Genomic DNA, 61,611 nt, shown 5'->3' with positions numbered 1-61,611 from the left:
TTCCTTGGTTAGAATCATTTGTTCTTACAATTGGGTTTTCCTGAAAAATTGGTTGCACTCTTATCCTACTGCTGTTTGATAATTGGACTCACCATTTGCTTCTGATTTTGAATCTGGGGTTTGGAATGCAAAAGTTGTCTGGACAGGAACTGTGAAAATGATTTCTCAATAACCAATTTCAGTTTTAGTTTTGAATGGCTGTTGATTTTGACTTTGCTTGAGGACAAGCAAGATGCTAGGTTGGGGGGAGTTGATAAGTGCCAAAATTCAGTAAAGATTCATAACAAACTCTGGCACTTATGCTTTAAATTTGTGTTCATTTCATATTGATTCTCCCTAAACCTAAGTTTCAATCACATGCTTCCAAGTTTTGACTTAAAGAAATCATTTGATCCTATTTTGTGTGTTTTTCAGGAAAGATTAAAGAGAACTCAAGAAGAGTGAAGGAGAAAGTAAGAAATAGAGAAAATAAGGAAAGAATGCTGTCAAGGTCGCTCAAATTTAAGTAGGCTCGCTTAAGCTAAAGGCCACAACCGCCATTCTCGCTTAAGCGAGCAAACTCTCGCTTAAGCGAGAGTTCGTGCAGTGGAGAACCACCTTTGCCGCCATTCTCGCCCAAGCGAGTTCAGAGACCGCCATTCTCGCCTAAGCGAGATCCTTTCTTCAGCTTGAAGTACCCTTCTCGCTTAAGCGAGATGTTGGCTTCAGCACATCTCGCCCAAGCGAGAGGCTTTCTTTGGAATGAAGAATGCTGTCTCGCTCAAGCGAGACTGAGGTAGCTTGAGCGAGACTTCGTGGGTATATATGTTTTGGAGGTTCAGAACATCGGGGAGCTTGGAGATTTTGGAGAGAAAACTGCAGAATTGCTGGAGCTGTGACCACGAGCTACACAGAGTTCACATTTTCTTCTTCTTCTTCTTAGTTCATAGGATTATGTTGGCTACCATGAGTAGCTAATCTGCTCCGTGGGATTGAATGTAATCTACTCGAACTTGGATATAATCTGGTGATATTTATATATAGCATTTCTGTTTTATTCAGTATTGGTATTATTGTTCTACTCTTAATGCTTACTTCTATCTGATCAATAGATGTTTTGATTTTGATTTTTAGATCTGACTGGAAAGTATTTCTGAAAATCTGATTTGAACAATGATACTTGATATACTGTGATGCTAGGAATAGATCTTAATATATCAATTGCTTTTAACACTCGATCGTAATGCTGGATAGTTTGTTGAATATGTGAGGAATCAATATTTCAGGAAACTAATCTTATGAATTTTATACGCGAGGAATCGATATAAATGATTTTTGAGTGTGCATCAATATTGGTATTTTCAGATGTTATATATATTATATTCATCCAGATTACAGACAAGGGAGATAGATGAAATTCAATCCCAGTTTCTTTTACTGTATTTTTCTAAACTTTTCCGCTTTTACTGTATTAATTTCATGCAATCGTTAATGTCAACTCAAATTAAAATCTTTGTATATACATGCTGATCGAGATAATTAGTTATTTTAACTGAATCCGTTCCTCGTGGGTTCGACACTCTTACTTCAAATCATTATACTACAGTTGACTTTTGGTACGCTTGCCAAGAGACCAACATAGGACTAGAGATGTCAAAATGAATTTCAACCTGTGAGCGAACCCGGCTCACTTAACCCACGGGTTAAACGGGTTCGAGCCGGGTTGATGGTGGGTTGGCCCACTTAACCCACCAACATTTTTTTACATTTTTTTTTAATTTTTTTAATAATTATTTACTACTTCTTTTATATTTGTTCACAATTTAATATTTTTAAATGCTAGAATGTCGCTTAATTATATTTGAATAGTTTGAATGTTTAATTAATTTGATTGTCAGGTTATATATATATATATATATATATATATATATATATATATATATATATATATATATATATATATATATATATATGTTGTTACTTTAATCTTTAACTATAATCTTTATAGTAAATTACTCAAGTAACCGTCTTATAAACAATTTTTTCTAAATTAGCATGAAAAAAATGTAAAGTTTTTTATTTATATTTTGTTGAATAGCATGACAGAAAATTTGTAATATTAGTCATGCTTTCTTAGACTAATGGATACTTTCTTGGAAATAATTCTTTATATATTGGTGGTGAGCAAAAACATTGATTTTTGATTTTACTATGATTGTTATCTCAGGGGTTACTTAAAATTTTATTTAAATATTTGAATACTAAAATAAATAAATAAATAAATTTTTTAGGTGGTTGGTGAGCCAACCCACTTAACCCACCAACCCGTGGTGGGTTGAGCCGGGTTACAAAATTTCTAGCTCACCAGAAAGTGAGCGGGGTTAGGTTCACTCATTTTCAACCCGGCTCGTGGTGAGCCAACCCGTGTGAGCCGGGTTGGCTCACTTTGACATGTCTAAATAGGACTCTATAACTCAATTATCCGGATACATATAATAAGATCGAATTCACTAGATGTTTCCACTTGTTGTGGCATCCACTGCTCTATAAAGCCATTGCCAATGGATTTCACCCTACCACGCACAAGGTTAGCCCATGATCATCTAAGGTCATTATCCTACCAAAGACTAGGACCTCCTGCTTTTCTCACCACACCACTTGAATCAGTCCGCTCTATGTGAGACTAACTGATTCTTTAGAGTTTCACGATGCAACCTTGCTTGAATCCTTATCTAATTATATACACTACAACACCACCATGAATTTTCGCCAAGAGACTCATGGAATTACGTCTAGCTCATACCATATTCATGTTCCCACAAGATCAACATGAAATCTCAAAACATCCCATTTTCATGCTAATGCACCACCAACCAACCAATCCATAGTTCATTTCATGTTAAGCACAAAATATAACAGTCTCATTCCATCGCACTTAAACATACACAACATCATACCCCAGGCTATAAAAAGGATAAACCACACAATCATGGAAGTAGACATACATTTAAACAACTCGGTTGTCAATCTCGCTCAAGCTAAAGAGCTCTGGTTCAAGCGACAAGAATCCATCGTTCAAGCTAAAAGCTTTCGCCTAGGCGAGATTGCAATCAGGGAGCACTGGAAGGTTCTGCGAGTTCTCGCTTAAGCGAGACTTCCTCGCGTGGGTGAGATTACTTTCACTCAAAACTGGAGCTCGTCGCTTGAGCGAGACAACTTGAGCAGAACCCTGGGTGAGCTTTCTGCTATTTTCGCTTAGGCGAGAGTTGCTCACTTGGGCGAAAACAAGAGAGTTATTCCCTACTCACGCATGCAAACCAGAAAATTCAACTCAAGCAAACATGCAATTAGTTCAATACCACACTATCATCAATCTAGAATATTCCAACACACAATCTCAAGCAAAACCAGAAAAATCACTTTAAAAGACTTTAAGTTCTAGCTTCCCTTACCTAGATAGATGCTAGCAGAACAAAAATAAGCCCCCAAAGAAGACCACTACAACACTACTACAGCTTACTGAACTGGGAAACAGAACCAAGAGAAGCGAAAAATGAGACCACCACTAAGACTCACATCGAACCAAAGCTACCAAATAGTAAAGAAACGTAAGGTGAGTGGGTGGTGCTAAGTGAGAGGACGAAAAATGTAGTGGGAAATGAAATGGGAAAGCTGAAGAGTTTTTCTAATACAACCAAAGAAACTAAGGGGCTGACTTGAGCCCCTTACCTACTACAGTTGGGCCCATCAGTTTAAGACGGAAAAAATGGGGCTTACATCTAAAAACGATTTCATATGCCATGAACAATATTGTACAAAAGAAAAAATGTGTAGTTAAGATTATGATAAGATATAAAGTACTTTAGAGATCTGAAAAAACATTTTACATATTGAACTAGTTGAAACATTGAAAAATAATGAAAATTGTTTAAGTGAATCAAAAAGTTCTTTAAATAAAAACATAGAGGATAATGAAAAATTTTAAAAAAATGTTTTTTTTATACTACATAGTAAATGAAAAGTTTAGGCAAATAAATAAAAATTGAGAGAGTTAAACATTTTCATGTAAAAAAATAAAAAATAAATAAAAATATAAAAAAAAGGTAGAAATAACTAAGTGTGATATATAAAAATCATTTAATTCAATGAAATTGATTTTGTTGATATTAAACAAGTCAAACAATTAAAAAAGAGATATGAAAAAAAATTATATAAGAAAAGAAAAAAAAGGTTACAAAATTAATTGTCAAGAGAATAAGATATACATATACATACATAATTATATATATATATATATATATATATATATATATATATATAAATTAGATGTTTTTCACAAATTACATTAAAAAAAATAATCTATATTATGTTTAAATTTTATATTCATATGAAATTGAATGGGATTTTAAATATAATTGTCAGTTTAGTATAATGGTAATAACAAATTACATGAGAGTAACATACGTTGATTTTAATGAAAATGTTTGAAATTTTTTAGGATGAAATTTTAAAACTTTATTTCTACAATTGAAATCTTTAAATATTATTACTATATTATTATAAAAGAAGAAAATTTGAATTGAAAAGATACTAATAGTTTGAATTAAGCTATGAGATAAAGAGCCCTCCAAATAAGTTTTCATACGATCATTAAATGAAGTATCATTAATTCTTATTTTAATAACGGATTTAATCAAGAAGCATTTTAAATCACCAGTAGAAATAAATATTTTTTTCTTGCACGTATATTTTAAATCATTCCATAAACTTTTTAATACCATGAAAAACTAATAGAAATTTTGTTAGACATATTATTGTCAGATGAATGAACACTTCATTGTTAAAGAACTATTATATACATAACTATCATTTTACTTGAGTGTATTTCAAGTATTTATTAACAATGGATAACAATTACAACTAACCCTATATACTATTTAAAAACAAGGTTAAAATACTCCTTTGATCCATGTTTTTGTTGAAAAATCTCAAACAGGTCCTAAGATTTTTTTTAGTCTCAATTAGGTCCATATTTTTGAAAATGTGTAACAATTAGGCCCATCCCGTTAGTATAGAGTTAACAGTGTTAAAGATGTGCCACGTGTCAGCTCCACATTTTTTTGAATTTTTTTAAAAAAAATTTATTTTTTAAAATTTTTTTTTTGAATTTTTTTTTTGAAAATTATTCATGCCACGTGTCACGTCAGTATTGTATCACGTGTCAAATCATTGTCTGAATCTCAATTTGATATATATGTTATTTTTATTACATTTCAGTCCATTTTTTTAGAATTTTTTAAATATATATTTATTTTAACTTTGTACAAAATTGTTTTAAAATTTTATATTTAAATTTATAAATTGTTAATTTTAAACCAACTTTAACATTTGGATATAAATTATTTAAAACAATTTTGTAACAAGTTAAAATAAATATTTTAAAATTTTAAAACAAAATATAAAATAAACTTAATATTATTAAAATGTTGAATAAAAATATTATTATAAAATTTATATAAAAGTTAAATTTGATCTCAATTTGGAAATGATGAAATTGAAAATTAAAAAAAAATTGACTGAAATATAATTAAAATAACAAATATATGGACCAAATTGAGATTCAAACAATAACTTGACACGTGTCACCTTACTGACTTGACACGTGGCACAATATTAATATTGATGTGACACGTGGCATGAATAATTTTCAAAAATAAAAATTAAAAAATTTTAAAAAATTTTAAAAAAATTTTAAATTTTTTTTTTAAAAAAATAAAAAATTTTAAAAAATGAAAAGCTGACACGTGGCATATCCTTAACACCGTTAACTCTATACTAACGGAATGGACCTAATTGTTACACATTTTCAAAAATATGGATCTAATTGAGACTAAAAAAAATCTTAGGACCTATTTGAGATTTTTCAACAAAAACATGGACGAAGGGAGTATTTTAACCTAAAAACAATACACTTATAGATTTTTTAAATAAATTTTTATTACTCTTTTTTATTACTTGGAGCTGTACAGGTAGGAGCCTTTCCTGTTATTTTTGGTTTGACATTACTGCACACAGCTATTGCCGGAGCTCCTTTGAACTTGAGATCAACATTAGATATCTCCACACCTTCACATGGTACACCACTGCTACAAGCAATAATTACTCCTTCTTTAGTTGCTGAAGTTCCCTTAATATTCTTGATGGTAACTTTGCTTATCTTTATTTTTGATGGATACTAGATCATCACAACAATAAGAAATGATATAGTTAGTCTTTTAAGGCCCTTTATTGTAGTCTATGAAATATTTTGCAACTAAAATAATAAAATCAACGTGTACATGAATATATAAGAGACTAAATACCTTTTTGGTACATTGGTTCCACGGACAATACTCTTGGTCTATGATGATAGGGTTCTTAACATTGTCCATGGTAATATCCTCAAATTTCATGTTAGTAACTGTTATTGTTCCTGGTTCACTAGGCCAAGTCTTAATCCTCACTCCATTGTCAGTTCCTTTCAAAGTGCAACCCTTAATTGTAATACCATCAACAGGCTCTTCTTCCTTATACTTTCCAAGGCTTCCAACACTAATACCATGACCGGGTCCACATTTCACATTTTGGACAAGAACTTGTTTACTACCGTCACCTAGTGAAACACAATCATCTCCAGTGGCAATGTTTGTATTAAGAACATTCACACCTCTTGATCTTCCAATATGGATGCCATCAGTGTTGGCACTATCATGTGGAGCACTTACTTTAAATCCATCAAATGTGAAATTGTTGCATCCCAAAACATTAACATGAAAGTGTTTGCTATCCTTACTGGTAATGCCACGAACTATTGAATTATTGATGTAGTTAAAAGCAAAATTCTGTTGACATATGATAAAATAACACAAATGAATAAAAACTAATTTTGATAGATGCTCATGTTGCATTTTATTTGAATGTCAAAAATAATATTTATTTACCATGCCAAGCAATTTGCAATTAAAGCTTTTTGAACAATCATTTTGTTTCCAAGCATAGGCACCTTGACCATCAAAGACTCCATTACCAGATATGGTTAAGGCATTAACATAGTCAATCCTGAGAATTTCGTCACCGCCAACATCTTGTGGCTTTACCGGTGCTTTGATTGTGCCATCAACGTAAAGTTCAATGGGAGCCTTGCAAGGACCTTTTAGCTTTACATGTGTCATTTGATATGTTCCTTTTGGAATCACAATTTTGACAGCAGATGTGGATGCACATGCTTGAGTCCAAGCACTTATTAAAGCCTTAAGAATATGAAAATAACAAATCATTGAAAAGTTATAATAATAACAAAGAGATCTTATAGTTTAGGATGAAATGTGATTTGGTTTCCATCAAACAATGTCAAATCTTTTTTTTTGGCACAATATGAAATGTCCATACCTTAGCTATATTGGTATTTTGTTTTCCTCCAAATTGTGATATTTGAAGATTTTCTGACTGAACTAAATCAAAGCTAAAGGTAATAAAACAAAAAAATAATATGATCATAGAAAACTTCATACTATCTACTGATTTTCAATTATTCTACACTTTGAAGTATGTTGAGTGAATTATTTTTCGAGAAGGTTTGGAATTGATTTATAATAGAACAATACTATCTAAATGTGTCTTTTCTTTTTTTAGATTTTTAATACATTTATAGAATTCAGTTATAAATTATTAACTTGGGATCATCCATGAACAATCTATTCTTATATTCTCCCTACAAAATCTCAATGTCGAAGAAATAATTCAATTTAAGTAATATGTTTTGTTTTTTCAAACATGATGTTTTTAATTCATGCTCTAAATAACAAAATTTGATTTCTAACATTTTTTTTTTCTTTCACGAATAAACATTTTAAAATTATTGTAAGTTAACAAAATTTAAAATGTTAATTTTAATAATTAATTTGATAAAAAATATTAATTATTATAATTAATTTAAATTATATTAAAATATTATCTTTTTCAAAAATAACATATAAATTTAAAAAAATAAAATATATGTGTAAATCTATCAAATATATACATATATATATATATATATATATATATATATATATATATATATATATATATATATATATATATATATATATATATATATATATTATTTTGAAATAATATTATAACTACTAGTGAAAACACTATTTGTTATTCTTTTTATGATGATAATATTATTATAATTATTAAACAAATATAATTAATTTTTATTGTATTATTCGTGAATTTTATTTATTCAGTTAACAATTTTTAACTGTAAATAATTATTTTAGTTTAAAAATAATTATATTTAAAAACTGTGAAAGATGAGATAGTGAGGACATGGGCTAATCATTAAGGATTTAGAAACTTGAAGTTATAGAATGGAAAAATAAAATTTTTGTAGTGTAGAGTCTTTTAACAAAAAAAAAAACACCAAGTATAGATGTTAAAATCTTCTATCTTAATTGTATTTGGTTAGACTCCTCTCAATTATTATATAGTATTGTGTAAGTTTTTTTATAAATTGACTTAACCTAAGTTTTAGATTTTTAGATTCTTCATTATTCCATGTCCACACTAAATAACATGACTCACCTATGCATTAAAATCCCAGGTCTATAGATCAAACATGTAAACATTCACTTAAAATTACATAAAATAATATTTTAACATGATTTTGCATAATTTAACTTGGAATTGTTCCTCTACAAATACGTTTTTACAAGTTTATGTTCACGTCATAATAAAAAAATACCAGGTAATAAATTAGGAGATTTGTTTTTTTTTTCTAGATTAATATAATATGATCACGACTAAAAATACTACTAAAAATTTTTATATTACATGAGAATATTTTTACAAATTTGTTAAAAAAATTTACAATAAAAAACTTTTTTCTTATATGTGTTTTAAGAATTTTAATTGATAAATAATTTTTTTGTGGATAATTATTTCCTACAAAATTGTAAAATTTTTAAGTATATTTTATAAAATTTGTTTCAAAAGTTGTTTTATATAAAGTATTTTACAAAAGTTGACAGTAATTTTTTGTAAAATTTTTTATAACAAAATTTATAAGTATGTTTTAGAAAAAAATTCAAAATAAAATTAACAGAAAATATAAATTTTTTAGTAGAAGAAGAAAAATCAAAGGAATAACAAAGTTTTGAGTCATTTTATGATAATTAATTAATTGTGGGATTCATGAATTGACATTGATAATGTAATGGAGATTAGTTGGCAAATGTAAGCCTAATCAAATCAATAAAATTGCGTAGTAAGTGATCTTATTTTACCCTAATTTTTTAAAATGGAATATCTTCAAATTGGGCATTTAAAAGTGTTAGATGCAGACTTTTAATTTTTTGAAGTCCACGTAATTATAAGTAAAGACTTTGGTAGTGTTGAACATATAAAAAAGTCCTTCGACTTTAATTAAATTACTTCCCTTATCTCACATCTTTTTTGTAAAAATGTGCTTAACCAATTAATTTAACTTTCTCCAAAACAATATTTTATATTTAATATCCACGAGAAAGTTTATTTTTTATTTATAAATCATAGTCTGCAGATATTTTCATTACATACGAACAAACATTATTCTGAACTGATGAAATATTAAAATATTTTCCCATAGTGTATCATAAAATTAACAAAAAGGAATTAGTAGGCACGTGTATGGATAACTTAATAAATATATTAGATGGTGGAAGTTTCTAAATGAAATCATATGAAAAAAAAAGAAATATTATGTATTCCATTGAATAGGAAATAATCTCCAATAGGCATTTAGGTTGGTGAAAGGAACTTCAGAGTCTCATCAGAGACAAACACATAGGCCAACTCACCAGTCAACTTTATATGGAATTTTGAGCAAATGTTCGTTTTGTTTTTCTAAACTTAAAAGTTAAATTAGTCCTTCAAAATAAAAAATAAAAATTATTTTAGCCTCTAAATATTAAATTTGAGTGATTAAAAATAACCGTAAATCCAAAACTTTAGATCATAAATCCCAAATCTTAAATTTAACACAAAAAATCTGTCAAATTATAAATTTAAAACTTTAGAATTAAAGTCGTGAGTTTTTCTTCGATAAGACCTTCGATTTACATTAAATTCCTCACATAATTTATATATTTTTTTATCAGCAATGTTATTTTTTATTATTTGTCAGAAAATTTAACTCATAATCTTTCCCACTTTTTTTAGTATATATCTTCAAATTATATTCAAATTGTTAATGAGAAGAACTCAACCTACTACATTTTTTTTTCTTTTCGCACCCCTTTCCACATTCCATCCTTATTTCTACCACCTATCATAATCTATATAATAATCCATATATAGGTGTATCATTTCAAAAATAATAAATTAATAATTTCAGAGTAACTAATTACATAATTAAATTTTTACGCGTATATTTTCTATGAAAAGACGAGAGAGATAAAATTTTAACGATAATTCATGCAATCGCGACTTTCGACTAAAAAAGATAATGTTCCTATTGTTATTATTATATTTAAAAAGATGTTATTACTTAGAAATAAAAAATTGTTTAACATTTTTAAGCAACGTCAACATAAAAAAAAAAATACATGTTATGCTGGAAATATAAGTATAAGTAATAAGTAATTATAATACATTTGACAGTAGCATAGTCTAACTTTGTCTTAATTCGTAAGTTTTTAAATAAAGAAACTATTCGATGAGCAGTTTTAAAAAAGTATAAAAAAAAAACATAATTCTATATATAAGTTAATTTTTTAAAGTTGTTTTTAAAAATTAAAATTACATAAATTTATGATTATCACAACCTTTTTTAAAAACAACTTTTTTTATAATAATAAATAACAACATTAATTCTATTATTTTACATCTTCTATTTTTTTTTTCTCTTTTTTACTCTCTCTGCCAATCAAAGATCACGTACCTTAATAATTAAAAATTGCAATGATTAATTTTAGAAAAATTATGTTTGAATAAGAATTTATTTGAAGTACTAAGGAATTATACGGAGCGACCGACACTTTGATGGTATAAATGAAACTACACAAACAAATAAAAAAAGAAAGTATAAAAGTATTATTTTAATTTTTGAAGAAAAAAAGTATTGGTATAACTGTCATGACAATGGCAATGATGATGAAATAGTATTGGAGTTGGTACTTGGTATGATGAAAATAAATAATAAATTAATGGTAAGCAATTATGATGGTGGGAGAAGTTCTATTCTACCGTTACAACGTCACTGTGCTGACAGTGAAATGCTGTCGGTGACAGTAAGGGAAATAGAGTTGAAAACATAGAAAACTACGAAAAACAAATACACTTCAAATTATCAATTTTAATTCTTACCTCATTACCGTTGTTGATAAAAGAATGTCAAAAGATAAAAACAAAAGTACATTTAAAACTATAAGCTAAAATGTAATAATTTGTTGTATGTATTATCTAGGATTTATTTAAAATTTAAGTACTTTGTAAATTTAAATATTTATTAAATTTAAAGTATTTTTTATTTTTTTGTTTGATTTTATCATTAATAAGATAACTTAATGCTTAGCTTATTTATCATTTTTTTTTTCAGTTTGTCCATTAACTTTTTTTTTTAGAGATAACAAATAATTTAATTAAAACAAGAATAAATAAGTTGTTTTATGAGTCAGAAACAAAACATATAATTAAAAATTGTGTTTTTTGTTTTTAAAATTGAATTTTAATTTTTAAGATGATATTAGAGTTATTTAAAATTTAAAATTTGTTCTAATAAATTTTTTGTTTACTAAATTTATTTTGCTATCTACCATTAAGTAACTATCAAGTTATTTATCATAGAAATATTATATATTTTTTATCAAAATTATTATATATCTAATTTTTTCATATTATTATTATTATTATACTATTATTAAATATTCATATATTATATTTTATTGTGTAATTTTTTTATTAATATAATAGGATATTGTATTTTATATATTCGACAAATTTCTAATAAATTAATATATGAAAGTTATATTTTAGTTGTTTTTTATCGAACACTTCTTATAAATATTTTTTCTTTTCATGACTTATATATATCTAATCATCTATTAAAATACTCTTACGAATTTGTCTTTAATTAAATATATAGATGAAATAAAAAGTTAAATATATTAAATCACATTTTATGTAATATTACCATAAATTAGATGGCTGAAAAGATCAAAGTCAAAGGTGATTTATGGGTTAATCTTAGAATAAAATATATACGGATTATTTTACAAAACAATGATCAAATAACCTTTCTTTAAGCTTGCCTCATGGCATTTTATTAAAGGATGGTAATATACACAAACATCTCATATTTCCTCAACTCCATCCAACACCAATAAAATAACAATTTTACGTTAAAATATCTCCTTTATTAAACATGTACTAATAGTACAACTTTCCCTTAATCTAAAGAAAAAATGTCTTCTGTTACAAAAAATTAGAACTTCATAGTTATTCGTCATATAACAGCGTACGGATGTTTTTCAGAGTATATATCTTAATCACAATTTGATGTCAAGTGATAATTTCTTAATAATTTAAGAGCTAAATATGTTTTTTGTCCTTAACTTTCAGTAAATTTTAGAATTAGTTCATTTCAAAATTTTGGACCAGTTTAGTCTTTTATTTTTCAAAATACATAGATTTAGTAATTTTAATCAAGTTTTTGTTAGGTTTATTTGATATTACTTATGCATTTCCGGATTGTATTTGAGTTGTTTATACTCTTTGACACCATTTTACTTTAATGTTAAGTCAAATATTATTATGAAACGCGCTTGAAATGTCAAATAAACTTAATCAAATCTGTTAAAATGACTAAATTCACGTATTTCAAAAGATGAAGGACTAAATTGGTTCAAAATTTTGAAATAGACTAATTCTAAAATTCACTGAAAGTTAAGGAACCAAAAATATATTTAACCCATAATTTAATCTAAATAACCCATATGCTTAGTTACAAGCCCTTTTAGCATAACATTAAGAATATGCTTTAGAGACACATTTATATCAAAATTGAACTAACTCAAACCGTGTCCTACCCTACAACGAAAATTCCTTTAATCACAAATCGAATCATAGAACAAATATTTAAGAATACATATACATAGGATTCAACAACAGACCAACAGAATCAAACTCTTACAATGATTAACACTTTCGTATATGTGAATGCTTAATTTGTCAGATTATTGAAGAAGACATTCATTTTCAAATTAAAAGAAAGACAATCTTTAGCTTTCAAATGGCTGAAAGAGATATCCAAATCAAAACCAACCATTGAAGAACCCTAATAAAATCCTTGCATATGGGATTCTTTTTTTCGTAAATTATTTTATTAGTTAGTTTCTCTTTCAGATGAATGAGATGTTCCATGGAACAACTAGCATTTCAACACAAAAGCTTTTTGGCTTACGCATGGCTGTTAAGTCATCTTCTATTTTAACTATTTGTCTTTCCTTCAACACCCACACAAGTCTCCATTTTCGAAACTTCGAATTAATGTCAACAGTTAGCACCTTCCATATTAACAACGATTATGAACTTTTATAAACATTCATCATCAAGAATTTGGCCAACACTTTGTTTTTGTTTCACTTTGAATTTTATATGCCAAACTCGTACACTCAACTTACACGAATAATGAAATTTAATTCCTTTTAAAGGGGTATATTCTTTGGTTTAATGTATATAATAACTTCATTACTACTGGCCATTAATGATAAACTTGTTTGTTTAAATTTGTTGCATATGTTTGTGTAAGTATTTTTTTTTAATTGAGAGTACTTTTTTATGTATATCTGAGAAGTATAACTCCAACATGTTCTTAAAAAAATAAATAAAAATATTTTTTTCTTCTAATTTTATAAACAAACTTTTACAAACATGTTAAGAATTATAATAAGCAATTATTTTGTCAAAACAAGATTTTTTTGTCAAAAGAAAATACCATAAATTTTCTCAACTCATTGGTCACTTTTTTAATTAGTATTTCCCACTTTCTAGGGATTAGCATCTTTTTAGCATTATCACCTAATAATTGTCTTAATCATTATTTTAATAGACTTAATTTACACATGTTGTATAAATAAATTTAAAAGCTAATCAATCCAACAATCTTCACAATTCTCATTATTACTATCTCCAATCTATTATATATAAAGAAGAAGAAAAAATTGCATTTCTTTTATTTTAAATTTATGTAAATTATGTAACAATTTTTATTTCATTTATTGATATTTTCTCTAACATACATCCTAATTTTAATTAATATTTAACTTTAGGTATTAGTATCATTCTATTTACGTGTTAGTAAGAATATTAAAATATTAGTAATACAACTAAAATTGACTTTTCTAATAATTATGTAATTAGTTTTGTTTTCTACTAGATGGGGATACAAGTTGTATTACATTAATAACTTGAATTCAAATAAACTTATTCTATTTCTTTTTAAGTATCGGGTATTCTTTGAAGAATGTTTACATTTATTTATCGTTTAAAAAGTTTAAGATTATAATAATTACCTACAGATGTACTTTATTGGGTGGAAAAATAATTATTATAAGCAACATTAGAGAAGTCAACTCTCTCTTAACATATAACAATTTCATATATATATATTGGTCAAGTTACAGTGTTGAGCTAATGCAATTTGGGCCTCATCTTGTATGAGGTGTTTGTTTTGACGGGCTTAAAATTCGAAAACCAAACCCACTCAAAGATATTCACCCAACCGTTTGGCAGCTTCTTCTTGCACCTCCACAAATTTCCCTCTGCACCAACTTATAAGAAAATCTTTTTTTTTTTTTTTTTGCCTTTGCTTAATTGTGTAATCTAGAAGTCATTTTTGACTTTCAAAAACTTCCGGGAAACCCGTCTACTTAGCCATCCAAACTGAAAATCTGCGAACCCACTTCAGACCCAATTTTCTGTTCCAATTCTCGGAGGGACTCTTCAAGGCTTTTCACCATAAAACTGGATTACTTTTCTCAGTAATTCATCTTTTGTATTAATCATAAAATATTTATTACTTTAAGTTTACATAAAATATTAAAATAATTTTGTTGACCTTGAGTTGGTCGGGTTAATATCTTTTATATTAATGATCACATCTAGAGTTATTCACTTTGAAATCTGGAAAGTTTTATTTTTTAAATATTGAAAAAAAAATTACATATTTAAACTACATTTTGACTCGATTTTTTAATAATAGGAGGCTCATAAATATATTATATACTGATCAAAACAAATTGGGAGTAAAATTTTACTTCAAAAATTTACCGTTAATGAATAGAATAGAAGGGAATTCGAAGAACTCAAGTCCACGTTAACTCCTATTTGATGGTGGTTTGTAGAGATAAAGACTTTGCATGAAACGTTGATCGTGCATTACTTAGTACTAGTTCGTGATTGAATGTTGGAGGCGTCTGGGTTTGCTGCTCTGTGAAACATTGGTATGATTTCTTCTTTGAAGTTTGTATTTGTTGGAGTTGCTTATGGGATCAAGATCACAAAAAATCATTTTTATTTAAATCTTTATCAAATGTGTGGGCACAAAAAAAAAAACACATTTGTCCAAGTTCTTAATAATGTGTTTGATATTCCTTTGTTTCCAATTACATTTTCTTTGTATAAAAAGGAAGACATTGTCTTTGTGTAGATTTTTGAAGAAGTTTATCTTACTGGTTTAGAGGAGTAAACAAATAATTTGCATAGGTGTATTTTTGTTAACAAAAGGAGATGAATTGTGTACACATTTAGACCTTTGTAAAAAACTTATATGGCTCGGAAGCATTTGGGTCAATTGAAGGCAATTTTACTTGGCAAAGGATTTAATGAAGTTTTTTTTTTTTCTACTTTAGAAGACATGCAAAGAGTGTTGGATGTTGGAACTTAGAATTTATCTCTTCCATGATTTGTATTTTTTGTTGGATAAAAATTTTTATTCCAGTTTTTGTGAAAAGAAAATCCAATGTTGGGTTCGTCTTCATCATGGCCATCTTTTAGAGTTTGAGTAGTCCAAAGCAATTTTGTCGATAGCACATGTAAATAGAAATGTCTCAAATGGTATTAATAATTTAAATACTGTTATGCGATGCGTTTGAAATATCAAATAAATTTAATAAAATTTTGTTAAAATAACTAAATTTACATATTTATAAAATTGGGAACTAAATTGAATCGAAATTAAAAAAAAAATTAACTTTAAGAGTTAAAAGATAAAAAACATATTTAACATTTTGTTAAACTATATGTGTGCTGTAATTTGACATAGTTTGATGTGGTCCCAAAATAAAATCTTTATATGAATTTACTGAAAATTCTAAAAGCAGCAAAAACTTATCTTTAAAATTAAATTACTTTTCCATTCTCATGACGAGGATTTCAAAATGTTTGTATCATATACCAGAGTGAAACTTTTATCCTTCAATATAGAAATGGCCGGAAAAGAAAATCAACAATAATCTATTTTTTTCCTTCTAATGAAATACTCTTATTTATTAATTTTTCACTTTAATTCCATCCTATTTCACCAAAAAACTTTTATTTCACTTAATTTTTATTTCTTTCTCTTTATATTCCTTCCCCCTCTCTCAGCATAAAAATCAATCTAAAGCATGATTAAATTTTGAAGGATAATTAAAGCAAAAACTATTGGTGTGGCCTGAAGGGCATGGTTGTGAAAAGTTCGTGATCAATCAAAATCATCCATGAGTTGGAATCTGTCTCTAATTTATTGCAGGCTGAAGTGTGTGTGAAGATTCATTGGTCCTGATGCAACAAATATTCACCATCTTAAAGAGATTTGACTCATTCATTCATATCTTTTTGATCATTGCAAGTACAATATCACCAGTTATCCTCATTTCACATTCACAACACAAATGGCCCCTCTTCTCTTTCACTTCATCACCTTTTCACTCATTATTAGGTCCCACTTCTTCACCTAAAATTAATTAAACATTTTCTAGAAGAAAAAATAAATAAATTGTTTAATTGAAAAATAAAAAATGAAATCATTTTTAGCAAAATAAATGTTAATGATTATAGCTGTCAAAATCCATCAGAACCTGCGAATCAATTTTATTCATCACGGGTTCGGATTTAGTTGAGTTGAAATTTTTTACAAATTTTAATACGAGTTAATTTTTTACTCGACTCACCTAAAATTTTACTCACTTAAATTGAACCCGTGATGAGCCAGGGTTGACTCATCAACCCGTAAATAAAAGATTATAAGTATTTTTTATTATTTAGACTTTGCATTTTGGTCGGATTAGGTTATTTTTTTTAATCAACACATTGGTATTTTTGTGATTTTGGTTTGTAGTTCGAGTTTAACATTCTTTTAGATTGCATTTGGATTCTACCGAGATTTATTTAGATTTTAATCAAAATTATATTTAGCATTTTTGAGATTAAAAAAAGTTGTATTTTCTTTTAGATAAGTGAGTTAGTGAGTCAATCCGTTTAACTCACCAACTTATAATGGATCAGATCAAATTTAAATTTTTTTGACTCATTAATAAATAAGTCAAATTAAATTGAGCCGCTCAATAATCAACTTATAAATGATTGAATCAGACCGGATCAAAAATTACCGATTTTTCCAGTTATATGATATCCACAATTAATGCTTTGAGTTATCTTTGAATTTCGAATGAACTTGTTTGTAATTTTCTTTTTGTAACAGTGGAAAGTGGCACTAGAAATTTTAAATTCTTCATCATTGCATGCATAATGGCTTATATCATGATTAGGCATTCTTACAATCTGATATAACTGTGACCCAAAATATGTAGGGTTGTACAGTACCTTAACTAATGCTTATGGCCCCACTAGAGGACTGTCATTCATGTCCTTAAATAAATAAAAAACTATTAAGCTTTCGTCATTTTTTCAAAATTCCAGTTAGTATTCCACTTTTATTCTTTTACAAATATTAGATTTTATCAATTCAATTGATGAATTATAAAATGTTACACTAAACTATAATTATGTTTTCTTTTAACTTCGTATCCATGATTTTGCTTCTGTGTCTTTTTTCTCTTTAACTTTAGATTTTAATTTTGATCAAATCTCAGTTTAATATATTTGATTTTTATTTTTAAATTTAATCAATTGTAATTCTTTTATAAGTGAACATGATAGGTTTGTGATTTAATTTTTTAAAAATAAATTAAATAAACATATGTGAATTTGAGGATTGTACTAAATTTACAAATTTTACAAAAATATACGATAATTAAAATTAAGAGAAAAAATAGAGAAATTATTATCATAAATCAAGAATTAAAGAGGGCTAAAATTGTAACTTAGTCAGAATATTATTTACTATGTCAAATTTTATGTACTTTGTTAAAATTTATTAATAGAAGCTACATTTTTAATATTTAAAAAATAATATTATAAATGTTTGCGACTGGAAAATTCATCTGATTATTATTAGTTATAAGTAATTTAATTATTTGGAAGAAGAAGAAAAAAGGGGTGGTTAAAGAAAACAACAGAAAATAATATTATTTATTAGATATTTCAACTACTTTTATAATTTTATTGATTTTAAAATATTATACGGCCCTCCCTCTTCAACTCTTTTGTTTTTATTATGATAATACAAGTTTCTTTTTCATCTTTCGGTGGTATTGGTTTTGTTTATTTTTTTTTTCTGTTAATCAGGGTCCTAAAAATAAGAATAATTAATATATATTAGTTTTATAAAAATTCATAATTAATTAAGTGTGCTATTAAATAATTTCTGATTTAATAATTAGTAAGATTATTTTATTTTATTTAAATGATAAAAAAATTCATAAATATTATGTAATTATTTAATATTTTATTTAATGTTCTTTAATAAAAAGTTAAAGATAGTATTAAATATAATTAAACATAAAATATTTTAAACTAAAAGAAAAATAAAAAAATAGTGTAAACAATATAAAAAGTTTACAATAAAAATTAAAATATGAATTTTAGACTTCATTAAGTTTTTTTTTTCTTTGACTTCTCAATAATATTTTGTAACATTTCTATTAATTTAATAAAGTTCTTTGTATTAAAAAAATAAATAATTTTTTAATATTTGAAATTATTAATTATAAATACATAAAGTTAACAATATGAAAAATTTAATTTCCTAAACTTGTAAGTGAAACACAAGATATAAATTTGCATTTCCAAGTATTAGAGAATTTTTTTTTTTTTTGTTTTTTAGAAGAGACATTACAAATTTCAAAGTATTTATTTTATGTGAAACATATGTTTAGAAATTTCAAAGGATATGTTTGACTTTATAAAATATGTTATATGAGTTTATATTATGGGTTTTGTTAACTAGTGCAACAAGAACATTCATTAAAGATAGTTAAGATACATTGAATCCTACAAAGTTACATAATTAAGTGTGATATTAAGTAAAATTTGATTTAATAATCATCAATGTAATTTTATTTTATTTGAAGGAAAAAAATGCCTATATGTGTTGTAGATGTGTATTTAATATTTTATTTAATACTCACCAACGTTAAAAAACAATAAAATAATAAAATAACTATATTTTAATGTTGTTAAAAATGAAATATAATTAAATATAAAAATTTAAATTAATAGAAAAACCAACAAATAAATAGTGTTAAATATTTAAAAAGTTTACAAAAAAAATAGTAAATTATTTTTTTGCTTTTTAGTAAAAACCTTAGAAATTTCAAAATTCTTATTTTGTATCAGAAAGTTATTGTCTAAAACTTTAAAATGATATTTTTTGTCTTTGTAAAAATTGTTATATGCATTTATATTATTTTAATTAATGTACTTAATTATTTTAACTTTCAAGGCAAAAATGATGGAACCAATGCACATTAGTTATTTCTTAACCGGTGTTTTAAGGAAACTGGTTAACATTTTCTTATGTTATATGAATTTATATTATTTCAATTAGTAGAGTTAATTATTCCAATTTTCAATATAGAAATGATAAAATCAATGATGATTAATTATACCTTAATCAATATTTTAAGTACACTGGCTAACATTTTACTATTTTTTATTACTTAAATATGAGACTTTACAAATCAAATATTTTAAGTAGTCGCAAAAAACGTGATAAATTTAAAACCTAATTGAAAGTCTCGAAGATGATAGTTTAAATATTCCAAGAGTAATAACTACCAATAACACATAAAAGTCATAAGAGATGGAAAAAAATTATATATCCTAGTTTTGTTCATAGCTACTCAATGTTGCTAAGAGATATGTTTTCAATAATATAGATCAAATGTCTATACTTTTCATCTTAAACAAAAGAGTACATTTCTTTCCGTAGAAAACAAAGTATATTTTTTGGAATAAAAATGTCATAATACAATTTTACTATGACTCAGCAAACATTAATTCCGAGTTTCAAATCGTAAAGAAAAAAAAAATAACATCGTAATTTGATGGAGAAGGGTTCTTTAAACTTCATAAGTTCTATCTACTACATCTGTCGCTCTTTAAAAACTATTTTACTTTCTGTAAAATTTATTTCAAATCATCTTTTGTACTAGATTATTTTTATTAAAATATTCTTAACTATTTTACAATTTTTTAGTCAATAAAAAATTAAAATTATAAATTACTAAGATAAATTCACTTTACAGTTATCAGAATAAAACAAAACCATCATCACACATATTGAAGAATTCCAATGATTTTTAAAAATACTATAATGTCATTGTTTGTTCATTAATCCTATGCAGGATTGATCTTCCGAATTACGAAAAAAAAAATTGAAAACCAGTTTTGTGTGCTCACAAGAACACTTTTGTTGAAAAGATGAATCAGAAGCCATTTTGGACTTTGGTGCCATTGAGCTAAGATCAAATGACCCACAACCAATAGAGGAATTTCTTGGTTTCTGTTCATCAGCAGGAACAAAACACAGCATCGATATTACCATAGTCACAAGTCACAAGAGCCACTTGCATAAGCATAACAACAAACCAAAAATAATAATAATGGACTCAATTAAAAAAATACTTAAATGATTTTCTCCAACAATTTACTATTTTAAATCATAACAATTTTGAACCCAATTATCAATTTCCCATACCTTCTTTCCCCAGTCCTCTGTATCAGAAAATAGAAGTAAAAAGACCATTTTGCTTCACCATTGGCAAATTTTCTGGGCACCCTTTTATTAAAAGTTCAAAACTTTTCCATCTAAGCAATTGAAGATTCATCCATGTTTGAGAAGGATTATAAACAGCAGATAATTGAGAAGAAACCCACTTGATCAAAAATGAAAAGACTCTATGGACAATTTTTGCAGCATACAATTGCTTCAGAATATGGGAAAATATGCAAAACAAAGTGAAAAATAAGTAGAATTAGAAAAAGAAAAGGAAAAAACCCGATGATGATTGAGTATTAATTCCTCTATTTTTTCTCCTCCTTCTTCTCTTCTTTCTTCTCTTCCTTCTTTTCCTCTTTCTTCTCTTCCTTTTTCTCTTCCTTCTTCTCTTCCTTTTTCTCCTCTTTCTTCTCTTCTTTCTTCTCTTCTTTTGCAGGTCCAACTGATATAATATCCACTTTCCCCACTTTCTTCAGTTTCTTCACTATTTTCACTGTGTCCATTTGGCCAACCACTGTTAACTTCTGCTCCTTCACATCAGCAACAATTGAATCAACCCCTATGGATCAAACCACAAAAACCAAACAGATCAATCATTTTTTTTCATTTAATGATTAGATGGAAGGGGAGAGAAAGATCCTGAATTCGATGAGAAGAGAAAAATGAGAAAGTTTATGAATTTAACTCACCGACTAAAAAAAATACTAACAAGTAACATTTTTCCATAAAAAGATAAAACAAATTCAGGGTAGAAAGTTTGGGTTTTACAAGCCACCCACCATAGATATCAGCAGCAGCTTCAATAGCCTTCTGCTTGGTTTTGTCATCAGTCATGGTCAAAACCTTTAGCACGACCTTCTGTTGAGGATCCAAAGAGGGGTAACAACATGCAGAAGAAAGAGAAAACAAAATTAGTAATCACACGATCTTCTTTTTCTCAGTGACTTCAATGATGAAAATGTAACAAAAGAAGCATAAGGAATGAAAAAAAGGGCTATGCAGAGATGATGAAATGAAGATCGGTACCTGAGCCATTTGAAGAGGTGTGAAAGGAAGAGTGAGAGAAGAAGGGGTTTGGGAAAAATGAGAAGCATGTAGTATATAAGGGTAAAGGTGTGAGGTTTTGGACTTGTTTCTTTTTATTTGTGCGTGTGACTGTGGAAGTCACATTCGAGAGATGGACCCTCCAAATGCACATTTCTTGCCGCATATATGGTGCAATTCGACAGCACACAGGACAAATTTTTGAGTGTTTTAGGCATGGTGATCCCATTCTCTGCCATTTGGGTTTTTCTAAGTATTTTTATCTTTCTTGCTTTCTTTCTCGCCTTGGTATCTTTTCTTATCCACTTTGGAAAACCGAAACTTGCATCATTGCACATTAGAATGAGTAAATGCAGAGAGTGGATTGGAATTTGGAGAGAGGAAAAAGAGTTGCTGAAAATCAAGTTAAATTTGCTATCTTGGCCTTTTGACTGGTCCCTTGTTCTAGAGAGATTAGAGTTGCATCATGTCACTCTCATTTCCCTTAATGCTAATGCTAAGTGAAAGATTTATTTAATTGTAACCAGGGATTAATTTATTCCATTTTGGGTAAATAATAAATTTCAAGTGTATCTCACTCTTGAATCGATAAATATTTATATCCGGTATAAATTTAAGAAAATAATTTTTTGACTACTAAATTTTGACAATTTTATATTATAATCTTATGTGTTATCTTTTTAATGATTTTTTATTTTTTTTTATTTTCTTATTTTCAACATTTCAAAACTACTTAGAAGATGACACTTCATGTTATAAAAGAAAGTTGTCAAAATTTAGTAGTCAAAATATCATTATCCATAAATTTATCTTATTTTAAATTGACGTGGGATCTCTAATCGATTTTTTCATGTTGAGATATCTATTTCGATTATGAAATTAAACATTAACGATGATTTCATCTCTAATAAAAAATGACATAATAGATTTAATAAATAATAAATTTTTTATTTTTCAATAATAGAGATTAAATGATTTTGTTATTTTTTTTAAAAGATAAATTTTAAGTCTAACTAATCCTAAAAAATTAATTTTTAAAATAAAATTTACACTTACTTTTATACTCTAAATTTGTTTTTTTATCTAAATGTATAAAATTTCAAAAAACAAAAATCAAAATTTCAAAAAAAAAATCAGAATTTCAAAATTTTTAAGATTTAAAATTAAAATTACATTCAAAAAAAAAGAGAAAACTAAAACTGAGATTGGGAAATAATAAAAAAAAATGAAGTATGTTATTAATATTACTGTTGGTCGTTAGAATTTCTTACACAGGATACACTATCTTTTAGTTTTTATTGTTTCTTTTTGAAGAATAATATTCCATGAAGAATAGTAAAATAATGGTCAAATGCTATGCACAATGTCAAAAAGTATTTGTAGACCTTGTCGTTTCTTTCTTCTTTTATCGTAGTACAAAAGTTTGAATGTTAGTTTTAGATCTTTGGTAATGGAATATACAAGATCTAGCTCAGAATTTCATTACGTTTTAAATCAAAACAAAATGCAAGATTAGGAAGTAGGTGATGTTTGAAACACGACAAATATTTGAAACACATGCCTCATGTAAGAAAATATAATAATTTTTTTAGTAATGGCAATGGAATACCGACAGAGAATTTCCCATGAAGACAAAAGATCCATTGTTGTGAAAAAATTATGATGAGGAAAAGTACTGTGACTTGGTATAAGACATAGGAATGGGTTACATACAAAATATTCTTCCTAGATTGTCTGTTCCTGTGACATATGCTTTTCACTACACTGTTTCTTCCTTCATCTTACCTCAAACTTGTGAAAACGAAAGATGGTGTTGTTGCTGTGACAGCACTAGGACTTAATCAAACATATCCAAAACAAATTAACTAGGATATGATGGATGTCTTTCAAGTTAAAAAATGAACTTTAACCTAATTTTTAAACCAAAGGTTGAGACTTTTTTTTTTTTTTTCTTTTCTTTTCCTCTTACTTGCCACTACCTCTTCTTGTTCCTCTTAGTTATTATTGTTGTTGTTGGAGGGAATTTATTGTGGTACCATTTTTTGCCTCCTTCCTTTATATTAATATTCAATGAAGATGAAATGGATTTCTTAAGTGTAAAGTTTAAGAGAGTAATTGATAGGAGTTCTTTATGCCTGGCATATCTATTTTCTACATATTGAACTGTTTTTTAAAATATATTTATTTTTTAATAGAAAAATTCTACCTAAACTTATCTGCACATTAATGAACAAACAAAATTAGGAGTCAAATTCTTAATATGACAATAAGGACATGCAATATAAAAATTAAAGTGAAAAAAATTTAGTTCAATAAATATTTTTTTTAGGTTTTGTTATAAAATATTATTGAAATTTGTTAACTTTTTTCATTGGTAACATATATTAGTATTTCAATTTGTACATAATATTTATATAATTATTATAAAAAGTTAGTATTATATTCATTGGTGATTTAATAATAAATATTTACACTTTTGGAATGGCAAAAACAGTTGTCAAAAATAAGTAGGACCGCATTGGTTTGCAAATAGGTAGGACCGCACTGGTTCGCTATTCGCCAGTCAAAAATGAGTTGACAAACATGGCTAGGTTGGTCTGTCAATTTTTATTTTTTAATTTTTTTAATTTTTAAAATTTGTTAAAAGTATATTTAATTATATAAAAATATTTTTAAACTTTTAATTGATTAGTTATGTCTTTAATAGATAAATTTAAAATAATTATTATATTTACATATTAAATTACTCTATTATCACTAGTAATTGAAACTTAATTTGTAAGTATTAATGGTTTAAATTAAAATACCATTATATATTTACACCTTTAAAAACAAAATATAAAAAAAAAATTTGTTTAATAATTTTTATTTTTATTTTTAATTTAAAAAATAATGGATCAATAGATTGAGTAAGTTGACTCTATTTTGATCCATCAAATTGACTCTATTTTATCCTGATCGATTTCACCTATCTACCCAATCCATTTTATCATTTCCTAACCTACAAAAATAATTGATGTCATTTCCTCTTATAAAATTTACTTGGAATTGTCAAGGAGTAAATTCCGCCTCTCACTAAAAGAATCCCTTCTCCTGTTGAACCTTCATAACCATCTATTTACTTCTCATACTTCCAATTTACTCACCATTTTCTTACTTTTGTAATGAAATCGAGAACAATCAGGTTACACTATTCTCTTTATTCCCATGAATCTATCTAGAATTTAGTACTATTTACATTTCCTGGCCTTCTACGAACCAATTTATCAAATTAATTTTTCTAAACTCATACTTTGAGGTAGCTTAATAATTTTAAATTGATTGCAACTATAACATTCTCAAGCACCGCATAAAAAAAATATGAAAACAAAAGCGATTACATACTCACTAAAGAAATTCTTATCTTTTCTGCAAACTCACTCCATTGATCTTATGAAACACCCACAAGTTAGCCAGTGGTGATGCAAGGACAATGGAGGGTGAAGTGGTTGAATAATTATGGCAGATTCAAATTCAATGGTGGAAAGTGAAAATTACAGTTAGTGGGTCAATTGGTGGGCCAAATATTGGAAAACACAGTTCCTTCAACATGTTTCTTTTCTAAATCAAGAATCTCAACTTCAAAGGTGCTAAGTGATTTTATACACTTCCACTTACTTTGTCAGATTCCAGAGTATTTTCCATGAGATCTTTTTCCAACATGATTACACAAATTCAAAACATGCAATTACTTTAATTAACATAATGTTTTTTTACACATTATTGTTGTGTTGTGGTAATATTCTTAGTCTTATGCATTTGTCTTTATAATTTGGTTAAAATTTTACCTTATTGCATTTTGAATTTAATTAAATTGCATTGACTGTATAAATGAGATTAACTGGTGATTTTACCTTACACATTTATGCATTTTACCCCTTTTTTATACAGCAAAAAAAATCATACATGTGAAGATTGGATGTGAATCTCACTTCTTTGTCTTATAAATAAAATATCAAAATTTTGAACTAAATTAATTTTTGAAATATCGAATGGAAAATCTTTATAGGTTAAATTATATATATAATCGTCTTCATACATCTATCTTGGTGACTATTTTTATTCTTAATTGTTATGTTTGTATATATACTCACGCAGAATTTATAGTTTGACTACATTTTATCTTAATAAAGAAATATTTAGTTACTTATGGATAATAACTAACCAAGATTATTGTTAGAAAAAGAGGAGAGAAGAGAAAGATTTGTAATGGTTTCTCTTCGTCATCCAAAAATTGTTGCATCTTCAAGCTTTCCACTGTTTATAGGTATTTTTCCTTCTCTGTTTTTTGTTGATTTCCCTTTAATTAAAAAAAAAAAAAAACTATATACTCTACTCTTGATAGAAGATAACAATTTCGTGAATTGAAATTTGCTGAGAAAAAATTTTAGGTTAAGCTGGATCCAATTGAAGTTGGTCCATAACAATTTCCCTCAAGTAGTATTGAGGTTCATAACAAATAATTATATATTGCAAATTACAGACACTTAATTACTCTGTTTTTCCATTATTACACGAGGCTTGGAAAATGCAATGTTTTAAAAAAAATCGCATCATATAAGCTAAAGATTTTCAATGAGACATGAGACGGTAGGGTGATACTTCAAATGTTCTAGGCCTCGAAAGTTTCATGTGTCCTTAAAATGATTTTCATTTATGACAAAAAAAAAAAGTAAAAAGTTGAGTGTGGATTTTTTACTGTTTTTTTGTACTGTTTTTCTATTATGTCTTCAAAATATATTAATTTTCATTAATTTTAAAATTTTAAAATATATTAAAATTATTTTTAAAGTATCAAAGATTTTAAAGCTTAACAAAAGACATCACAAAAAATCTAAGAAAAAAATTATTGGAAGCTAAAAACATAACTAGAAAAGATCTTGATACATTATCTCGACCAAGATGAAAAATATTTTGCTTTTTTAATATACTATATTGATGCCATTTTTAGTTCATAAGTTTGAAAAGTTTATCAAAATAGTATGACAACGTGCTTAAAATTCTAGAAGTATGCCCTTAGATTTTTAAATATGTAAACGAAAAAGTACTCACCTAATATTTCAAAAAGGTATAGAAAAAAAAAAGTAAAAGAAAAGGTTTAAAGTGTGTGTATATGTGTAGTAAGAAGGTGTTTTACTGTATTTTTGGATAACCAAATTATTCAAAAACCAAATTAATCACTTTTATTTATTTATTTTTTTCATTTACAAATTTCAAACTTGATGTGTTCATTAGAGAAATTAAGCATTTCTTATATGGATTATTTATTGTATTCAGGAGAAATTTTGGAGATGTTTTCTATCTTTATTTTTTCACACAAATTTTGTATCTTTTAATATCAAATTAAGTAATACAATTTTCTATGTTTCTTTATACAAATTAATTAATTAACATATTTTTACTCTCTCTGTTGTAGCATACTTCTTCACATTAATTTTTTCCATGGTTTCGTCACTGTTATATATAAATTATACACAACATCAAAAAAAAGAAATTAACCAAGAAACTCATTGGATATTAAAAGGAGGCACAAGACAATACACTCGAGAAAATTGGCAAAAAAATCAACCAATAGTAAACATACTCTAATTTCCTAGGAGAAAATGTCTCACTCAATTTCTTCTTCTTTCTCTCTTCAAAAGAGAAACTAACCTGAGAAGTGAGGGAAAAAGTATGCATGAACCTGATCTAATCCAATTACATTATAGTGCAAGCATGAGGGTTATCATCACTGAAGAGAGAAGCAAAAGCTTCATCAGATGCCACAGCAACTGAATACACTGCAGGGGTGTGGAAGAAAGTGTGAACTCCATTGGTAGCTTCACTTTTGTATGCATCATAGTAATGGTTAACAATGTAACTAGGGTACTTGTAAAATGAAGAAAAATGAGCATGTCCTGGAAATGGCCATGGTTCTGCCACTTTCCCTGCACGTTTTATTGCCTTCAGAACCTTCTTTTCCTCCAATCCATAACCCCTCACTGTTACTTTCTGTGATTCCATTTCAACTTCTACCTCATCTACTCCTGCAAATCACACATTCAAAGCTCAAAAACTTATACATAATACATTCTGATATGCTTCTAACTCAATCTTTTGACAGATAGACTTCAGTTGGTTTGACAAAAAGCAGAAAGTTGTGAGTTTGGGGAATTGATTTTACTTTATGTGAGAAAATCGACTTTAGTTGATGAAGAATTTAGAAAGAGTTGTTTCTGTCTCGATGTGAACTTGTTTTTTTGAATTGATTTTGAGTGTCTCAAAACAATTTATCAACATGAATGGATTTTAGAAATTGATTTTGGGTGTCTCCAACGTGAAACCAAGCATAGACTAAGTTAAAAAAGCTAAATTTCATAGCATGGTAGTTAAAAAAAGTGAGTAACTCAATTATACATATGGTGCTTGATGACCCAACTTAAGTAAAAGTCACTTTGTAGTACTTTTTTTCTTGCTTTTGGGTATGCTTATTACCATGCTGAATGAGAGCTCATAATGTCATGTTTCTCATGAGTTCACTTTTCATGAAGAAAGAAATGAGAATCATTTTTGTTGACTACCAAAACCTAAAAGTTGTAACTTTAAGACATCATCTATCCATGTAACAGAATACACATTATAGGAAGTAATGAAACAACAACTAAAGATGTATAGTTGCATATAACTTGCAGACTTTCACCTCAAAATAATTAACATTGATCAACCAGTAATTACAATAATGTGAAGGGTCCATTTCTAATTTGTTGTAAGCTTACAGAACTGGTTTTGTTTTCATTAGTAATGACAATTAATGTTGTTTGGTTAAGGTGTGACAGAGAGGCAACCTAATTTGTTAGATTGGAAAACATGTCTGAAGAAACTTGGAACCCAACTGGCAACAGGAAGGTCTACATGGACCCCAGAATGGTATGGTGTACCAAATTCTTGACTTATGGTTTAACACTTAGCAAAGAAAGTGAGGAATGCACATGGAGATTTTTGAAATCAAAGCCCAAACAAAATGCAAAGATAAGCAACACAACTGTTACCCTTCAATGGCCCATGTATACCAGAAAATGAAAGGGGACCCAAAAAGAAAAAACCAGAAAAGAAAAAAAAAAACACAGAATTGCTTATTCAAAAATGCACCTTTGAGTTTGAAGAGAGCTTTCTTTAGTTTTGAAGCACATCCTTCACAATCAAGATTTGGGACTCTCACCTCTATCATATTCTGCAAAGAAAAATGCTTGTTAGTACTTTTGTACTACAACAAATATCAGATGAAAACGTGCTTCCATGAAATTCCAATGCAATAATGAAGAAAAACCAACTTTTATTTTGAGAGTAGAAGTATGAAAAAAAAAAAAAAGACTTTCACACATTTTTACATTCATTTGACATTCACTTTACATTTTTTTTTTTCACACTCAAATTCCAATGCAATAATCTTTGAACTATATCTACAACTGAAAACCAATCATGCAGTAGATACATGTACAAAAAATGGTTATAGCAGAATGATTCTGCAGTGTGAAACATTGTAGCAATCTCAGTCATAAACTTCACTTCAAAGGCACAAACAAGTGCAATGAACCAAACCATTCTGTGCTTGTGTAAGAGATATAATCAGAAGAAGGGACTTACAGACATATTTGCTTGTGTAGATTAAGCTGAAACAAGAGTGACCCTTGTTGCAGAAAAAGGGAGAGAGTAGTGTGTTGTGTTGAGTTGAGGATGAAAGAGATGATGGTAACAGAAACTATGTGAAGGGTGTGTTTTAAAGAGCTATGGTGAAAAAGGATGATTGGGATTTTGAAACCCGAAAAGGGTGCAGAGAATAGTATATTCACGCGTGGGGTGAGGCAAAAGAAAAGCGTGAATTCCTCTCTCTTACGCTCCCCAATTTTGAGGCACACAGTCACACCCTGTCTCCATTGACTTGCCACCACCCATGCACCCATGGACCACTCTCGGCAACAAAATTTGAACATCTCTGAGTGGAATCATGAAAATGGAAGACACCACTCACTGATTCCTCACCTTTTCTGTTTTCTTTGTTGGACATGTACTCACCATCATGCCTACCTGTTTATGTTGCAGTGCTTGTAAACGAAACAAGGTGCATGGTGGGTACCATGTAATCAACATCTATCTACGAAGATTATAATGTTCTTTGTTTTCAAATAATCATACTTGTTCTCTCTTTACCCTTTTTGCAATTCTTTTTTGTATATGATAGAGGTGTCAAACGTAAGAATGAGGAAAATAAAGATTCATCTTATGCTAAATTATAGTCTATCATGCCATTTTTAACAGTCTGGTACCGAATTCAATCTTTAAGTCGAAATAACACAGAGGTTATGTTTTTTTTCTTTATTATTATCGGCGACAAATGTTAGATATTAGTTTTTATTAGTTGAAAATTTAAACCAACGGTCTCTTTAATCTTCCTTTTTAGATTTATCAAATCAGCTAAGGAAAATGATTTTTTGACAACTAAATTTTGATAACTTTCTCTTATAATTTTATGTATTATTTTTGAAGTGATTTTTCGTTTTTGTATTTTCTCGTTTTCAATATTTTAAAATCACTCAGAAAATGTCACCTCATGTTGTAAGATAAAGTTGTCAAAATTTAATAATTAAAATATAATTGTCCTTTTATTAATTCGTGAATAAGATGATGAAATTCACAATATTTTTTTTGTTTTCTTTCCATTTGATCATTAAGTCACAAAATCATGTTTTTTCACCAATAGCACAAATCCCTAAATCCTTAATTAAGTTTTCCCCAAATTCCTAATTTAAACCTAGTTTCTTTATCTCAGTGTATACAAACTGTCCATGTAATAAACAAAATGGAAGACGTAATACAAATAGTGCCACATGTATAGTGCTTTGTTATTCATTGAGATAACGTGGCACAAAAAGACCAAATTAAACACAAAACACTTGCAAAAATTAGGATCATCAACAACAAATACTGTGAAAATGAAGACCAAATAAGTGTTTAAGCTTTTCTTTTAAATGATATAACAAAACTCACTTATAAATTATTATACAAATTTAATGTGCTAACGATTCCATTTCACTATAATTAGTTAGTTAACTCGTTTCTAACTAAATAGAATTTTAGTGGTGTTAGTAGTTTTCAAAGTCGGAATCCTTTGATATTAATTATGCACATCAAAACAAGTGTAATAAAAACTTTTGCATAAGCAAAAAGGATCTTTTGATAGTTTTTTCTTTTATTCAAATTTTATTATGTGAAATGGATAATCTAGACAATCTAGGTGATATACAACTCAGCATTATCTTGAATAATGAAAGTATAATATTTTATATACAATAATAATCCCTTCTTTAAATTTTGTTGGTCTCTATTTAACATCTTTCAACATTATATTTATATGCTTAGAGGGATGTCAAAGATGTTAGATCAACCTTTTCTTTTTTGAATCTTGAAGGAGTCAATCACGTACCTAAAAGATGTTGGAGTTGGAGGTTGGTCCATGTAACATCACAAACTAAATTATTTGGCATAACGGTTTGAAATGCTTTTAAGTTTTTTTAAAATGTTTAAATTATTTTATTAGGAAAATAAAATAAAATTTTCTAAGATAATTTTGAAATATTATTGAAAGTGTATTTTAACATCAAATTTAAAAAACTAAAATGATTATATTTGCTTGCTTGACCACATGCAAAGGCACTTTCGCAATCGAAGCAGAAAAGGCAGATAACGATCTTCTGTAATAAAGCTGGTTTCATAATATTCCTCACAAGACCTTCTTTGCAGAAAAGGTATAACTCTTTCAAACAAAACTAGACAAAAATATTTACCAAAATCAAATAATTAAAGTCTTGTGTCTACTTTTTACAGAAGCCTTTTGAAAATTTAAATGAGTATAAGTTGAACATTAATTAAATATAAAAAGTTAAAAATTAAAATTTAAGAATCAAAAATAATTCGATAACGATTGGACTAATAAATTCAACAAAAATCAACTTTTATACGACAAGTTTTAACATTATAGTTTTGATAGCATGTTAAGAAGTGAACTTAAACATAATTAAACCTCATAACTAATTTGTAAGATGAGATTTACATAATTTATATACTCTAAATTAATCTTATCTTTTGTTGATGTAAGATTTCTAACGGATAAGAAATCATAATAATATTTTTTATCCAAAATCTTAAAATAATAATTGTGTGGATCTTTTCTTTTTATATTGTTTAAATTTTCTATTTTACAATATTTGATATTTTTTTATGGGTTTATATTTTATCGAATGGTTTGGTTATAGTTATCGAAAGATTATGATTCTATATATATGACATTGGTTTTATACATACACATATAATACATTTGACACCACTTTTAACACAAAACCTTAAAGCAATGATGTTATAAGTTTTTATTCTTATGTAATATTTAGGTTAAAATACCTTTTTGGTCCCAATTTTCGTCAAGTTTTTTCAAATAAGTCCTAATTTTGGTTTTGTGTTCAAATAGGTCCCAACTTTCGTCAATTTTGTTCAATTGGATCCTTTTTTGCTAACACCGTTTAAATCATTAACGACCATGAATAGTGATTGCCACGTGTCACTTTGTGGTTTTTTTATTTATTTTTTATTTTTTAAATATTTTTTAAATATTTTTTTAATATTTTTTAAATGTACACGTGTCAACCCAGGAGCGTGCCACATGTCACTTTGTGGTTTTTTTGAATTTTTTTATTTTATTTTTTTGAATTTTTTTTGAATTTTTTTAAATGTCCACGTGTCAACCCAGTAGCGTGCCACGTGTCAAAGTCAATACTCTATATTCAATTTGGTCCTTGTATTTGTTATTTTTGTTCAATTAGGTTCCAATTTTTGTTAACATTAACCAATTTGGTCCCTATCGAAAATGTGACCAAATTTATTTTTTATATCAAAGTTATAATAACGTGAATTTTAATATATTATATAAAAATATTTAATAAAAAATGTGAATTTTAATATAAAAATTAAATTTGGTTTTAATTTGGAGAGGGACCAAATTGGTTAATGTTAACAAAAATTGAGACCTAATTGAACAAAAATAACAAATATAGAGACTAAAATGAATTTAGAACATTGACTTTGACACGTGACACCCTACTGGGTTGACACGTGGACATTTAAAAAAAATTAAAAGTAATTCAAAAAAATAATTTAAAAAAATTCAAAAAAACCACGAAGTGACACGTGGCACACTTTTGAGTTGACATGTGTACATTTAAAAAAAAATTTAAAAAATTTAAAAAATTAAAAAAAAAATAAAAGTAAAATTTAAAAAAACCACGAAGTGAGGACCCAATTGAACAAAATTGACCACGAAGTGAGGACCCAATTGAACAAAATTGACGAAAATTGGGACCTATTTGAACACAAAACCAAAATTAGGACTTATGTGAAAAAACTTGACGAAAATTGGGATCAAAAAGGTATTTTAACCTAATATTTAACTTTGTTTATTCTATCAATATGAGACTTTTTGACTCACTTTATTTCCAATCGTTTTTAATAAGTTATTATAAAAACAAAGATAAAATTTGCCTTAAAATCAATAAAATAGGTTGTCTTTTAACAAAATAATGCATTTACATTACAAACAATCTTAACTTCTTTTGTTAAACCTTAATGACAAAGGAAGAATGTTCTGTAATTATGTTTTTATGTTCACAGAAAAAATTCTCTGTAAAACCATGGTGTTCCATGTGGAGAAAGGAAAAGCAAGTACATAAATGAGAGATGGTGAAACCAAATTTATGTGCATAAAGAAGTGTTGAAAGCAGAGAAGAGTATGTGTATTGAATGAAGGAGTACTTGACCTATTTTAAAGCAAACACACTTTACAGCATAAAGTAGTGAAGTATGTTGCAGAAGCTGAGCTAGTTACTCTTAGATCAAGAACAGTACCTGAGCCAACTTGGCAAAATCTACTTTACCACTCAACATTCAAGAACCAACAACTCAAAAGTCTTTTCTTAACAAAAGCATAATGTTACCAGAAAAAGCCATAATGGATTAACATGATTTTGCATCTCATTCTTTATATATATTTTACATAATTTTTCTTTTATACACATCTCATGCATGTTATGATGATAACTTATAAGGTTATAGTACTTGTGTTGTGACGCATATTCAACTTAATATAATGACTAATATAGGATTACTACATTTAGGCTACGTTCGATTGAGGAAAAAATGAGGAAAAAAAATTTGGAAAGATAGATTATGAAGTGAGTTTTATGTTCGTTAGTAGTTAATTAAAAACTAGTGATAGCAAGATATATTACTTTTACCATTTTGCCTAATGGAAGGTGATTTGAGATGATTAATTGTGAAAATACACGTTTATCCTTTGTGAAATATTGAGCAATTACACGTTCATTGAAGAAGGGATTCGATCCTACCATAGTTGGAACCGATCCAGGCATGATCCGATCCCACATCGCTTGAATTCGATCCTACATCACTTGGATCCAATCCCACATCACTTGGTATTATTTTTTTTCGATTTTAGTAGTTAAAAAAATTAACAAAATAAATTTACTCATATAAATATCAAATTGTACTACTTATTACATAAAGGATAAAATGGTAATTTAACCAATACTTGTATCAAAACATATTTTTTAATTTATAGTATCAATCAAATTCCTCACATTTACATCCAAATCTACTTATAATGACCTCTGAATCTCTTAAAAAAAACACATAATTTATTTTCAAATCCAGCCAAACCTATCCACTCTTTCAAATCTTCTCTCTCAATTGAACACAATCTTAGGAAACTGAGAAGAAAGGTTGTGATTTAAATGAAGGATTTTCAAGTCTGGACATACTCCATTGAAGATTTTTTAGAAGTGTGAATTGCTCAAATGTACACAATGCTTATAAAACAGCAGTGATAGTTTAGATAATTTTTCTACTTTTAATTGGAAATTGGTCCGTTAATGAGTAATTCTATTACATTGTTCAAATATCGAGATTTACTAGGGTTTAAGTTTAAGAAAAAAATATATGTTATAATTGATTATGTGATTATTATTTTGATAAAAAAGGTATATAATAAAAGATAAATCTGTAATTAAATGGAATAAAAAATTATTAAAATAATAGTATTGAGGTTTGGTAAGTAATGAGAATCGTGAATTTAAGTTTCACATTATAATTACTAGAAAGTTGAGCACCTTGTATAAAAAAAATCATAAAATTATCTTATAAAGTTTTGAATTTGACTCAGATTTTATTATTTTGCATTATCCCACTAAATCCTTCCTTAAATTGTAAGAGCTGAATAAAAAGATCCGTTATTAAAAATTAAAAAAAAAAAAGTAGTATCTCATCATATTAAAGTTCTAAAATTTTCATTAACGATGTAAAGATATTTACAAGCTTGTGTAAATTCTAATTGTGATTTAAATTAGTTATTATAAACATTAATAATTTTATTATATGGATAATACTATATTATTATATGACAATGTAAAAAATATTTAAATTATCAAATCCTCTTAATTACATTCTTAGTTTTTTTAAATGTAATTATTTAATTTTTGTCTCACAAATTTAAATTATATCAATTGGAATCTCATATTTAATGTATTTCTAGAGAAGGTAGAATTTTTGAATGCGTTGTTGATAAATAATTACTTTACTATACTGATAAGTGAAAAGGATTTTTTTTTCCTTCATTCTAAGCTTGGTAAATGGGAGAAAATATAGAGGATAACAATTACATAATTTCACCAAAAATACAATTACTATGTATTGAATTTTGTCTTTGATGTTATTCCATAAAGATGATACTATATACTTTGTTTAGCAACTAATCCCCACTTTAAACTTTTCAACAAAAACTATTAAATAATGTTCTAATCTTTTTGCACAATCTTCTAGACTATTTCTTTTAACACATATATGATTAATTAAAAATTCTCCTTCACAACTCAATCAATTAAACATGAAGTGTTTAAACATTTCTCTCAACTAGAGTTTGAAACGTAGTTTACAATATTATAGAAAACTAGTATCTTTCCCTTGACACAATCTTCATGACAATAAGTAGGATATATCTCAAATAAATAATTTATTTTTCTCAACTTATTAAAATATTTTTTTTGGTGAAACAATTAAAAGAAGTTGAAATAGAGTAATTCACTGGAGGGATTACTCAATCTTAGACTCTTGTTGGGCTTTTGGCCCAAAAAGAATAATCATAGGCCCAATAGGAGTTACCTCATCATCATTTCTTGGACCAAAAAGGGTTATTTCAAATTACCGATCACTCTGTTATTAAAAATAAATAAAAATACGATATTTCATTGGATAAGGCTTTTTCTTCTGTTCTTGGTGGAACAACCTTGGACGGTGTAACAATGGCTTCCTCAGTTACTTCCTCTTTTTGTATAAGGTAAAGATTCTTACTCTCTCTTTCTCTTATTTGCTTCACTTATGCTACTTCCCTTTTTCAATTCCCTGTGTATTGGAACACTTTTAGTTTTACATTGCAATCTTCAATGTCGGTTATATGGTTACCAAATATTACATTTCACGGAAGAAAAAACCACCCTTTACGGGTTTTAGCTCCTTTATCGCAGTAGCAAGTACAGTTTTAAACTTTGAGAAAAACGACTGTTCTGAACTCTCTAGCTGTCTGAACATTTGAATGTGTTTTTCTTTCACTTGAATGGCTCTAAGTGCCTCAATCTCAATTGGGCCTAAAGAATTATGTGATAGTTCAAGAAATTGTGGGGCTTTGAGTTCACTCTGGTCTTCAAAATGATTTGCTCGTGGGTAATCATAACTGTGATAATAATCTTGTGGATCTGTGCTTGGAATTCAATGAAGTGGGTGTTGCTTTGAGGATATTTGATGAAATGCTTGTTAGTGGTATTGTCAATATGTGAAGAATAATGATTATGAATTTTCTATTTTACGTTGCCAGCGACATGTACAGACTTGAAGAGAAGTTTAATGAGCATGCTTAGAGGGAGTTCTTGATGAAATCATTAGTTGGGAATGTAATTGTTTTTATTCATGATTTTTCTGTTAACAGAAATAATTTTGGTAGATTATTGCTTGTGCTCACTTCATTGATTGCGTCACGTTCAAGCTGGGTGTTGTTCTTTAGTGTGCATTTCTACATTCTATGAAATGGAAAATAACTTCTAAATTTTAGGGAAATGTCGAATTAAATTGGCCTTGGGTCTATTGACAGAACTCTTGGTTTTTGTTTTCCTCTATTTTTCTTAGTAATTTGTTCATGTGATTGGTATAATTCTTGGGTGATGAGAAGTACATTTAAATCAGTAAATGTTATATAGGATTGAGAAATCTCACTGATAGTTTTGCTGTCTTATTTCAGCAATTTGAAGACTGTTTTCGTGGGTGAGACAAATAAGCTCAGAGTTTCTAGTATTCCTGGTGCTCAAGCTGGTTTCGTTAGAAAAACTGTAGAATGTAAGGAATCAAGAATTGGGAAACAACGAATTACAGTGCCATCAAATGTTACGGTAAATTTGGAAGGACAGGATATACAAGTTAAAGGTCCTTTGGGAGAACTGGCATTAACTTATCCTCGAGAAGTGTTGGTTGAGAGGGATGAGTCTGGGACTATAAGGGTTAAAAAGGCAGTTGAAACCAGAAGAGCCAATCAAATGCATGGGCTTTTTAGGTACTTCATTTTACTGACCTCCTTTCTCAATTAGGATTCGGGAGTATTAAATTTCCATTTTGTCTTAATACATGCTGATTACCTTTGCACCTTTGTCTCATTATTTCAATATTGTTCTGTAAACACACGGAGATGAAAATGGAAACAAAAAAAACTTTGACTTGATGACTGTAGGAAATAGGATATGTTGCTGCCAATGTCCGTTGCATAATGCACCAATTTTTGTGGCATAATGATAGTAGTAAATTTATAACCTACTGTTCATTCGTTCATGTTGCTTTGTGATTAGCCATAGCAATAATTTATCTGAGCTAGATGTTGGTAACTAGTATTGTGTTAATTTTGTTAGAAGACAAGACGGGAAAGTAGTGATATAGAATGGATCACTTGTCAATTAGGCAATGTTATTTTTAATCATGATAATTTAGTGGTTCATGATGATTATATTGTTTGGGGATTTTTGTGATCTTGAATATATCTTTGGTAAAACTAATCTTTATTTTCATGAAACCATTATGTGATTCTAATTAGAATGTTGTAGTGCAAGGGTAAGCATCAATACAACGATAAGAATGTTGGCTGGCCTTCTGACCTGAATGCCATGGATTCAGATCATGGAATGAACTCTGCACTCGATACCACTTAAAAGGAATATTCTGATTACAATATTGAATGTTAATGAAATCATATAATATTCTGCTTATTGGAACCTTGATAGTTCTTTTCTTGCCCTTTTACTACTCCCTTCTACAACAAGCTGTAACTAATAATGTTCGGGATAAGGTTCCATTTAGTTCTCATTGAAAACTTCCATTTTGAATAGTTCCCGTACTCTTCCCCACAACTCCCCTCCCCTTTCTTTCCATGGCTGTAATTCAATGAAAAGCTTGTGCTATTTTCTGCTTTTCATAGCTGGCGATCAGAAACATTGATTTCACTCTCGCTGCAATAAACTTTTACAATTAGCCCTTGGTAGTTCACAGATTGGTTATTTCTTATTATTGAACTTGAGATATAGTTGTGCCCAAAGGATTTAGTTAGACTCATACCTAGATTTGTGAATAGTCTTCAAAACATTCAAATCTGTGCAATACATTTTGCAGATACGCACCTTTTGTTGTTGTTGGGGGAAATTAATCTGTTATCGCCTGGCTTGGCATAATTCTATTATTGATGTTAGTTCCCCTGTTGTGATCATCCATTTAAAGTATGAAAGTTTTTCTTGTATGAGTAGAATCACAGTTTAACTGGGGTAGCTTAAATATGAATCTTAGTCATATTTCTTTGATCATATATTCATACTTGACACATAAATGTTACAGGACTCTTACAAACAACCTGGTTGTTGGAGTATCTCAAGGGTTTGAAAAGAAGCTTCAACTTGTTGGTGTCGGTTATCGTGCTATGGTAGAAGGAAACGCAGTGGTGCTGAATCTTGGATTTTCTCATCCTGTAAAGATGGAAATCCCCAGTGGCCTCAAAGTGAAGGTGGAAGAAAACACCAGAATCACAGTTAGTGGGTTTGACAAATCTGAGGTCGGCCAGTTTGCTGCTTCTATCAGGAAATGGAGACCCCCAGAACCATACAAAGGAAAGGGTGTCAAATATGCTGATGAAATTGTAAGGAGAAAGGAAGGAAAAGCAGGGAAGAAGAAGTAATGGGTTTTTTTTTTTCAATTTTCCTTTTTCATTTCTCTCCTGTTACTTTCCTTCATTTGTTAGTAATGGAAATGTTATATATACCAAGAGAAACTCATATTCTTTGAGATAAGTTTGAGTCCCTTATGCTTATGATGATACTTAATAGCATCGCAATCATGAACTGTGATTATAGCGTGATAATAGCTGTTGATGGATAATCTATCATGATAGTCAGATTTTTTTGTTATCTTGAGATAAAATCTCAACAATAGCACTGAGTGTGGCTGTTAAAACTAATAAATGCCAATTATTGATGGAAAAGAATTGAGCAATGGTAGCTCAAAAAGCACCTTTGATCGGTTACCGTTTTTGTGGCCTCTACTTGCTTCCTGGATTATTTAGTTATTTTGGTAGGGTGTGCCTTCTGTTCTTTTTGGGTCAATGGGGCATCTTCTTTTTGGGCACTTCTTCCTCCACCCCTAAAGATTTCTTCAACACCTCCAAGTTATTCAAAATTACCAAAATAACTTTTTTTTTATTTTTACCCACCTCACCAACTTAAACCCACTAAAACGATTTTAAAAAAACATATTTAGGAAGCTACCAGATTTTAAAACTTGATTAAAAAAATTAAAATTACCGAATTTTGAAATCTAATTATAATTACAGGATTTCAAAAAAAAAATAATATATATATATATATATATATATATATATATATATTAATTTTGTTTTCATATGTATTAAAATAAATACATAAAATTAGAAAATAAATAATTATATATATATATAATTTTTATTTTAAATTAAAAATTTATAATTTAATTTTTATCTTTTAAATATATATTAATTTAAGTTTAATCATTTTTAAATTAAAATATTTATTTTAACATTTTATCCTTTTCAAATCATTATTTATTTAAATTTAGTTTTCTTTAAAATTAAAGTTATATATTCAATAAAAAAAAGACACTTAACGTATTGTTAGGACTGGGCATAATTTACTGAGCTTGTTTCACCCATGAGTAAATATTTCGTAGTAGTCTCATTAGACCGTACATCTTTCTTGGTATATCCGGATAGTAGATAGGAACATAAACCAAAACATTCTAGAACTACAAAGATAGTTATTAAAATTATTAAATCGTTAGTGCCACATAAAAATAGAATCGTTATGCTTATTACTAAACTTGTTGAAGAGATAAAATAGAACCTAATATGTGGTTAACTGCATTATTTTATACTAAAAAAAAAACTGAACTGTTTGTATATAAAACTGCACTGCATTGTTTTTCGGTTCAGTTTCAAGAAATCAAACTTATCAGTTAACTGTTCCATATATGAAATGAATTGTGGCATTTTAGTTTTCCCTTCCTCTTCACTATCTGAACATTCCTCTTCAAGATTTGAACACTTTCCATTTTTTTTGTTTCAATCAGCACTGTCACAATAATTGTTACAGTAAAAAAAGCTGAGATTTTAATATTTCAAAGTTAATAAATAAGGCTAAAAATCTTGGACAATGATAAACTTTAACAAGGAGAATAATTAATTTGGATGCATGTTCTTTTCGGAAGAAATGGTTAAAGTTGTTGACGAATTTGTAAAGTATTGGCTTTCTTTGCAAAATGAAAGAGCATTTGTTAAGTATGGTATGGGTAGGATATTAATATGTTTTTCTATTTCAATTTTAAAAAATATCTCTATTTAAATTCAGTTTATGTGAATAAAAATTTCATCAATTCTTTTATGTTTTATATATATATATATATATATATATATATATATATATATATATATATTTAAATCCATCACTTATATTTTATTTAAATATCACATTTACAATGTGTTTGACAATTATAAGACGAGTATTAAAACATGTTTGGAAGAAAAAAAATTAATAAAGTTGATAAATACATTGAGATAAGTTAGGGAAAATGATTTGTATTGTGTTGACATAAATATATTTCTCTATATTTTTTCACAAGATACTAAAGAGCTTGAATAAATTTGAACAAAGTGATTTTATATAAAAACTTTATACATTTTTTAGTTGATATTTGAAGTTTTCAAGAGTAATGTAGTTCAGTTTAAAAATAGTGCAATTTGTAAAATAGTTCATTTTATAACATTTCGATTCATATTATAGTGTAGTTCAATTTGTTTGAAAAAAAAAACAGTTCAGCTTAGTCTGTCTGAACTGTTTTTCAGTTCAGTGCAGTTCAGGTGAATTATCTTTTAGTTCAATACAATTTTTAATAGTTCAGTACATATTAGTACGTTTTGCCCAGCCCTACGTATTGTGTTCTCACTAATATTGTATGATAAAAATTTATTTATTGGTTATCAAGTACTAAGTACTATTTCTAAGTCCCTTTTATCTCAAAGGTTTTGGATCTGGTTTTTATTTGAGGGTCCTGAGTTAGTCCACTTAGTACTCCAAGATCCCCTTCTCGTCACTAATTCTCTCATTCTATCTCATTCGCCAAAAACAGTTCCCACTCTTAAATCTCCTTTCCAGTTAGCGAAAATCATCTTTCACTACGTAAGTTGAGCACTAAAACTCTACCCCTTCGTTCTTTTCTGTTTGTGGTAGCTCTAGTTCCACATGAGTCTCAATAATGGTCTCATTCTTGTCTCCCATGGTTCTGTTTTTCAGCTCCTTAAAGGTTTCTTGAGTTAGTTCTCAGTTTCGAGGTAAATAAAGCTAGGGTTTTCTTTTAGATTTTGAAATAAATTGTTTATCTTGGTATTTGATTGCATCTTGATGTGTTGGATTAATGAGTGTAATGAAATCGGAGTGGTTGTGTTTTTTTGTGTTTGAGATTTTTGGTTTTGCATGTTTAAATTAGTGAAAATATGATATTTTAGCTTAAGCGAAACCAGTCTAGCTTAAGCGATAATTTTTAGCTTTAGCGAGACAAGTCTAGCTTAAGCGAGATCAATCTAGCTTAAGCGAGACCAGTCTAGCTTAAGCGAGCATTTCTAGCTTAAGCAAAATTAGTCTAGCTTAAGCGAGAATTGCAACATAAATTTAACTCCTTACTTTAACTTGTGATTGACTGAGTTAATGCTAAAAATATGATGTATGAATATGCATGAATGATGTGGCATTTTTTTTTACCTGTACTTGATGTGTTTAGTTTGGGATGGTAATTATTATGAGATAACATGTGGAGTGTTGATGGTAAAAGAGTTTCAAGGGAAACTCTTGGTGATGTTGTGGTTAGTGTATGTCTTGATAGAGGAGATGTCTAGATAAAGGAAGGTATTTTGAACTCTAATAATCGTTCACACACATATTGAGTATAATGAATTATGTGGTGAGAGTGACAGGAGATCCTAGTCTTGGGAGGTGTTTGAACCTAAGACATAATGGGATTAACGTTATGTGTGGTTGGGTGATAACCTTTGTGTCTAGACTTTGTAGAGTTTAGAAACCAGCACAGGTGCATACTTTCTTTAGAATTCTATATCAAGTGCATAATCCGGATTATTGAGTCAAAGAGTCTAATTCGTTGCTATCACATGTTTTGGGTGCCTGCTGCTTTACATGTTCATAACCTCTTCTAATATTTGCTTGCTCAAATAACATGTTAAAATTCTTACTCTATCTTACCCTTTCTTTTTTGTTTGTTTACTGTTTGGTTTTCCTTTTTGCAATGATTATCAATTATTGGTGTGAGCAGATGTGAAAATCCCTGCTGGTCGTCAGGATGATGGAGATGCCGCCATGTAGTTTAGACCTTGTGTTTGGATGTGGCTCACTATTGAGTTCCCTTTTGAAGAACTCTTATTTGTTTATAGTTTTCTTGCTCTGTGAGCAACCTTTTGGACAACTGTTCCATTTTGAATTTTGTTTATGACATTGTGTAGTGCCTTTGGCTTTCCTACCAGTATATTATAGATGACTGCAAAATCTTTCATACAATATGTCTCGTACTCTATTTTATATTATATTTATGTAATGTTTTATTTAGTAGAATTATTTTATTTAAATGGGATGTCACACATAAACGTGGATATGTAGGAATTGTTTTACGAGTGAAATGGGGGACAATTATTACATAATAAATTTAAGCTTTCAAACAAGAGACTAATGTGAATAATTAATTGTGCTTCATTAAAACATTGCTCAAATGATTGTTTCGTCAATTAAATAAATTTGTTTGATGTACTTTTCAAAGTAGCTAAGAATATTGACTTAATGAAAGTTCAACATTCAAACGTAACTTCATAAGCATGTGATGACATGATAATAAAGAAAAACATTGTGGGTCTTCTTACCCATTAATGTTAGAAAAAGAATTTCGAAACAATTTGAAATTAACGCACGAAAAATTTAAATGGAATGTAATTATTATGACGAGAAATTTAAATGGACTGTAATAAAATCTATTAGAGTAGAAAATTTGAAATTTTCAAAAAAATTAAACAATTACTACAAAAAAATTCTTAATTCTTTATTTTTGTTTTTATTTGTTGAATTAACGGTTGATTAATCTTCTGCAAATATGGTAATGCACATAATTGGTATGGTAATAGAAGGAAAGGCACAATAACTCTTCGTAGCAATTAAAACCCCGTAGACATTAAAACACATTAAATTAACTATCATAAAGAATCAAAGAAGAAAAAAGTAGGATCACTCGGAAAACTCAAAGATAGACATGTCCTCGAGTAATAGGTATTTTCTAAACTAGTCTTTATTTGTATGGAAACTTTTTGTATTTACTCTCTACATGTATGAAGATGGATAATACTCAATTTGTTTTATCCTGTATAAATTACAGAAGTATTGTAACATAAAAGACTTATTATTATAATTTTTTAGTATATTTAGTTTTGTAACCTACTCTCTCTTTTTATCATACATGTTTTCCTCCTTTTTAAAATTGGTTGGCTTGTTCTGTAACCATAAAATTATTACTTTCTCTTTTGACTACACATTTTTTTTATAGTTACGTTCAAATGGTATTATCAATTTTAGGTCTAATTTTCAATTATTTCTAATCTCTTTTTTTCTTTGTATTTTGTATTTTTTTTATTGTTTATTTTTTTTTCTCATTAGAAATCTTGACTTTCTGTATGTTTCAAGTGCTCAATGGTGTAAATCCTTCTTTAACTAAGTAATATATGAAAAATCTTTTGTTTTTTATTATCTTTGATTCTTAATTTTTATTTATTTATTTGAAGAATTTTTTGTTTCATTCAAACAATTTTTATTATTTCTTGACGACTAGTTCAATATCTAAAAAATTTTCTAAGATTTCCAAGATACTTTTTATCTTTTAATTACTCATTTTTATTTGTATAATAGTGTTCAATGGAGTATCACATAGTTTCTCGAACACATATTTAATCATTTTACTTCTTTTTAATACTTTTATATCATGTAGAGTATTATTTTAATATTTTTAATATAATTATTTTTATTTTCTAACTTACTCTCATAAACATATATGTGAATCTTAAATTCTAAACTTCATTGTCATGAAGTTCAAATGATAAAATATTTATGTCTAAATTTAAATTATCATTAGTTACTTTTTTTATATCTGTGATTTCCTTTAAGTAGTGTATTATAATATTTTTAGTGTATAAAAAAAGATATTCCTTATAATTTGGGGGAGATGAAGTATATAAACATTTGAAATATTAATAAGCTTGAACATTTGTGTTTATTTTATAATTTTTCAACTTTATTAACTTTTCTGTTTCTTGTTTTCAAAATTACTGAATATTTTAGTTGGTATGAAATTTTATTTGTATAATATTTACATAATTATTCATTTCCTATTTTGATTTAAAATTTGTATAATTATCATTTGTTTTTAAATGTTTGATATTAATCATATTATTTTGATTTTGAATACTTGATAATATAATACTTTTTTCATAATTTTTATTTTTCAGAAAAAATATTTATTAATATTAAAATAATAAAAAAATAAGTACAAACACAAATACGAACATGTTCATTAATAGGTAAGAATGAAATGAGATAAAAATATTTATATTTATGAAGGCGGAAATGGACATACACTTTTACTTTAGAAAAAAGATAAAATAATGAATCTCATCCCTTTCCCGTCTCTAATTTGATCTTCTTTTAACATTTGATTTCATAATGGTACTAATTATGATGTACATGTAAATGAGTTCTCCCTAAATAATGTAAATAAGAGTTCAACGATGAAAGAATTTAGGGAATTCCAAGGAAGGAAAAGAACTCCTAAAAAATTGTGATCGAGTGACGAAGACGTTACTCCAAAGGAACAAAGAAAAAATCTAGAGGTTAAGGAAAATGGTCTCTCTCGGGAGAGAAAAAAACAACAGATGAAGGTAAAAAAATAACAATAACTAAATTCCCAAAACCAGCAAGCATCACACTGCAACATGTGCACTTGTTTTCCAAATTGTGGTCATCAAAGAAAGATAGATACAATAAGGATCCTTTTTCTTATTTTCTCTTATTTCCTTTCACATTATTCATCGCACTATATATAACAATCACTCAGACAAAAACCCACACACAGCTCTGTATTCACGAGATTCATAGATTTTCTTTTCCTTTTTCCATGTTGAATCCACATTTTCTCTCCAATGTCAAACTTTTTACATGTTTCTTTCACTTTTGATCTTTAATCTTCATGCTATTAGAACAGAGAAACAGAGATAAACTTAAACATCTTTCTTAGATTCACATCTACTCAACTCACACAAGAAAAATCGCAGGTTTGTTATCTTTCTCTGTGTCGGTTCTCATGATCTGTGTTTTTTCTCACACACCACCCCACATGCTATCTGTTCTTGATGTTATTCTTTTATATTTAGAGAGTTAATAGCTTCAAGTTTCACGTTTTTGTAGCATGGTTATATGTGATTTATATAGTTTATTCAAAAAGTTGTAGTTACAAATTTACGTTTTATAGCAAAATCAGACATGGTTTTTTGCTTTTCAATCAGTTTCTAAACAATCATTTTATATATATATATATATATGCTATATACATCTATGCATCATGAACTAACTCAATCTTCTCTTTTGTCAGCGCAGAAAAAGAGTGCATTGATTTTCAACTTTTGCAACACAGAGACACATCCAATTGGGTAAAATAAAACCCAGCCTCCCAATTGAAGAGCCATTATAAAGTTTTCAGCTTTGAAACATTCCATGTAGAAGAAGCTCAGAACTTCAAAAGGGTAAGAGTGAAGTGGCGAAGAGGCAAAAACAGAGGCAAAGAAACAGAGAAGAAGAGAGAACAACGACACTGTAATCGCGCAGATGCAAGAGGACAACGGATCGGGGCATTTTCGTCATTCCAGTAAGGAGGGAATGTGGTTGCCGATCATAAAATCTCTGCCGCGGTCCGCGGTGGTTCTCGTCTTCCCCGTCGTGGTCATCGTCGGCGTGTTGGCTTACACGCGCGTGATCGACACACCTGTGAGTATTCTCCCTAATCATTGTTATCGCTATTGTTATCCTTTTACCTCCAACGTTGATTGGTTCAATGTGTGGGCTATTTTTAACGTTATTATATGCTCTTGTTTGTTTCGTAAGTTACGGTTCTCTGAAACAGAGACACGTTGGGGAATTCCTTAGGAATGGTGTGTGAATTCCCTTGGCTCGTGGCATGGATCGTTCAACAAAACACCAAATGTCTTTGTCCTTTCTTCTTAGTCTTTTTCCCTCCAAAACATTCTATTTAGTTAAAGATTATTTATTTAACCATTATGAATACATGTAACTTAAATCAAATTCCATTAGGGTATAGGGTGGTGGAAAGATTAGGTGCTTGTAAATTTCTATTATCCTAAAAAATATACTTTAAACTTAATTGCAACTAGTTGAATAAGATGATATGATTTGATCATATAAATGTTGGGAAGTAATTGAATTAAGAAAAACTCATACTTAAAAAAAAATTGATTACTAAATGTGAAAGAAAAGGAGTAGTTCAACTATTTAGGTGTAATAGAAAGTGAAATATAGATGTGGTAGGTTTAGACCTTCTACAAAAGTAAAAATTGAGCAAGGAAGGACGTTGAATTTTGAAAATGGAACTTCATTAATGTATTTAGGGTTGATCATTAATGTATTGCTGATAAAAAAATTAATGTATTAAATTTCACGTTTTTGGATTCTCAGACAGACCCAAAGCACAATGTTTGTTTAATAAACTTGTATATATCAAAGAATATACTAAAAAAGTGTGCTAAATTTTCCCTTGAAATCATTAATGCTTTTTCTCGAAACTTCCATTTCCACGACCTTACCAAAACAAACGCCGAGAGTGTCGGTTAACCAGACATAGACAAAGTTCTAAAGATCGTGAGTTTTTCTTTGGGACCACGTGTCCTTAAAACTTCATGACAAACCCAAAAGAGGGAACCGATTCTTGACTTTAAGGGATCACGTGCCTTGTAATTTTGCGCCACCTGTTTCATGCACGTAAATTACCTTGGACCCATAACTTTGTTGTACCCTACGTTACTTATTTTACCCTATTTTAAGGGAGGCCTTGTCTTGTTCTCACTTTTCTATCTCTTTTCAACCAATTCAAAGCTTTTAAAGTAAGTCATTTACAGTGGTACTTCATTTACGTTTTCCTATTTCAACTCTCAAGGACGTGGATAATACGTCGTTGTTTTTATTAGGGTTTGTTTGACTATTTGTGCGTAGGTTTTATACAACACATTTTTTTATTATTTTTCAAACTTTTATACTATGTAATTCCTCTAATAGAAAGTTAGAAAGTTGACCTATTTACCTCACCGATTTCTCTTATATATAACATTGGGGAAAACGAAAAAGATCACATAATATATTACTAATATCAATATGATGTCAGAATATAGATTGAAATGTAAATTATCAAATATATTAGAGACGACTCTTGTTGTCAAACGTGTCTATTCCCTGCAATTTTTCAAACTTTGGATCACATTTTTCTTTATGAATATTTCATAAAAAATTGCAAGAATTTATATTATATTTTTCTTTGCTGAGAAAAAAAAAATGTACTAATTCTTTGTGGTGATCCACTTTGCCTTATAGCCTACACTTTCTGGAATTTCATCTACCAAATCTGCATTGAGCACCAAAATCCCTTTCAGTATTCAAAGAGAGACTCCATTGAACTGCGGTGTATACAACCTCACAAGAACATGCCCCACCAATCAAAACCCAATCCAACAGGATGATCAGAGCCGTTCATCCAGCGCCACGTGTCCAGAGTACTTCCGTTGGATCGACGAGGATCTGAGACCGTGGGCCCACACAGGCATAACACAAGAGATGGTGGAGAGGGCAAAGGCAACGGCAAACTTCAAGTTGGTGATATTGAAGGGTAGGGCTTATCTGGAGACCTACCAAAAGTCCTTCCAAACAAGGGATGTCTTTACATTATGGGGCATTTTGCAGTTGTTAAGGAGGTACCCTGGAAAAGTTCCTGATTTGGAACTCATGTTTGATTGTGTGGATTGGCCTGTGGTTCTGGCTAACCAATATAGTGGTCCTGTTTCTCAGCAGCCACCACCGTTGTTTCGATATTGTGGCAATGATGATACCTTGGACATTGTCTTTCCTGATTGGTCTTTCTGGGGATGGTAACACACTTACACTTGTTCATACTATACTATTCTTGTTATCAGGGTACAAAAACTGAACTTTACAACGTAGAAAAGGGTTTAGTATTGATGGCATACTATATTGTATGTGTTTGGTGCTAGGGCTGAGGTTAATATAAAGCCATGGGAGATTTTGTTGGGAGAGTTGAAAGAAGGGAACAAGAGAATACCATGGCTCAACAGAGAGCCTTATGCATATTGGAAAGGTAATCCATCTGTTGCAGAAACCAGAGAAGACCTCATGAAATGCAATGTTTCTGAGAATCATGATTGGAATGCTCGTTTATATGCTCAGGTATTACTATCATTCTTCTGGGTTTTTTTATATGAGTGGAGCACATTTGTTAATAAATCACTAGAAATCTTAACAACTTCAACTTCAGTAAGAAAAAGTGAAGTCGTCTTGGTCATGATTTCTAACGACTCACTTTTTGGATATTGAAGTCGTCATGATTATGGCGACTCCACTTTTTCTCTGGGAATCCATTCATATAAGAAAAAACCATTCTTCTTAGTTTTCTTTAATTATACTAACTGAAATAAAAAATGATTATTAAGCCTTTATTATTTGAAAGAAAAAGGATAATTATGTCTGTAGTGTTATATATTTATTCTTCTTATTCTCTTGTCCTTCTTGACCAATGAAAATTTGAATCCAGGATTGGAAACGAGAAACAGAAGAAGGGTTTAAGAAATCAGACTTGGCAAACCAATGCACTCATAGGTATAAGATGGAAGAGACAAATTTTTAACTCCTCTTTTAGTTATTATTTTGTGTAACATTACATTTTTGTCATTGGACATGTTCAGTTTATCAGTAACAGTACATTTTTGTTGTTGGACATGTTTCAATTCCTTCATGATTTGTGCAGATATAAGGTGTACATTGAAGGTTCTGCTTGGTCAGTGAGTGAAAAATATATCCTGGCATGTGACTCCACCACTCTACTTGTGAAACCACATTACTACGATTTTTTCACCAGAGGACTCATTCCAGGGCACCACTATTGGCCCATTAAGGAAGATGACAAGTGCAGGTCCATCAAGTTTGCAGTAGATTGGGGGAACAGTCACAAGCCAAGGGTAATTTTCAAACTTTTTCTGCAGAATCTAAGATCAATCATGAAATATTTTACCTTTGAATATCTGGCTTTTTCTTTTTACACGAGGCAAAATGTAAAGCCAAGAGTTATAACGACTCTCGAAAAAGTGAAGTCAAAATCATGACGATTGTCGTCATAATTTCTGATTACCTCACTTCTTCAGTATTGAAATCGTTAGGACTCTCGACAACTTCAATTTTTTTAGTGAAATCTGTGACGTAAGAGAAAGTCAAATATTTGAACACCTTCTAAATGTTTAGCCATTGTTATCTGTGAAATACATCAGGCACATCAAATTGGAAAGGCAGCAAGTGAATTCATTCAAGAAGAGTTGAAGATGGATTTTGTGTATGATTACATGTTTCATCTTCTGAATGCATATGCTAAACTGTTTACTTACAAACCCTCCATTAGTGGAAATGCTACTGAACTGTGTGTGGAGTCAATGGTTTGTGGAGCAGAAGGATCGGAAAAGAAATTTATGATGGAATCATTGGTGAAGGGTCCTGCAGACACCGACCCTTGCACCATGCCTGCACCTTTTGATCCTCCATCTTTGTACGCACAATTACAGAGAAAGAAAAATTCAATTGAACGAGTTGAATCATGGGAGAGAAGTTACTGGCAGAATCAAAACATAACATCTTAGTGAATGTTTTTCCCATGTTCAACTCAACATATCCACTCTTACAATATTTCCCCTTCATACACACATATAGAGTTATCTTGGAAGGATACAAGTAGAATCAAGATTATATATATGCTGTATTAGACTTTAGATGATCCATACCATACTAGATAAAAATATGAATTTTAGATTTTTTTTTCTTATAAATGTTTAATGGTTCATATGTAACTTTTCTTCGTATCTATGATTTATCCCTTTCTCTATTCTACCTTTTATCTGTAAACTAACCTTATATTTTCATTATGAGTTTTAGATTTAAACCAAAATACTTGGTATATTTTTCAAACTAAGGAAATTATTATTTTTTTTAAATGAGAATGCATCAACATGATATATAGGTCAATAATGATGATAATATTGAAATTTATGTTTAATTAAATTTTAAGTCCTCTAAATTTCTCAAATTGTGCGGCTGTTATCTTACTTGTCTTTCAAGTGTTAAAAAATATGAAAGTAATGTTTTGAAAGTAAGGGCAGGGGTTTAAAATTTTCAAAGTTGATAACAAATATTTTTTTTAATCTTTTTCTAAAGATGTGAACCATAAAAGAAATATGCGAAGAATAAGGGTATTTAAAGTCGAAATATCACAATGCTGAAAATGGTAGACAAAGGAAAAAATATTATCACCAAAAGAATGTAGCATAAACCCTCTTTTGCTGGAAAAAAAAAAAAAACTCAAGAAAAAGAAAGAAATAGAAAAGGGAAAAGGAAGTAAGTGAGAGAGTAAACAAAATGTTAAAAAGGGTCAAAGGAGAGACTCTGTAAACTTTAGAGTTGACGAAGTAAGAATCCTTTTCTCGAGTCAACTATCATAGAATTATATTTCATAGTCAAGTTTGTTAATTTTTTGGCAGATAAATGTAGCAGTTGCAAAAGCAATAAAATATTGAGAGAATAATAATTATTTTCATTCTCCATAAGGTAATCTCATTACTCAATCTATCTTTATTATTATATCAACATAAAATAATTTCTCTAAATTTAGTTCAATGCCCAATTCTTTTATTCCTTAGTATGAACATCTTAATTTCTTCTATAGTCCATAGTAAATCTGATCAAACTCTGCTTAAAATTTAACAATCTTCAATCTTTTCACAGACACATATATCATACTTTCTTTACGTTAGTAATCACTGTAAAAGTAGAGAATATTATTTGATTGGCGGAATCAAAATCATTCTCATCCACAATTTCCATTATATCAAATCATAAGCCAAATTAATCTCATTTATTTATCACTGAAACTATATTTGGTAGCATCTGAACTAAGCTCAAAAAAGCAAAATTACAAGCCCTGCAACTGCAGCTGCAACAAATCTTTCTAACAATCTCTTTCTTTTATAAGATGCACCATTCTTTCCTGTGACAGTTTCATCTATCCCCTGGTTTCTACCATTTTCAGAACTAGCTCTAGCTGAACAACAAAAGAACACATTATAAATAAATGCAAATTTTAATTAATACTACACCATTAAATCCAAATCTCAAAGTAAAAAATAAAATCCAAAAACGAATATTTCTTTGAAAGGATAACTACCAGAAGGACTCGGAGAAGGACTAGCAGAGTCACCATTGTTGTTCTGACCCTTTTGATTAAAAGCTTGAGCTTCAGGTGATTTAGGATCCAAGTGCAGAAGTGCTGCTCAAATAATTCCAACAAGAACTTTTTGAGATAAATCAAACCTCAAATATCTTTAACTTTCGGAGTTGAAAAAGTCAGAAACATTAGCTTCACAGAGAAAAAAATTAGACAGATTTAAGGAAAAGGAAAATGGAACAAGACACTGTAATGTTGTGTTCTTTAAGGAAAAGGAAAGCATGATTTGGACATACCAGGACACTGTGAGAGATTATCAGGTGTTTTGCAAAGCGAAGGAAGACCAACAGCAATTGTAATGTTAATCTTCAAACCGAGGTCAGGATCATCCCTGTCTTTGAGAATAACGCAGATACACTTCTTGTTGCTCTTCATGGCTTGTGTGAGACCACTGCAACAATCTGCAGTTGGTGCTTTTGCCTCACCACCCAAATATGGCAGACACGTTGCAACCCCTGTCAGAGATTCCGCACATTTCTGTTTCTCTTGGGCTGAGTCACCCATTGCATGCATAACCACCACCATTGTTATTGCTAACACTAGCAGCATGTGTGGTGACGCAGCTCTGAAATACATTTTTTTCAATGCTGATGAATGAATGAGTAAAGTGGAGATAGATTATATAGACTTATAGTTATAGGGTATGGAAAAAGATTTATGATTAATATACACGACAGGGTTATATTATAGGTAGAAATTGTTAAGGTGTAGTGCTACATATGAAATGTCTTGTTCATGGTTGAATTTATCAGACGTTTTTGTAGTGTAATATGGAAATTGGGAAGAAGAAAAATTCTATGGTTGCAATGTGAACTCACTGAAGCAGACCAGCTCGTAGACTAGGATCTGAATCATTTCGAATACTGTATGAGCAAGTTGTCCACTACCAGCTTATTTTATTTTCTACTGTAATTAGGCTTTTTTGGACTATAATCAGACTCCAGTTTTTTACATATTGTTTTTTTATCTTCCAAAGTAAATCTTTCCAACACCAAGAGTTGAAGCTTTTCATTTTATACTTCGTCCTTGTTATTTGTTTCAGACAGAATCTCTGAAGTGTTCACTTTGCTAATGAAAGGTGGAAGGACCAATAAAAAATGCTGTCATCGAATATGAAAAAGAATAACCATGAGAATGAAAAAAAATAGGGTTAAGCACGTCTTTAATCTCTTAATTTTGATGAAAATTAAAATTTGTTTTTATAACTTTAATATATTTTGATGTCTCATATATGTTTTCGACTAGTATTTGAGTTTTTAAACAAATTTCAATTTTATATTAAAATTCAGGAAGACCTACTTAACCCAACAAAATATATGTATGTTTGATACCTACGTGGTAGACAAAAAAAAAAAAAAGGTGTTAAACTTAGCAAGTGAAAGTCTTCGTGAAAGTTGAATGATTAGACAATGGTTGTGTTGAACAATCTAAGTTTGAACAAGTATTTGAACTATTTCTTTTGTGAAAATATTATTTTTTGGTTTTGTCTTTATAGAAGAATCAGTGAAAATAAATTAACATATTGCAGTTAAATGTGAAAATTAGTCTAAAGTAGTTACTGGCTGAGAGAGAGCAACGTGCTTCTGATATCTTGAAGACATTTGTTCTTCTAATATGAATAAAAGAAAAACATGCATAAACATTCAAAAATTCCTCACCAACTTTCCATGTATGTCCCCACACCACACCCATTATGACCTAGTCCATCATATATCAATGCTTTTTCCTAAATATATTATTATGGTAGTTTGAAAAATAAACCACACTAGGGATATATATATATATATATATATATATATATATATATATATTAAAACTTTTAATTAAAATATACTTATATATTATCATCCAATCACAGATTTTTGGTAATTATTATAGAGCTATATTTTTTTTTAAATATCATTGAAGTTATATGGCCATTAAACTCTTTTTATAATTTGATATTTTTAAGTTATAACCTATGTTTAATTTATTTATATAAATCACTGGTATCTTTTTACAAGTCACCTAAAACCACACTAAAAAAATTGTTGATTAAGTTGTAGTACTAGGAATATTGTCATTACTTTATCGACTAAAATGTGGTAGCAACTTGCAGTTAATGGACTAGTGGAGCTTGCACATTATTTGTCTGCATAACTTTCACACCACTCACCAAAAGGTGAGTTGCAGTTTTTTGTTGACAAAATAATGAAATCCATAACTGGAAATAAAAATAAGTTCACCAAAATGGACAGCACTTGAGTTAAGAAGCATTATAAGTTGAAAAATTGAGAAAGCAAGAATTCCCTTGATAAAATACTTATGCTACTTGCAGTAATGGGTTGTTGGTACATGAGTTTTTGTGGCACCCATTGTTTATGCACAACTAAGTCAATTTCTACCGCAGCTTTTGGAATTATGTGAGATTTTCTGACACCAAACCAAACGGTTCTTCTGATATCATATATATCCAATGTTGTACCTTGAAATTCGATTTCTTTCCACCATATAATAAAAGGACAAAAGTTGAAGACCGAGTTCTTTGACGTAGAATTCAAAGTTACGAAAGCAGGACATAAAACATTGACATGAGCACTGATGTGAAGTTTGAAAACTATAATTTACGGTAGTTTCCACTGTTGTCTTAATCATTGTCTTAATAGCATTTCTTACAAGTTACATGCAAGTATTTTACACGTAGTCCTTCATGGTTTTGTTTAAACTGGTACATAATCCATGGTTACCAAAGAATTCAAGGGAAAACCCTTAAATCATTTTGGAATAACGAAAGTTAAAAATTTTACTACGATAATCCACAAATTATCAAAAAATAACTTCATTTTTTATTGAATATCAGCACCAGAAGCACTTACAGAACTTTTTCTAAATTTTGTACAGAATAAACTAGTGCATAGTGATGGGTGCCCTGTTAGAGATTTTTTAATCTTAAATGACTCATTCTAGACATATACATCACTACACAAGTCTGCAACAACCATTAGTGGTACAAAATTTCACTTGCAAACCATTCTATGATATATAGCCTCTAGTACTAATCTCAATCACCAGAAAACTGTGGATTCAGTTACTACTTCCTCATGGCAGTGTCATATGCAACTCAAGTTCTTCTCTTGATTGTATTGACAACACTCCACTTCAGAGCAATCATAGTAGCAGGACTCAATATGAGTTGCAGTGAGAAAGAAAAGGATGCACTCCTCAGTTTCAAGAATGGACTACAAGACCCTTCAAAGAGGCTTTCATCATGGTCTGATGAAGAAGATTGCTGTTCATGGCCAGGGGTTCGCTGCAACAACATCACTGGTCAAGTCATGGAACTCAATCTTAACACATCTGTGGGATCTCCCTATAGGGAATTGAGTGGTGAGATTAGTCCTTCCCTGCTTGAACTAAAATCTCTGACTCGTTTGGACTTGAGTTCAAATTATTTTGTTCTTACTCCAATACCAAGCTTCCTAGGCTCAATGGAGAGTCTAAGATACTTGGACCTTAGCTTAAGTGGGTTCATGGGACTAATCCCTCACCAACTAGGAAATCTATCAAAACTACAGCACCTTAATCTTGGCTACAACTATGCTCTTCAGATAGATAACCTTAATTGGATATCAAGCCTTTCTTCCTTGGAATACCTTGATTTGAGTTATGTAGACCTTCAAAAAGAATCTGATTGGCTTCAAGTACTAAGTGCACTTCCTTCTCTTTCAGAACTACACTTGGAGAACTGTCAAATTGATAACTTGGTACCACCAAAAGGGAAAACCAACTTCACACATCTCCAAGTCCTTGATCTTTCAAATAATAATCTCAATCAAGAAATCCCTTCATGGCTATCCAATCTCAGCACAACTCTTGTCCAACTTGATTTACACAGTAACCTTTTGCATGGAGAAATCCCACAAATATTGTCAAGCCTTCAGAACATCAAAATTCTAGACCTGCATGGTAACCAACTCAGTGGAGCACTTCCTAATTCATTAAGTCAGCTCAAGCATCTTGAAGTTCTTGATCTCAGTAATAATACCATTATTTGTCCACTTCCTGCATCATTTTCAAACTTATCATCGTTGAGGACTTTGAACCTGGCTCACAACCGACTGAATGGAACCATTCCCAAGAGTTTTGGGCTCCTCAATAAGCTGCGGATATTAAATCTTGGAGCTAATTCTCTGAATGGTGATATGCCTGTAACTCTTGGAACCCTCTCAAATTTAGTGACATTAGACCTTTCATCAAATTTGTTAGAAGGATCAATAGAGGAGATACATTTTGTAAAACTTCTGAGATTAAAGGAACTACGTTTATCTTCAACAAACTTGTTCCTCAGTGTGAACTCTAGATGGGTTCCTCCTTTTCAGCTTGAATATGTTTTACTCAGCTCCTTCGGAATAGGGCCCAAGTTTCCAGAATGGCTGAAAGACCAGAGTTCTGTTAAGGTGTTGACAATGTCTAAGTCAGGTATTTCAGATTTGGTTCCAAGTTGGTTTTGGAATTGGAGTCTGCAACTTGAATTCCTTGATCTCTCAAACAACCTCTTGAGAGGAGATGTATCCAACATCTTTTTAAATTCCAGCGTCATAAACCTGAGTTCTAATTTGTTCAAGGGTGCATTGCCAAGTGTGTCTGCAAATGTTGAAGTGCTGAATATTGCCAATAACTCAATTTCTGGCACAGTTTCTCCCTTATTATGTGGAAAGACAAATGCTACTAACAAGTTAAGTGTGCTGGATGTCTCAAATAATGACTTATCTGGTGATCTTGGTCAGTGTTGGGTTCATTGGCAAGCCTTGGTGCACTTGAACTTGGGTTCTAACCATTTTTCTGGTGAAATTCCAAACTCCATTGGGTATCTGTCTCAACTTGAGTCTTTGTTGCTAAATGACAACGTTCTTTCAGAATATATACCTTCATCCCTGCAAAATTGCTCTACAATGAAGTTCATTGACATGGGTAATAACCAGCTTTCTGACACAATACCAACATGGATGTGGGAAATGCAATATCTAATAGTTCTTCGTCTGAGATCCAATAACTTCAGAGGCAGCATTACTCAAAAGATGTGCCAACTTTCTTCCCTTATAGTGCTTGATCTTGCCAATAATAGCCTCTCAGGATCCATTCCAAATTGTTTGGATCAGATGAAGACAATGGCTGGTGAAGATGACTTTTTTGCCAACCCTTTGAGTTATTCTTATGGCTCTGACTTCAGTTATAACAACTACAAAGAAAGTCTTGAGTTAGTTCCCAAAGGAGATGAGTTAGAGTACAGAGACAACCTCATACTGGTGAGAATGATCGACCTTTCAAGTAATAAGCTTTCTGGGGCAATTCCACCTGAAATTTCAAAGCTATCTGCTTTGAGGTTTTTGAACTTATCTAGAAACATTCTGTCTGGAGAGATACCAAAAGACATGGGAAAAATGAAATTGTTAGAATCCCTTGATCTCTCATTAAACCACATTTCAGGTGAAATCCCTCAAAGCTTGTCTGATTTGTCCTTCCTCAGTTTTCTGAATCTGTCATACAACAACTTATCTGGCAGAATTCCCACAAGCACACAACTTCAGAGCTTTGAAACACTTAGCTACACAGGAAATCCTGAGCTCTGTGGTCCTCCTATAACAAATAATTGCACCAGCAAAGAAGGGATTTCAGAGAATGCTTCTGTTAAACATGGTGATGGAAATTTCCTTGGAACATCAGAGTTTTATATGGGAATGGGAGTTGGATTTGCCGCAGGATTTTGGGGGTTTTGCAGTGTTATTTTCTTCAACAGAACTTGGAGGCATGCTTATTTTGGTTTTCTTGACCACTTGAAAGATGTGATTTATGTGACCATAGTTTTGAAGGTTAGAAGATTACTTGCTAAATCACGAGTTTACCTTTTAGCTGCTAACAAGAGAGATATTACAGGGTGATTTCTAGCCATAAAATTTGTGAACAGGTTTACCTTGTATCAGTTCGTACATGTTTGCTCTCTGTTTAGTCGCTTTCTAGCCAAAATACAAGCTTTTTTATGTTAGAGCTGAAAGAGTGCATGATTTGAGTGTAAAATTTTGTTTTGAATTTACAATTACCATGCATCAATGGATGACCAAGATACATTCTTAATTACACCAAGTGTGAGACAATCTTCTGACGCTGCATCTTTTAGCCACAACAACTATATGGGCCATTATTGTATTCTAATATCCATACCCCAACAATGATTAGCATTATAATAAGTATCATGTCATAAATAGTTGCACATATATTATGGAACAGTTAAGGCTGATTTTCAGCATCAAAAAGAAATTCCAGCAGATGATAGGGAAGTGTTTGTAATAGTCTTGTTGCTTTGATTTTTCAATTCACCCACAACATTCGTATTAGCATTATGATTACCATTTCTATAATTCAGACATGCAGGATATCCTCCAATTTCTCAGAAACCAGTGTATATATCCTCAGCAACAGGATGAGAAAAAGTTAAAATGAGAAATTTTAAGAGATGGTGACTAACATTGTATAAATAATCAAAATGGGAATCACACATTCTCACATTAGATAACAAACACAACAAATTACTATTGAATTACTTTCATCCAAGATAAAAGAATCTTCATCTACATCTCAATTATTCAAAGTAATTTGCTACACTCGAGACCTTTCGAAAGAGATAGTCTTTAGATGAAACAAAAATGTAGTGTTTCATCAGATGACTAATGTATGAACTGACCAGAAGACTCAAAAGTCAAAACTAGACAAAAACCGTTTGCAATATGAAAACTTATCAGAAGAAATTGCTTCAAGAAAATATGAACGTTTCAAGAAACATCTGGATACGAGAAGAGACTCAAAAGGAAATATCTCGATATTGAAGATTTGCAAAGAATGAATATTCAAGACTTATGTTGAAGATTTGCAAGAACCGACATTCCGTAATTATATTTGCAAAGAATGAATATTCAAGAATTGGATTGAAGATTTACAAAGAACGAATGGTCAAGAATGATGCTGAAGATTGAATCAGGAATCTTAATTGAAGAGCAAAATTTGAAGGATATCATATTCAAATAGATATGTGCCTCAACGATCATTTATCAAAAAGAACATGCATCTAGAAATTGTCAAACAAAAAAACAAATATGAAAACAGAACAAAGGAAATTTTATGAGTCTCACCCATTCCAAAATGAAACTGCTTAAGGAAAATAAGTACTATTTGAAGTGGTTTTTTCAATTTTTTTCTAGTTTGTTTAGTTGTTGTCTTAAATAAATTACAGAATCATGCTTGTGTATTATTAGGTTTTGTAGAATTACTAGTGGCACCTTCCCTTTTGAAGTTACCACCTTCTAGAAGAATGAAGGTCTTAGAAGAAGTCTAGTTCAAGGAAATGTTGTCACCGTACTACAAAAAGTTGTATATTAGTTACGGAAAAATTCCTAACTATTTCGTACCTAATCTTTCATTAACAAGTTTTGTGATAGGTTAATTATCAAATTGATAGAGAATGTTTCCTACATAAATCAAGCAGGTAGCTAATTAGAGATATAATCTTTTGCTATTTCATAGTTAATATCTTTTTAATTCCTTATTAGTTATAATTATAAAGTTTTACAATTTCTAGCTAATCTTTAGTTATTTCCTGGTAACTTTGCTTTCATAAATTTGTAGCTAATATGTCACAATACTACTCTCTTTTATTTGTAGTTAATTTGTCGTAATTTTGTTTTTCCTAGTTTGTAGCTAATCTGTCGCAATTTTGTTCTCACTAATTCGTAACTAACTTGTAACAATTTTGTTATCGCTAATTCGTAACAATTTTGTTCTCACTAATTCGTAACTTGGACTTTAATAGGGATTAAACTGATGACAAAGACTAATTAAGTTAATAATTACTCAAGCTTTTAACTTTTTTTTTTGTGTTTTCCTTTTTCTTTTATCTTTACATTAAACCAATTGAGCTATACATAAAATGTCAAGAGAATCTGCACAATTTGCATACCACTTCTAAGAAAAATAAAAGAAAACCGAAGTTGTAATTAAAGAGAAGTTGTAATTTAGATATTATATATATCTAAAGTAAGAACCAAGATACACTCATAATATCAAATATGCATTGTGTATAAAAGATCTAATTTGAAAATCAAAGTGTTGTTATAAGCGGAGAAGAGAGCGTCTTTCTTGCATATGGATAAGTTAAGAATGTGGTTATAAGTATACAGTTTATCATTGTCAAGAGTTTTCAAGGTATGTCATTGTATGTGTATATAAATTGTTATATGTTTTTTCGGATAATGTATAAGGTTTCATTATTTTCAATTACATCATTCTCTACTTATATTTATATTTATAAAAGGTGTAAAATTTCCAATGTCAATTGTGAGGTGGTAGCACAATTAAAAATGTCAAAAATGTCAAAAGAGTGGTAAGGAAGTCACCACAGAACACGGAAGACACTCTTTGCTCCACAGATTCAACAAAGCAACGCTTCTGCCCTTTTTTTTCTCCAAAAACCCTAATTTGCTCTAAAATTCCAAACTTACGAAAGCAATGACCTATGTTCCTTCAATGAAATGCATGAACACCTCAGAAATTTTAATACAAGAAAAAACACACTAACAAATGCAGAAACCACAAACTTAGAAAGAAGAAAAAAAATCAAAACTTTCAATGTCACAGAAATCGCACCTTGGACCTTTCTTCGACGACTTCTATACTTATTCAAAATCCTTGAACCGATGCTGAAAGCATATTCAGATGTAATTGTGGTAATTGGGATATTTAGCAAATCTCAAGCCATGATTGAAAAATCTGAGAAACATTGACTATTACTCTTTCACCATTCAAGAGTATCCATAGGTTCAGTAAATGGAATTGCCAATGTTGGCTCATCTAAAAATATGTCAAGTTGGTTCTTTCGCATATGAGTAGAAGCTTGAAGCTTGCGTTGTGTTAATTCCTAACATAAAAACCGAAATCAGAATTTAATTTATATGTTAATTAATAGTGATTAAATTAGTACAAACTAATATGATTATATG

The 61,611-nt window shown here is 29.2% G+C and overlaps 7 protein-coding genes across 9 annotated transcripts; 3 read left to right on the top strand and 4 right to left on the bottom strand.

Annotated features, from left to right (window-relative positions):
- Positions 1-5,893: 5,893 nt before the first annotated feature.
- Positions 5,894-7,546, bottom strand: LOC114182755 (polygalacturonase-like). Its single transcript, XM_028069687.1, has 4 exons — positions 7,408-7,546; positions 6,960-7,268; positions 6,342-6,860; positions 5,894-6,214 (listed from the first exon to the last, which is right to left on the bottom strand). The coding sequence occupies exons 1-4, from the start codon at positions 7,525-7,527 to the stop codon at positions 5,978-5,980; spliced, it is 1,185 nt and encodes a 394-aa protein (XP_027925488.1). The 5' UTR covers positions 7,528-7,546; the 3' UTR covers positions 5,894-5,977.
- Positions 7,547-21,177: 13,631 nt separating this feature from the next.
- Positions 21,178-22,341, bottom strand: LOC114181451 (heavy metal-associated isoprenylated plant protein 39-like). Its single transcript, XM_028067915.1, has 3 exons — positions 22,172-22,341; positions 21,925-22,003; positions 21,178-21,704 (listed from the first exon to the last, which is right to left on the bottom strand). The coding sequence occupies exons 1-3, from the start codon at positions 22,178-22,180 to the stop codon at positions 21,451-21,453; spliced, it is 342 nt and encodes a 113-aa protein (XP_027923716.1). The 5' UTR covers positions 22,181-22,341; the 3' UTR covers positions 21,178-21,450.
- A 5,387-nt stretch (positions 22,342-27,728) lies between these two features.
- On the bottom strand, positions 27,729-30,132 carry LOC114181665 (heavy metal-associated isoprenylated plant protein 31). Its single transcript, XM_028068175.1, has 3 exons — positions 29,852-30,132; positions 29,357-29,438; positions 27,729-28,254 (listed from the first exon to the last, which is right to left on the bottom strand). Exons 1-3 carry the CDS (start codon positions 29,855-29,857, stop codon positions 27,926-27,928), a joined length of 417 nt encoding a protein of 138 aa, XP_027923976.1. The 5' UTR covers positions 29,858-30,132; the 3' UTR covers positions 27,729-27,925.
- Positions 30,133-36,522: 6,390 nt separating this feature from the next.
- On the top strand, positions 36,523-39,764 carry LOC114181058 (50S ribosomal protein L6, chloroplastic). Its single transcript, XM_028067380.1, has 3 exons — positions 36,523-36,659; positions 37,614-37,922; positions 39,245-39,764. The coding sequence occupies exons 1-3, from the start codon at positions 36,625-36,627 to the stop codon at positions 39,579-39,581; spliced, it is 681 nt and encodes a 226-aa protein (XP_027923181.1). The 5' UTR covers positions 36,523-36,624; the 3' UTR covers positions 39,582-39,764.
- A 6,206-nt stretch (positions 39,765-45,970) lies between these two features.
- On the top strand, positions 45,971-51,169 carry LOC114182535 (O-glucosyltransferase rumi homolog). Of its 2 annotated transcripts, none has more exons than XM_028069426.1 (7): positions 45,971-46,301; positions 46,624-47,010; positions 48,625-49,175; positions 49,299-49,491; positions 49,856-49,920; positions 50,069-50,279; positions 50,586-51,169. In XM_028069426.1, exons 2-7 carry the CDS (start codon positions 46,852-46,854, stop codon positions 50,946-50,948), a joined length of 1,542 nt encoding a protein of 513 aa, XP_027925227.1. In that variant the 5' UTR covers positions 45,971-46,301; positions 46,624-46,851; the 3' UTR covers positions 50,949-51,169. The 2 variants fall into 2 exon arrangements, with proteins under 2 accessions (XP_027925227.1, XP_027925226.1); XM_028069425.1 differs by having other exon boundaries at positions 46,619-47,010.
- A 987-nt stretch (positions 51,170-52,156) lies between these two features.
- On the bottom strand, positions 52,157-53,319 carry LOC114182606 (protein YLS3-like). The gene is made up of 3 exons (XM_028069504.1): positions 52,822-53,319; positions 52,526-52,627; positions 52,157-52,402 (listed from the first exon to the last, which is right to left on the bottom strand). Exons 1-3 carry the CDS (start codon positions 53,159-53,161, stop codon positions 52,260-52,262), a joined length of 585 nt encoding a protein of 194 aa, XP_027925305.1. The 5' UTR covers positions 53,162-53,319; the 3' UTR covers positions 52,157-52,259.
- Positions 53,320-55,431: 2,112 nt separating this feature from the next.
- On the top strand, positions 55,432-58,729 carry LOC114181276 (receptor-like protein EIX2). Of its 2 annotated transcripts, XM_028067684.1 has the most exons (2): positions 55,432-55,951; positions 56,294-58,729. In XM_028067684.1, exons 1-2 carry the CDS (start codon positions 55,666-55,668, stop codon positions 58,501-58,503), a joined length of 2,496 nt encoding a protein of 831 aa, XP_027923485.1. In that variant the 5' UTR covers positions 55,432-55,665; the 3' UTR covers positions 58,504-58,729. The 2 variants fall into 2 exon arrangements, with proteins under 2 accessions (XP_027923485.1, XP_027923484.1); XM_028067683.1 differs by having other exon boundaries at positions 55,432-58,729.
- The last annotated feature ends 2,882 nt before the right edge of the window (positions 58,730-61,611 follow it).

Source organism: Vigna unguiculata, chromosome 4, assembly GCF_004118075.2.
Source record: "Vigna unguiculata cultivar IT97K-499-35 chromosome 4, ASM411807v1, whole genome shotgun sequence".
NCBI classification, from domain to species: Eukaryota; Viridiplantae; Streptophyta; class Magnoliopsida; order Fabales; family Fabaceae; genus Vigna; species Vigna unguiculata.
The sequence above is the reverse complement of the archived record's forward strand: the minus strand, read 5'-3'. Positions and strand labels throughout refer to the sequence as shown.

Bases quoted from the DNA above. Each gene is read 5' to 3' on its own strand.
- LOC114181665 (XM_028068175.1), bottom strand. The intron at 28,255-29,356 runs GTGCATTTTTGA...TGTGATTTGCAG, and splicing joins AGCTCTCTTCAAACTCAAAG to GAGTAGATGAGGTAGAAGTT.
- LOC114181276 (XM_028067683.1), top strand. From the start codon at position 55,666: ATGGCAGTGTCATATGCAACTCAAGTTCTTCTCTTGATTGTATTGACA.
- LOC114182535 (XM_028069426.1), top strand. From the start codon at position 46,852: ATGCAAGAGGACAACGGATCGGGGCATTTTCGTCATTCCAGTAAGGAG. The intron at 49,921-50,068 runs GTATAAGATGGA...TGATTTGTGCAG, and splicing joins GCAAACCAATGCACTCATAG to ATATAAGGTGTACATTGAAG. The intron at 50,280-50,585 runs GTAATTTTCAAA...GAAATACATCAG, and splicing joins GGAACAGTCACAAGCCAAGG to GCACATCAAATTGGAAAGGC.
- LOC114182755 (XM_028069687.1), bottom strand. From the start codon at position 7,527: ATGAAGTTTTCTATGATCATATTATTTTTTTGTTTTATTACCTTTAGC. The intron at 7,269-7,407 runs GTATGGACATTT...CATATTCTTAAG, and splicing joins AAAATACCAATATAGCTAAG to GCTTTAATAAGTGCTTGGAC. The intron at 6,215-6,341 runs GTATTTAGTCTC...GTGATGATCTAG, and splicing joins GGAACCAATGTACCAAAAAG to TATCCATCAAAAATAAAGAT.
- LOC114181058 (XM_028067380.1), top strand. From the start codon at position 36,625: ATGGCTTCCTCAGTTACTTCCTCTTTTTGTATAAG. The intron at 36,660-37,613 runs GTAAAGATTCTT...GTCTTATTTCAG, and splicing joins ACTTCCTCTTTTTGTATAAG to CAATTTGAAGACTGTTTTCG. The intron at 37,923-39,244 runs GTACTTCATTTT...TAAATGTTACAG, and splicing joins CAAATGCATGGGCTTTTTAG to GACTCTTACAAACAACCTGG.
- LOC114181451 (XM_028067915.1), bottom strand. The intron at 21,705-21,924 runs GTGGGTGGCTTG...TTTGATCCATAG, and splicing joins AGCTGCTGCTGATATCTATG to GGGTTGATTCAATTGTTGCT.
- LOC114182606 (XM_028069504.1), bottom strand. From the start codon at position 53,161: ATGTATTTCAGAGCTGCGTCACCACACATGCTGCTAGTGTTAGCAATA. The intron at 52,628-52,821 runs GTATGTCCAAAT...TTATTTGAGCAG, and splicing joins TAATCTCTCACAGTGTCCTG to CACTTCTGCACTTGGATCCT. The intron at 52,403-52,525 runs GTAGTTATCCTT...TTTGTTGTTCAG, and splicing joins TCCTTCTCCGAGTCCTTCTG to CTAGAGCTAGTTCTGAAAAT.